Source organism: Amblyomma mixtum, chromosome 2, assembly GCF_055824585.1.
Source record: "Amblyomma mixtum isolate Tamu chromosome 2, ASM5582458v1, whole genome shotgun sequence".
In the NCBI taxonomy this organism is placed as follows: domain Eukaryota; kingdom Metazoa; phylum Arthropoda; class Arachnida; order Ixodida; family Ixodidae; genus Amblyomma; species Amblyomma mixtum.
The window spans coordinates 74,276,673-74,338,683 of NC_143013.1; the positions used below are offsets into that span (position 1 = coordinate 74,276,673).

The 62,011-nt window shown below is 48.9% G+C and overlaps 3 protein-coding genes across 3 annotated transcripts; all 3 read right to left on the reverse strand.

The window, feature by feature from the left end:
- Positions 1-6,294: 6,294 nt before the first annotated feature.
- On the reverse strand, positions 6,295-8,022 carry LOC149359765 (uncharacterized). Its single transcript, XM_089567741.1, has 2 exons — positions 6,603-8,022; positions 6,295-6,539 (listed from the first exon to the last, which is right to left on the reverse strand). Exons 1-2 carry the CDS (start codon positions 8,020-8,022, stop codon positions 6,295-6,297), a joined length of 1,665 nt encoding a protein of 554 aa, XP_089423867.1.
- A 19,097-nt stretch (positions 8,023-27,119) lies between these two features.
- Positions 27,120-28,826, reverse strand: LOC149359766 (uncharacterized). Its single transcript, XM_089567742.1, has one exon. It carries the CDS (start codon positions 28,824-28,826, stop codon positions 27,120-27,122), a length of 1,707 nt encoding a protein of 568 aa, XP_089423868.1.
- Positions 28,827-48,712: 19,886 nt separating this feature from the next.
- LOC149359767 (uncharacterized) lies at positions 48,713-50,419 on the reverse strand. The gene has a single exon (XM_089567743.1). The coding sequence runs from the start codon at positions 50,417-50,419 to the stop codon at positions 48,713-48,715; it is 1,707 nt and encodes a 568-aa protein (XP_089423869.1).
- Positions 50,420-62,011: the final 11,592 nt, after the last annotated feature.

A 62,011-nucleotide genomic window follows, 5' to 3' on the forward strand; every position in this document is an offset into this window, starting at 1 on the left:
TGTTTTCTAATTTCAGTGATTCTATTATTCTACTTAGATTTTTTTTCCCCGCACATATACCTCCGTGGCATTCCCCACCGTACCTTGGCCAATTTCCCGCGCGGGTGTGTGTCATGTTTACTATGGAGGGGAAGAAGAAGTTGGGTCATGTTTTTGGTGTTCTCCACCGAACTCAATACAAAATTGAACCATTCCATATGATGCATTCAAATTTGCACATAAAGCCGTCGTCCCATCTTCGATCTCCCAGCTAACAGGACCCCTTTCGTTGCGTCGTCCAATCTGTCAGCCTATACCCTATTAATTCTCCTTTTCCTCTAAAGCTCCTAATCATTCCAACAGTTCACCGCCTTTGTCTTGGCCACTCCCCCGTAGTGGGTATGTGCCATTCTACTTGAGGCCAACCAACCAACCAACTAGATAAATCGGCCCTCAGCCGAGGTACTGTTCCGGTCGTCTGCCGCCAGCAATAATTACCGTACTGTTTTGCCGCATCTACCTGTTGGTAAGCTGGTTTTCAACTCCGTTTTTCTGCATGCGGACGTTGCTGGCCGTCCCTATCCCTATCGTGCCCAGGACTTTTGAGCTGCCTTACATGGCTTCATAGAGCTAAGAGAAATCAGTTCCATCGGAGTGTTCCTGACGTCTCACGTGTGGATGGTAAAGTGCGCGACAGCGTTAGCCAAAGCTTAGCTCGTGATCTCCGGCGCGTTACGGGTGAAAAGCCGTCGTTGTCTGGTCATTGACCCATACCGAAGACTGTCAAGCTCTAGCTGCTTTGGCTCCCAGAACATCTTGAGGATTTTTACTTTCTTGACGCTCTTCGATCTTGTACAACATCACAGAGGAGCACACTGGGGAGTTTTGAAAATGGAGCGGATGCGTACTTTTAGTAGCGACGTTGTCTTTTCTCTTGCTGATGGTGCCACTGTCAACGACGTGTCCCATCTTTTGACAGTTTGTGGTCTGCAGTGCCTGGTTTTAGTTCCAGGGAGGCCACGCTTGTGTCTCTGTTATCACAAGATTGGGCATATGCGCCGTCTCTGCCGTACTGCTCGGTGCTATGACTGTCAGCGTTTTCACCATACCACAGAGAGGTGCGTCGTGTCGTATTCTGAACTCCGTAGTGTCACCCATGCCGTGGATGACACTTTGCAGGAGCATTTGATGGATGCCAAGGAGGTTTTGGATGCTGCTGATGGCATGTCAGCCATTGCACCTATGGAATCAGCGACTACTGGCCCTGTGCGTGCTGCCGTTTCTGGCGTGAAGCGTGAGTCTATTCAGACTTCACAGACGTGTCAGCTGTCTGCAGATGTCGATGGTCAGTGCCTGGCGGAACTAACACCAGAAATAAATGGCGACAATAATAACACTCTTGGTGCTTGTGTTTGCGTTGTGCTTGAACCGAATAAAGTAAAGGGTGCGGGTACGACTGCGGCGCCGAGTCCCTGCACAGTTGGGGACACCTGATGCCAGTGCCGGATGTGCCGTACAGGCAGATGATTGCCAGCCTCGCAGTTCACTGCATGACAGCAACTGTGCCGTGGGCATGCCAAGTCCAAGTGTGGCCTCGAAGCGTGCTGTCTCTACTCCCAGGACACCGTCCCTATCAAGCGCAAAACCCACTGGCGAAAGTCCAAGCGCAAGAAATCTCCTCGGCGCTACAGATCGAGGAGCACACTCATGTGTGTGCTCCGGTCTAAGGATAAACAGGTACACTTGCGCCGATCTATTTCGGCAGTCGGCTAGACATTGTAGCTGTTCAAGAGACTGAGATAGAAAGTGAATTGGATACAGATTGCAGTGTGTGTCTGTCACACTCAGTGGGTCTAGCGGTGGGTTGTTGTTTTTCAAAGAGAGTGTGTCTTTCTATGTACGAGATTGACGCAGAAAGGCGCCTGCGACTTCCGGCTGCAAGGCGAATCGCTGCAGTTCATCAACGTGGAAGCTTCCAATAATCGCATGCAACAAGCAGTTTTCTTCAGGATATATTGCCACTCTTCTAGACTGTGATCGGTATGTGGTATTCGTTAAACTGTGATCGGTATGTGGTACTCGTGGGTGACTAAGTGCGTGTGCGACCCACGATAAGAGCCCTGGTATTTTATCAGCTATCACTGAAAGAGAAGGCTTAATTGATGCTGGATTGTCATCCACCTTCACATATATGCGGACCTGGCCGATTGCCTCTTCTATTGCCCGGCTGCTCTGCAGTAGGGTTCCTACCGCCCCCCCCCCCCCCGTTCTTTATCCATCACCACCTGGCTCGACTGGCTTGGCGCTGAAGGGGAGGAAGAACAGCGACTCTGGTCGCCCAGGCCGTCGACATGCTCGGCCTGTAAATTATGGCCGAATAAAGGTCTTGTACTACTACTACTACAACTACTACTACTACTACTGCTACTACTATTCCAGGAGCCTCAAATTCACGTGTGAATCGCATTTACGTTTCTGCAGATATCCTTACAAGGCGCATTTCATGCGATCTCATTCCTGTTTCTTTCTTCGATCATGCGATGGTCATTGCGCGGACTGGAGAATGTGCCCGTCCCAAGTTTCAATCGTAGCGGGCACTATGGAAGCTTAATTCGTTGCTAAATGAGGAATACTCCAAGCAGCGAGTCAGGACAGCTTTGGAATCTCGCTTGACCCTAAGTCCCATTATTTGATTCTTGGGAGATATCTAAGCAAGAAGTTCGTGGCTTAGCTATTGAGATCGGCTCCACGAGAAACGGTTGTTTCAGAGCCTTTATAAGTTGCACGAACTTGACTGCGAGGCTCCAGGCTTCTACATACAGCAAATTGCAATTGGTAAGTGTCGCCTTCAAAAGTTCGATGCAGAACGATTTCGGGCGGCCCGTGTACGATCCCGCGGCAATCGTGATTTTCACTCCAAGCAGCCAACTAGACAGGCCTTGCTTAGGAGCGTCGCCACGTGGCTGCCAAGCGAGTTTCAGAGCGCTACTGTTGTGGCGCCCTGGTCACAAGTACCGTAGCAGTAGTTACTGAGTCTACAAATCACTGCACCTCTCTTTTGGATGCCAGTTCATGCACGCTGTTGATATTCATGTAGCGCGCTGGCTGTGCAGGATTACTCCGCTTTCAGAGGTTGAGTGCGCGGCAATAAGTGGTCCTTTAACCTTGAGTGAATTGGAAGGTGCAAGTGATCGACTGCCACTTTCAAAAACCCCACAACCTGACGGCCTCTCAAGAGGATTTTACATGACATTTAAATTTGTTTTATCCCCTGTCCTCCTCCAAATTTTTTAGACTAGTATCAATGTGGGATTTTCGCCATCGTCGTACCAAAAGCCAAATTATCTAAATACCAAAAATAATAATACGGTAAAACTGCCATTTGTAGATGGCGACAGACCCGTAACACTTTCTAATGTTGATCGTAAGATTTTGGCTAAAGTACTCGTAAATCGACTATAGCTTGCAATGTGTATTTTGATTGGACCTTACCAAAAATGTGACTTGAGGGGACGGCCAGTACAGTCTCATCTACATGTTGGGCGCAGGATGTTGCAGAATTGCTGCGACATTCATGAGCAACTAGCACTGCTTAGAACTGACTTGGCATTCGATCTAGTGTGGCAGTAATTTTTTTCTCTCTTTTAAATCACATCAGTGTGTGTTCAGTTTTCTTCTAGGATACGCCCTTGTTACAAAAACTATTCCACGCGCTTGATTGTAAATGGCTGTTTCTCACAACCAGTCTGCATTCAGTCCTCTGTGAAACAAGGTTGCCCACTGTTCCCGCTCTTATTCGCACTGTACTTGAAGCCACTTTGCATTAGTGTTATCAACAGTAGAGCCGTCACTGGTTTCCGTATCATGAGTTACGAACTGAAGGTATTTGCGTATCCAGATGACCTCACGTTTTTCTGTGCTGATAAGTCAAACATCGAGAAGGTTATTCGTTTAATGGAGCACTTTCGTTCAGGGTTAAGAGCTCGTATTAGTTCTAGGAGTTGCGGCCTCTGGTTTCGAATGTAGGGATCGACATGTCCCGAGTATGCCGGTGTGCTATGGAGATGTAGGCCACCCAAGCGCCTTGGCGTCCGTTTAGTGCCTATAGTGCGCATTACTGGAAAAACCACCTGCCAAACTCTTCAGCGCTATCCTCAGACTGTTGTCCCCATGGTCCTTAGAGTTTGGCAGAGTGACGGCATGCAATCTGTTTGTCGCCACTGAAATTTACTATGTGCTCCAAATTATTCACTGCACAACACTCTATATCCAGCGTTTTCATTTCCACCACTTAAGTGGGGGATTCGTGTTATGAATTTATGAGGCGTGTTAACGTTTCCCAGCCTGTAAGCGCAGGCGGCTTTGGTTTAGTCCACTTGTATGTCCGACAAATAGTTCCACGCTTAGTGTTTTTCCGTGACTATACCGCCAAGAGAACGTGCGTTCTTGCAAGTGAATTTATTTTGTGTTTTACCGAACCTCGTTGTGTCTTCTAATGTTTCTGATCACCTCTGTTAGTGGGGCTCAGTGTACGGAGTGTACTTGGCTGTTCGTTTCCTTCTTGTTCGCTTCCCCTCTGTGTATTTTGGTTTACTGGAACATGACGTAATCAAAAGTTTTGCGAACGCATTTTCTTATGCGAAAGCATTTCTTGCCTCATGAGTGGCGTGGACAGGCTATGTCACCACAGGCTGTGGACAGAGCGTGTTCTCATGAACTGTCGATCATCCAGTAAGAGTGCAATTATGATTTGTAATGATTAATAATGATTGAATGGAAAGCATAAATGACCGATTTACAAAACAAAATAAAAATAAGGCAATTATTTCGCTAATTACTCTAAGTAATTCCGAAATTTGCGAATCACTAGTAATTCCTCCAAAGTAAGTCATAATTATTAATAAAATTATTGATTAAATTATTATTTACGATAAGTAGTAGTTGGGCATCAATTTAATGTTAATTATTGACATACTGATTTCAGTGACTGACTAAATAAATAATTATTACGAATAATTAACGACATTCCTAAAAAAACAGACGCGGCAACGAAACTAAAATATTTCGGATTTCCTCACATTTAATTTTTATAAGCTACATATCGAGACATTGCCCGTTAAAACTAGTTAGAAAAAAGGGACTTTTTGTGTCTACGGTAAATTTTCACTTTTGTGATGCTCTAGAAACGATTGAGTACTGGTTGGTTGGTTGATGGGGTTTTGCGTCCCAAAGCGACTCGGGCTATGAGAGACGCCGTAGTAAAGGGCTCCGGAAATTTCGACCACCTGGGGTTAACGTGCACTGACATCGACTGTTTCATTGATTGCAAAGGTACGATACTTGTTGGGGATATCTTGCAGCGGACACTGAAAACAAAAGAGAGTTTAACACCGCATTTTTTACGATATCTCACTGTAGTGTTTGAAGAACCATTTGTTGAAGAACCTTCAGACAAGTTCTTTCAGACTGGACTGCACAGCTTCTGGAAAACGTGCATAATGTATCGGCATTGTGAAATTGGCACCATGGCCTTGTGCCTTGGGTATAAAGGGGCAAGTCCAGTCAAAGAGGTACGTATTGACTATAGCTGAAGCTTCAAAAGCTATCCTGATTAAAAGAATTCCAGATATAAAGGCACAAGACGAGAGAGCAGGGTGTTTTTCTTCATCTGGAGAGTGCTGGCGCTACATGATTCTGCCGGAAGATAGGGGCCATCTGAGCGAGTTTGTTGAGCGCGTTTCAACTTCTTTGTGTGCGCCTTCAGGACCATGTTTTCACCTCCACTTTTATGACGTGGATTCCATACGTACAGGTGCTAAATTTGACAGCCTTGTTGTCCAGGCAATTAGATTGTAGAAGACAATGCTCATAGGTCGATAAACATTCTGAAGGCACTCAAAGGCAAAAACAGACAACGAACTATTCTCTTGCAACAATGCTAGAAGTTTTGTCTTTTCTATTCCCTCATACGGAGTTTGCCCAGTTTAAAGCTTCAATTTCTTCGCCGACTTAACAAGCGCTTCAGTTGCTAGAAAATTATACAATGGTAAACTGTCATATACAGTGCGGAAGGTCAAACTTTCTCAGTGTGACGCTTCCTCGACGCGCTTAAATAGTATCTATGCACGGCTCACAAAACTTACCTTCATCAATAAGAAATCGAGCTCGAAGACTGACCTTTAACTTCGCCACTCAACTTCATTTGTAACAGCACACATGTTTAACACAGAATATAAACGCTGACAAAGAGGAGGGACACAGGTGCCTGAACGTTTTTGATGCGAGGAAAAAAAAGGCATTACCTTCAGCCCAGCGTCACTCAAAGCACCACAGCCAGCCTTCATCGAGCTTCTCAAGTTCTGAAGAAAGCATCAGCGGTTCGTCCAAATGTTGTACACGGCTGCCCGAGAATAGGCCCGTTTCAAAGTCAACTGCACTTCTAGTAAAAATGTCCACTCCCGGATGTGGTAAGTATGACCCCGGCAGCTTACGGCCTTTGGCAGCATCACCAGCAGCATAAGCATCACCAGCAGCATAAGCATCACCAGCAGCATGAACCCCTCCTGCAGAAGCATCTCTAGCTCCCTTTGCTCTAGCTCCCCTAGCTCCCTTTGCTTTGCTGCAGTGGTCAGCAAATTGGTGTGGCCGCGAGATGAATGAGGCCTTTTCAGCCCGGGTGTCTCTTGACATGTTCGCCTTTTCAGATGCTGGCGGTCGCTCTTGACGGCGGTCTTGTCCTGAACTCAGGGTATCACCTGCGGCCAGATAGTCAATCTCAACAAGGGTCCTTGATCTTTGCTTTTTCACAAAGGTACTACTTGCGGACCTGGCATCGTTGGTGACTGGGTCGAATCTGGCAATGGGCACTGCAGTCTGCTTCGTGTACCCAGAAAGGCCACTTTGCCCATGCTCGATAGTTTTCTGACAACTACCGCCCACAAGTGGGCAAGGTGGTACAGACGTCGATTCAGTAACGGCAGTCTGTCCCTCATGTATTCTCTCAACTTCTGTTTGCGTCGTTCCGGAGACATGGGACATTTCGTGAGGCACTTTCTCCGACCTTAACCTCACTTCAGACGAACACTGCTCCGATAAATCAGCACTTCCTTCACCTTTGGCATGAGTTGGCATTTTTCTCTTGGCAGGCCCCCATCTTTCTAAGCGGGGGTCAACTTTTTGCGCTTTACGCGGGTTGAGTGATTCGTCTGTCCCTTTCGAGTATTTAATGCATTTCAGTGAGGATGCTTCTGCTTCAGTCTGCGTTGATGCATTGCCTACGTTATCCGCGTTTACAGGGCTAGCACAAGGTGATATATCCATTGGCGCTGCATCATGGCTCCCACTCACAAGGCTGGTAGGCTCTTGATATGAAGGCCTTTCTTGCACGACTGTTGAATGAGACTGATAATTTGTTGTGGCTTGGGCCGCATACGGTGCAGGGCAGCCATAATAGGCTCCATCCCAACCACTGTAGTTACTATTCCAGTACTGTTGATAGGGATTGTATGGTGGCCATGTAAATCCGCCGTAGTAGGAATTCGGCTGGAATCTGGGCAGGAACCAGAGCGGAGGGGGTGGAATATGACGCCAGAAAGCGAAGGAATCGCCCTGGGTAGTGTTCTGCATCGGCGATGTAGCCTGTCCGCACGCCTGATCTCCGACACAGTTTTGCATTATCGATGCTGCCTGTCCACGCGAGGCTTCAACTGCAGAGTTCTGGTCTAGCAGTGCTCCCTGTGCAGACGAGTCATTACCTACACAGTTCTGGTTGACTGAAGTGGCCTGCTCACAAAAAGTGCCCCCGGCAGAGATTTTGTTCGGCGCTGCTACTTCTCCACAAGAGGCGTCCTCGGCACAGTTGTGGTTGGGAGATTCTGCCTGCCCAGATGAGTCATTCCCGGTCGAGTCCTGGTATACCGATGATGCACCCTGTCCGCAGGAGGCGTACTCAGTACAGTTCCGGTTCACCAATTCTGCGTGCTCACAAGAAGCGTCCGCGGCACGGTTCTGGTTCGGCAGTGCTCTCTGTTCACTTCTGTCCATGGCTCATTAGGAGCAGCACCCTGGAATACAAACGCAAAAGATGTAACATGCGGTCGACTTAGCTCTCATTTCTTACAGCATACTTGTTTATTTATTTATTTATTTATTTATTTATTTATTTATTTATTTATTTATTTATTTATTTATTTATTTATTTATTTATTTATTTATTTATTTATTTATTTATTTATTTATTTATTTATACAAATACCTCTCAGGTTCCACACTTGGAACATTGTGTGAGGGGAGGGGTTAAATATTTAGCAGACAAAAGATGGTACAAAGTGGAAAGAATAAAAGTAAACAATATTTAGTACATTGGACTGCAAACAATTATTACAATGTACTTGAAGAAAACCGTATTATATTGATACAGAAGAAAAAACAGCAAACGAATGGCGGCACTGCATGGATTTGACTACACATACGAACACAATTTATGTACTGTATCATGGAATGCATGAAGGTGGCCAATTCGTTTTTGAACATTAGTGGGCCACGTATAGTAGCAATGCAATCCGGAAGACCATTCCAACACTTGATAGCACGTGGCATAGCAGAAGAATTAAACGCGAATGTTCGGCCGAATAGACGTTGGAAGCTATGATTATTATTACTGCAGTACAAGGTTAATAAAATTTATCCGGACCTTGGAAGTCAATTAGCGGGCGAAAGGTTGCTTCAGCTCTCTTAGCAGACAGGAGTGAGTAAACTACTTTTTCGATGGTTTTCACAGACGCTCACGCCTTTCTGACAACCTTTGACGTGCCTGCGGCTTTATTGCAGCTGAATATGTTAGGTGGATGCCCAAAATTGATACTTGCACAATGAGCGACCTGTTTAAATATTAATTCAGCCAAACGTAAGAATGGTGGTATCACACTCTTACCACTACCACTGCCACAACCACACACCATTATCATTAGAATTCCGTCCATTATAGGACAAAAGCTTCTCTCAACGATGTCCAGTTAGCCCTGCGCTGCGCTAACCGCTGCCCGCCGTATGGCAGCAAATATCCTAGACTGAGCTCCCTATTCGACTGTCTCCTGTCTCTGCTTACGTTATTTTTCTACCGGCTACAAGCCCCGCCAGTTCATTTAACTTCTGCTAGGCAGTCACCAGGTTGAAAAAATTCAGTGAGAAAGAGGAATTCCAATGCTCTCTACGAAATAACGTGTAGCGAAACAGTTAATTATAAAACTGCGAAGCATACCGTTGCGAAACAAAATACATTATGCAGCACGTTGCGCGCATAAGATTGTATGACTTTGTATGACCATTAAAAAACAAGCGCCATGTTATCAAAGAAGTCGCTATCAGTGCAGACAACCATCTTGCTAAAACTTCAGGCACCGGGAGCAGGACTGGTAATTATCTGAACGTTAGTCGCAGTAGTGTTCTCTGCCAATTCTGACTATTCCTACTATATGATACGTAACATAACTGCAGTGTGGCCCAGTTAGTACCTCAAAGCAACACAGTCCTCCGCGAGACATGGAACACCAGAAAGTCGACGCCCTAGAACAACTTAACTACCTAATGACTAGCAAGTAAAAAGTTCTGAGTAGGACTGGCAAATGAACGGTACTGCACAATAGTTATACATGCATTTTTGCAAAGTTTGCGCTGTCAGGAGGGTCGCAGGAAGTGTGGCACGGGCACGGATGAATATCACTTCATTTAATTTACCCTCAAGGCACACTGTACTTTAGAAAAGGGAGAGGCTAAGAAAATGCAGAGTAAACTCCAGTAAAAATTGGCACAAAATACACAACATGACAGAAGGGATTACAAATTTCAAGTTGAAATCTGTTGACGACAAACACACAGGTACAAAAGATATAAATATAAATCTAATGAACTCAATGAAAAATAAGTATGCGATATAAAGTAGCGCAGATTTTCGGAATTCATTGCCAGCATTTTAGCAGTAATCATGACAAAAACACTGATATGGAGAATAGTATATATACGTAGCGAAACAAGTCTATAAAATACATCACAAGAAAGAAAGAGCTGCCGTAGTGGAGGACTCGTTAATACTTTTGACCACCTAGAGTTCTTCAATGGGCACTGCCACCACACTACGCACGGGTAGCGTTCCGCCTCCATCGAAACGCGGCCGCCACGGCCAGGTTCGAACCAAGGTACTCTGGTTCAGTAGCCGAGCTGAGCACTAGGGAGCACGCCCAAGCTGAGCAGGCCCAAGACGAGGGCTCCTGTTTAGCGCGACCATGAGCGTTTTTTTTCGTAACCATCGAAATCACAGTTAGCGGCAGTAGCGGCCGTCGCAGTGACGACAGAACTGCCGTCGGTAACGTGGTACGGGAGTGGTGTCGCGGACCATGGATACAGCCGAGGCGAAGTGTCAAAAGGCGCAAAAACTGCTTCACTCTAGGCGGACATTTCAATCGCGCCGCGAAAAATCACTATTTTGAGGGAAAATGATGAAAGAGCGAATGAGGAAATGAGGAAATGACAGAGGCGCAATACTGGAGGGCTCTGGAGTCTGGCTGACTTATTGATGCGAACGCATTATATCGCCATCAATCATGAAATCCGGCGTTGGCCGACTATCCACGTGAAACGAAGCGAAACCCCCACGTGACCTCATGATTTCATCGGCAGTGCATACATACGAAAAGAAAGGAAAATAAAATTTCTTCCCAAGTCTGCTTCGAACCTATCTCGACGAGAACAGATCAGCTCTACTGGACACTTCATTTCAGCACTACGCCACCACCGAAGCACAACCCCAGCGCGCTGAAATGCCTGTGCCTCGAGCTGAGCTCGGGTATCGTCGTCTTCCATTCGAACGGCGCGAACAGATCAGCTTCGATAGCCCCGCGCGCGAAACTCTAGCGCGCTGAATTTGGGTATCGTCTTCATCAACTTCTATTCGGGTGCTCCTCTGGACCGCCGCAGCCGAACACCCCGCATACATTATTTCGCATTCAGAGCACGTGAGTCGTCTAAGTGCCGTAGTTAACCTTGTTGTCATGGTTTATATAGAACCAGAAGGTGCAGCCCTTAGTTCAGGGCCCCATAGCCTCCCACCGCCTACAAAGATTCTCCACATGCGGAACTTACTGATTAGACAGAGACATAACCGAGCAAGAAATCAGAGCACAGCTTGTGGGGACCTGCCCCCGCCAATCCCATGTGGTTGGCTTCCTCGCGATGCACCCTCCATAGCATGGTTACTTACCTTGAGTAACATGGGAGGGCGCCGGCGTCGCAGCGACACAACCGCGACAAATGGCGTGATTGCTGCGCGCGCCCGGTGGGGGGGGGGGGGGGGGGGGACGGCTTTCTTCGGCTCGGGAACTTGGACGCACGATGACGTTCAGGCACGAAGCCCCGCTCTCCGCCGGTGAGGCGAAGCCTCGTGGGGAGGAACGTTCTTCCGAATCTCGTCCCGTCCGGCGGTGGACTATCTTACCTGGCCTAGCATGGGCGAACATTCGCTCGTAACCGTGCTTGTGAGTCGTATGTCCTCGATTCCTTAGTGGCGTTATTGTTGTTGTAGCAATAAATGCCTGTTTGTGGCAGCCACAATGTCGTTCCTTTGTTCCCTCAGAGCAAGGCCCGCCGTGGTCAGAACACCGCGCGCGCTGGGTAACGCACGCGATCGCGGGGTGGGGTGTGGTCGGCTTTGAACTATGTTAGGCGCGGTTAAACGGGATAAACGTAATTATTTCTCAAATTAAAACTCCACAAGCTCCACCGGACAGCACGAAACACCACACCGAGGGCGGGCGGCGTACTGTACCGGTTACTAAAGAGCATCGATGAAAGGTCAATACAGGAAGTGACGTCGTACACCACTGGCAGGAGGGCACACTACCACAAGAGTGGCGCCATGACGTTATCACCTTTATACTTAAACCGGGAAAGCAGCCATGCCTAACTTGCCACCCATCTCGATCACGTCATGTGTAGAGTGTTGTTCGAATACGTAATCCTAGCCAGGCTTCAACTATTCATGGAAGAACACGCCCCCTACCACACCACACGATGTGCAGCTCCGGAGAAGTTAAGATCAACTGGGGTTCTTTAACACATCCAGGAAGGGCCTCCAGGTCAAGAACTACACAAACCACCAAGTGTCCATGGCGGTGTCCCAGGCCTGCGTCGGTACCATTGCAGACAACGTACGGGGTGCGCCCACATCCAGTCTTTAACATCCTTATTCTCAGCATCCCCGACAGAGCGGTTGCAGAGATACTGCGCAAAATCATCCAAATCGCGCTAGCCGGCGTGAACTACCCGGTGAACACCTACATAAAAGGCCGTGGACGGAGTTTTCAGAGAGGCAATACACAGCATTGACTCCAACACCCTATCCGAAGAACACATGGGACACCTGCGAGTTCGCACTCAGGAAGTATAGAAATCCTGCAAGCCCGCATGCTCGGCAATTCGAAGACTGCGGTGATAGTATTCATCTCGGCCCGCCCCCCCGCGCGGTTTATTACTAACCGGGCGAAACGGCGTGTTATGACTACAAACTCATGCTTCAAGTCCGCCAGGTGTGCCATAGCCTCGGCCATCGCTCGGACGTATGCCCAACATCTAAAGTCACATTTGTGGCGTCCGCGACCTGGAAGAACCGCACACCTGCTCCCCGATATGTGCGGCCTGCGGAGAATTGGTCACGTCATTAGAGCACGAGAGTGCCGAAAACGACTTTGACCGGACTCACCGAACACCACCTCCAAGTAACAGGGGAAGAGAAACAGACGGCCGTGCAGAAAACCGCCACGCCTCGGTAGGAAAAACGGGCAACCGAACCACACCGCCTTCGATGGTTCAGCTCGTACCAGGACAGCTCCTCTCCATCCAGGTCAAGGTCTCGATCCGAGTCCCGCTCGAAAGGCCGCAACTGTCAGGAGGAGCATAATACAGGCTCTCACTAACCAACGCCCTCAAGAAGAACAAGAAGCAACAGAAGAAACCATCGCCGACGCCACCCCCCAAAATTAACATCATGTGAGCTGGCCAACTTTTGGACTCCTCCCAACGCTTACATTCTAGCCCTACCCAATCCCAGCCTGAACATGAAAACAACTTTGTAGAGGACCTCACACAGTGCCTTCAGCCCCACGAAAAGCAACTCCAGCAACCACCCACACAAGTAGTACAACAACCAACATCGCAAACTTCCCAATGACGACTCGCACCACCAGTACAGGTTTCCCATTTTTAGATCTGTAGTAGAAATGCACTAAGTATGAAAAGAACAAGACGGTACAGGACTGGACGAAGCGCAACTATCAACTGAATTTCAATGTACAAAATGGGACACATAAAGGAAAAGGCAAACTATCAAGGAGCATGCGTAAGATCCTTATCTTCAGTCAAAGGCATGAGCTGTCTTGGAAGAAAAGCCATCTCCCTGGCCGATGGCAGTACTGAAGGCGTACTGACGCAACCTCCGCTACAATTAGCTATAAGTAAAGCCTCAATTATTTCTCTGCTAATTATGTCTGAACTCGTGGCTAGTACACGTGTTTTTTTCCAGACGTGGTTTTCTTTTTTTGCAATGTCACGAACACGCAAAGGTCACGAACACCTCATTTTGGCCCTCGATCTAAAATGTGCCTTTGATAACATCTCGCACGAAACAATCCTTCAAGGCATAATCGACCTTAACTGTGGCGAAAAGGTCTTTCCCTACGTACGAGCATTCCTCAGAGGACGCACAGCGACGATAGCCATAAGCCAAAGGCTCCGAGCTCGATACATGCCGCACAAAGGCACGCCGCAGGGCTCTACCATGTATCCCCTGCTCTTCAACATCGCGATGCTAAGGCTCGCTCTGCAACTCCAAACGCTCCCCAATATCGGATATGCGTTGTATGCTGATACAACAATATGGACCACTAAGGGCTCCTTAGACAAAAAAGAATCCACGGTAAAGGAAGCAGCACAAGTAATGGAAGATTTTTCCTCTAAAACGCTCTTCACTGCTGCACAGAGAAGTCCAAAGTAATACGGGCTCATAATCCCCGATGCAAATCATCGGGCCCGATCAACGTTACGAAAGAAGGGCAGCCCGTACAGGATGTGGAGCTTATCCGGATATTTGGACTTGCATCCAGAGCAACCTCAAGACTACCCACATCATTCGAACCCTTAAAACTACCACTACTCAAACAACCCGCATGATTAGTCTTATAAACGGATATTGCCAGGGCATTCGAGAAGAGAACATCATGCGATTAGTTAAAGTGTTAGTCCTCAGTAGAATAACGTACGGAATTCCTTTTCACAAGACCACGAAACAAGAACAACAGATGGACACCATCATATGGGGGCACATAAAACGGCGCTTAATCTTCCGCCCAGCACCTCAACATAAAACCTTTACGCACTTGGCCTTTTCAGCACATACTCCAAACTCCAGGAAGCAATGCCCACGTCACAAAGTCCGTCTTCAACGACCACAAGCCGGCCACGCCCTTCTCAGATATGTAGAAAGGACGGCGGTCATACGGGCCCCAGATGATCAATCGCCCCAGAGAAACTGCAAAGAAATAAAATCAAAATAGCTCGGATACCGAAGCGTATGTTCAAAGATGTCCACAACGGCAGTCGCAAAGCAATAATTTCCTACATACGCAAGCGACTTGCCATCTCCGCCAGCACGGGGTACGTGGACGCCGCGGAATGACTGGGACACAATAAATACCACATTGTAGAGATAAATTCCTAATTCTCCCCGGCGCTCGCTACCTCCGTCATAGCAGACTCTCCTACGGCGGTCTCCGGCTCAGCGTCCGGACGCGTTAACCACTGAGCCATCGTGGCTGGCATGCATACGAAGACAATAGCTACAAACGTGCAGGCATGCGGAGGATGCGTGGTTCGATCCCCGGGACCGCAGGATGCGCACCGGTGGTACAACGAGAAGAACCTGACCCTAATCTGGTGCTCGAGTTCGCAGGGGCGAAATCCTTGAAAAATGGGTCTAGGAGCCAACGTTATGTAAAAGAAAATACCTTGTGCCACGGCGCTCTTTTATCTATACAAAAATGCCCTTATGCCATTAAAATTCATCACGAAAGTGTAATGGGTCAAGCGGATGTCGGATGCAGTCAGGAGGGTGCCTGTAAATGCGGTAAACCTAGACGTTCGGCCCCAAACGTCTCTCAAACAACAGAGGACCCGTTGTAACCTTTCAGATGGCCGTACCAGCACACGCGACGCCATCACCGCAACAATCACTTCGCGAATCAGCAAACTCTTCACTCGTCGTACCGTTCAGGTACACAGCTGTAAGTTTTGCATCTGTCCTGCATTGCACTGATCAGTGGACACTAGGGCACGAAACTGAGCTTGGCATAAGAAAGTAATACTCACTGTGCCGGCCAGACGGAAGCCCACGACGGTAGAGGTGCTCCTGCGAGCGGCAGAATTGCCCTACAGACTTGGCTCCATCCTCCTGTCAGTCAATGTTGCGGCATACATAAAAAAACACATCGAACACACCACACTCAGCTCGTTTTCGAGAAATACTTGCGGTAAGATGATGGCTGCAGGCGGTCGGTTCCAATCGTCCAACGATGGCGCGTGGACAAGACAGAACGCCGCACGTTCTCTCGAGAGTTTTCTTCGTCGTCTTCAAGGCCGCGTGCTCCCTTGCTGCTTCGTCTTTCGTTACTTGGTTTTGGGGAGAGGAAAAGACGAAGTAACTGTCTCACATATGACGGCGGACGCCAGAGCAGCACTCCAGCTTTAACCAGAGCTAAGCCTCAGCCAATTTTTGCTAAGGTCTTTGGATCCTCGAGGTAGTGTCTGTCTTTGGTTCAGTTTGGTTTATGAGGTTTAACGTCCCAAAGCGAATCAGGCTATGGGAGACGCCGTAGTGAAAGGCTCCGGAAATTTCGACCACCTGTGGTTCTTGAACGTGTACTGACAACGCACAGTACTCAGGCCTCTAGATTTTCGGCTCCATCGAAATTCGACCGCCACGAACGGGTTCGATTCCGCGTTTTTCAGGTCAGCAGCCGTGTGCCGTGACCACTGAGCCACCGTGGCGGCATAGTGTCTCAGTTCTTAATCTGTAATGACTAAGAATACCTTGGTACGTGTTCGGCTCCTCATCCGTCTGAAGGGGCTCTCTGCTCGACGAGCCCGCACTTCCCGTTCTGTGAGTCCTCGAGGACGATGCGTGCGCTGTCTCGTTTCTTCGCAGGCCTTCGTGGGCCGGAGCCCAGATTCGGCTAACTCTTCCGGTGCCGGGCCGGCAGCCAGAATTTTGACGGCTTTGGCAGATACTCTGACTGCGTTGTAGTTTCGGACAGCTGGTGTGGAATCGGTGTAATCTACCTGGTCAGGCGCTGTTGCGTCCCTCTGCCGGATGCTGCAGCACGAGACTCGGTCCCCGCACTCCCTGACTGATAGGGCTACGAAACCCGGTCTGCGTTCGTATTCCGCCGCGTCCGTGTAAACCACGTGCTGTCTGTTGGCTCGTTTTTTTCTGTACCGCGTTCGCTCTGTCCTATCGTCTACCCTCATGGTGTACCGGGTGCATGTTCCGTGGGAGTGCTTGGATTCTGATTTTGTTCCTTTTGTCTGTTCGGATATTCGGCGAGTGTTTGAGCCTCGTTTGAGGTTCGAAGCTGAATTGCCCCAACCGGCCCCGTAGGAGTCGTTGCTGTTGCACTACTCTGGTAGCCTCGATGAACTCGTCAGGTGTGTTTGAAATCCCCATGGCCACAATGTTCAGCCAAAAAAAATACCAAAAGAAAGTCACCCATCTTGCCATCGGCACCGCTGAATACCAAGGGATCCCAGGCTGCTGAAAGGGAACGAAGTTGAAGGCGGCCAAGGCTCGTCTTCCTCGCCATCTGATTTCTTGACGGGTGCATATAAAGTTATTTCATCATCATCAAACATCAAACTCGCTGTCGCTACAACTGCGCGCTTCGCCTCCTCGCCCACCGTTTGACCTTTCGTCGCAGCCGTATTGCCCGCGTCACAGCCTGCAACCCTCCTCCCCGCATTCCTGCGGGCAGTTTTAACCGCGCCGATTTCCGTCTCCTCTCCACCTCCGTACAAGCAGTGTGTGGACGGCCGTATGCCTCCACCCTTATCGTGGTGCTCCCAGTGCACTGTGCGCAAACTGCGACAGCCATGATGTCAAACCACGCATAACTGAAGCTTTTCGCTTGTATATCCAGGCTTAACCAGAGCTAAGCCACTGCCTATTTTTTTTTCTCACAATGCATAGAAATTCACCATATCGAGGAAGAACGGCAACTCTCTCGCTTTTCCTTTCTAGTGTGCAAGCACTTCTAGCCGCTCTCCCAGAGTTTCGGCGAAGCTTCTCCGCGTTTGTTTGGTCTCTGAGTACCAAGTGTAACCGGCTCACTGGGTAAGTGTACCCATCAATCACGCCGCAGTAGGCGATTGCGTCCAGCAACGAACTGAGGCGATTTTGCGCCTTTATTTTTCTCAAAACCAGCTGAAAGTTTACAGCTCAATCGCGCTTTGAGGTAAGTGGCGGCAGTGTGCACCAGCAAAAAAGGTTGCATAAAATTCGTTTTTGAGGAATAGAAATGGCGCAGTATCTGTGTCACATATCTCGCTGAACACCTGAGCCGCCCTGTAAGGAGAAGGATGGTGGTGGAATTAATTTAATGAAATAGTTTAAGAGGTTGTAGCTGCGGTTGGAGCTCTCAGTCCGGAACCCCATTGGCGTAGGCTGCTGTGAGGGCTCCTTCGATGAGTTGCATTTGACTCGTTTCGTTCGAGCTGGTCCGAGGTGCCTCCCACCCCTCCTGCGTTGGCTGGCTATTAACAGTGACCACCTGATTTCGTTGGCAGGCCCATACCATATGGTACAGGTCCACCTTCTCTCCGCAGAATATGCGTTGTGAGTCAAATGATTAAGGGTCTATCGCGTGTAGACTTCGTGGGTGGTCGTATGCGTTGGTCTGTAGCTTTCGGAGGGGTTGTTCCTCCCTTTTGTGTAGTGTCGGCGGAGGGTAGACCCGACGGGATAATCTTAAGTGCTGAAGTATGTCGGTGTAAGTTAGTGGTGGGGTAGGGGTCCCACGGCATCCGTACTGGGTGCTCGGGGAGAAATTCCCGGGCTGAGGCATGTGCGCTCTCGTTCCCTGGGATGCCCTGGTGACCTGGTACCTATATTAAGTGTTTGTGTGTGGTTTGATAGCCACGGGTGTAGCTGTCTTGCAAAATCTTAGCTGCTAGCGGCGCGACCCCTCCCTTGAGGTAATTGCGATACGCTGTCTGTGAATCTGTAATAACGTATCCCGAGCTTGTGTGTGTTGCAGCTAGAGCAGTCGCAACTTTTTCCGCAGCCAGTATGTCCTGGCTAGCCAATACTAGTCCGTCCATTGTTTTATTTTGGTGCACTACCGCGACGGCCGTCATTACCTGCTCGGAACCTGAGCATCGACATAGAACACGCCCTCGCGCCCGCCGTAGAGCCTTTTCATAGCTTCGGCTCCTGCTTGTCGTCTTGACTGGTGAAAATCGGGGTGCATATTCTTGGGTATGGAGCTGCCTTGAATTGTTCTCTTCACGAGGCTGGGGTGTCGATTTTAATGTCTAGCTGTCGGGGGCAATTGATGTTTAAAGCACTGAGGACTTGTCGGCCAGTCCGAGTAGGGGAGAACCGTACCACCTGCGCCGTGAGGTGTGCCTCCATCAACTCGTCTATCGTGTTGTGCGCACCCAGTCGTTAAGCCCGTCCTTCGATGTCGCAAGAGGGAGGCCCAGGGCCTTCTTGTAGGCTGTTTTTATTATAACGTCGAGGTTCTTGATGTCACGCTTCTTGAGCCGGAGGTAGGCTGCTGCGTAGACGACGCGGCTTACAACGAAAGCCTGCACCAGACGAAGAGTATCTTCTTCTCGAATCCCTGATTTCCGCATCGTTATCCTGGCGATCATCCTGGCGACTTTCTCGCTCACGAGCCGTAGTTTCTGGAGGGTGAGGAGGTTGTTGCCCCCGGTGTTAACACTCCCATTTTTCTATCCCACGCAAAACTTTTTTTTTCTAATCATTGGCCACGTTATCAGCTTCCGCAAGTTAGGTTCACGCAGAACCCGTTAGCCCCACTTCAGGTCGATCTGACTTCCTTGCAACGAGTGGCCGACACACAGGCTGATCCCGTTTTCTATTACGCCCATATTTTTCCGTCCCATGCAAAACACATGCCAGCAGATATCCTAAATGATCTTGCTGAACACTTACAGCATTTTTCTCATCATGCTGTTCTCTCCACTGATGCTTCCGGGAGCTGTGAGAAGGCGCCGATTGAGATATACTAACAGGATGTCTTTCAACTATTCCGTTCGTATCCCTGATTATACTCCTGTATTCTTTGCAGGCGTTTGGGCTCTTGGTTTGGCTCTTGTTAAAATTCCGAGGCATGTAGCACGGGTTCCCATCCTTGCACACTGCCTTTCAGTTTTAGTCTCTCTCCAAACTTCCGCTACCTCTCTATTGAAGCGTTCCCTTAAGTTTTTTGATCCCCGCACAGTAAGGGCGGTCCGCTTTGTCTGGGTACCTGGTCATTCGGGTAGCTATTTAAACGAGGTGGCTGATTTATTGGCAATGTCAGCTCTCAGTGCCCCTGTTATCTATCCGGTACCTCACCTCATTCTGTTGGAGACCTCCCGTTTCCAGCGGTTCCAGCATATATCAGCCAGCTTGGGTGATCCGTTGCTGAATACCGTGGATTTTCAACATTTAAAGTTGCCATGGAATTTCCGATCGTGTAAGTCAAGGCTGTGTGAAGTGTCCATGACGCTTTTGCGATGCAGAATCCCCCACCTCAACTTGTACTTATGCAGATGCGGGTTCACTACGAAAGACCTTTGTACCTCATGCGGAGAAGTTGAATAGACCACTTTCCCCTGTCTTGCCGGCAATTCGCATTGCAAGGAAAACTGTATTTGGAAATCCCTTTTTCGAGGTTAGGACTCCCTTTGTCACTACCAGTTCTGCTCTTGTTTGGTGAGAACGCCACAGGATTCTCGTTAAGTACTATTTGCGGCTTCCTTCATGATTATATTATTGCATCTGGTCGCTTACCTATTAACTCCATATAAAATTCCACCACATGTCCAAAAAGCTTATTTATTTTGTTCCTGGTATACCTAATTTGTCTAATTTATTTAAGAATTTCCACAATGCATATATTTTCTCATTTCAGTCATTCTACAATTCCACTTAGTTTTTTTTCCCCCGCACATATACCTCCTTGGCCAATCCCCCTGCGTGGGTATGTCTCATGTTTACTGTGGAGAGGAAGAAGAAGTTGAGTCGTGTTTTTGGTGTTCTCCACCGAAATGGATAAATCGGCCCTCAGACGAGGTACTGTTCCGGTCGTCGGCCGCCAGCAATAATTACCGTACTGTTTTGCCGCATCTACCTGCTGGTAAGCTGGTTTTCAACTCCGTTTTTCTGCATGCGGACGTTGCTGGCCGTCCCTATCGTGGCCATGACTTTTGAGCTGCCTTACATGGCGTCACAGACCTAAGTGAAATCAGTTAAATCGGAGTTTTTCTGACGTCTCACGTGTGGATGGTAAAGTGCACGACAGCGTTAGGGAAAGCTAAGCTCGTGATCTCTGGCGAGTTACGGGTGAAAAGCCGTCATTGTCTGGTGATTGACCCAAACCGAAGACTGTCAAGCTCTAGCTTCATTGGCTCCCAGAACATCCTGAGGATTTTTACTCTCTCGACGCTCTTCGATCTTGAACATCACAGAGGAGCACTGGAGAGTTTTGGAAATGTGGGGATGCGTATTTCTAATAGCGACGTTGTCTTTTCTCTTGCTGATGGTGCCACTGTCAACGACGTGTCCCATCTTTTGACAGTTTGTGGTCTGCAGTGCCTGGTTTTAGTTCCAGGGAGGCCGCCCTTGTGTCTCGGTTATCACATGATTGGGCATATACGTCGTCTCTGCCGTACTGCTCGGGGCTATGACTATCGGCGTTTTGACCATACTACAGATGGGTGCGTCGTGTCGTATTCTGAACTCCGCTGTGTCACCCATGCCGTGGACGACACTTTGCAGGAGCATTTGATGGATGCCAAAGAGGTTTTGGATGCTGCTGGTGGCATGTCTGCCATTGCACCTATTGAATCAGCGACTACTGGCCCTGTGCGTGCTGCCGTTCCTGATGTGCAGCGTGAGTCTACCCAGACTTCACAGACGTGTCAGCTGTCTGGAGATGTCGATCGTCAGTGCCTGGCGGAACACACACCCGAAATAAATAGTGACAATAATAACACTCTTAGTGCATGTGTTTCCGTTGTGCTTGAACTGAAAGAAGTAAAGGGTTTGTGGTATGACTGCGGCTCCGAGTCCCTGAACAGTTGGGGACTCCTGATGCCACTGCCGGATGTTCCGTGGAGGTAGCTGATGGCCAGCCTGGCAGTTCACTGCATGCCAGCAACTGTGGCGTGGACATGCCAAGTCCAAGTGTGGCCTAGAAGCGTGCTGTGCCTCCTCCCAGGAGGACACCGTCCCTACCAAGCACAAATCCCACTGGCGAAAGTCCAAGTCTCCTCGGCGCTACAGATCGAGTAGAAAGCGTATCAGCTCTAGGGAGATCTCCTCTTCCGGATGGGCACCAGATGGCGCGGATGGTTGACTTACGTGCGCGTTGGTCACCATGGCGCACGTCCAGCAGTTGATCGTCGCACACTCATCTGTGTGCTCCGGTCTAGGCATAAACAGGTACACATGCGCCGATCTATTTCGGCAGTCGGCTAGACATTGTAGCTGTTCAAGAGACTGAGAAAGTGAATTGGATACAGATTGCAGTGTATGTCTGTCACACTTAGTGGGTCGACCGGTGGGTTGCTTTCTGTTTTTCAAAGAGAGTGTGACTTTCTATGTACGAGGTTGACGCAGAAAGGCGCCTGATATGATGCGACTTCCGGCTTCAAGGCGAATCGATGCAGTTCATCAACGTGTAAGCTTCCAATAATCGCGTGCAACAAGCAGTTTTCTTCAGGATATACTGCCACTCTTCTAGACTGTGATCGGTATGTGGTATTCGTTAAACTGTGATCGGTATGTGGTACTCGTGGGTGACTAAATGCGTGTGCGACCACACGATAAGAGCCCTGGTATTTTATCAGCTATCACTGAAAGAGCAGGCTTAATTGATGCTGGATTGTCATCCACCTTCACATATATGCGGACCTGGCCCATTGCCTCTTCTATTGCCCGGCTGCTCTGCAGTCGGGTTCTTACCCCCCACTTTCTTTATCCATCACCACCTGGCTCGACTGGCTTGGCGCTGAAGGGGACGAAGAACAGCGAATTCTGGTCGCCCAGGCGGTCGACATGCTCGGCCTGTAAATGATGGCCGAATAAAGGTCTTGTACTACTATTACAAGTACTACTATTCGAGGAGCCTCAAATTCACGTGTGAATCGCATTTACGTTTCTGCAGATATCCTTAGAAGGCGCATTTCATGCGATCTCATTCCTGTTTCTTTCTCCGATCATGCGATGGTCATTGCTCGGACTGGAGAACGTGCCCGTCCCAAGTTTCAGTCGTAGTGGGCACTACGGAAACTTAATTCGTTAGTAAACGAGGAAGACTCCAAGCAGCGAGTCAGGACAGCTTTGGAATCTTGCTTGACCCTAAGTCCCATTATTTGATGCTTGGGAGATACCAAAGCAAGAAGTTCGTGGCTTAGCTATCCAGATCGGCTCCACGAGAAACGGCTGTTTCAGAGCCTTTATAAGTTGCACGAATTTGACTGCGAGGCTCCAGGCTTCTACATAAAGGAAATTGTAATTGTTAAGCGCCGCCTTCAAAAGTTTGATGCAGAACGCTTTCGGGCGGCCCGTGTACGATCCCGCGGCAGTCGTGACTTTCACTCCGAGCAGCCAACTAGACAGGCCCTGCTTTAGGAGCGTCGCCACGTGGCTGCCAAGCGACTTTCTGAGCTCTACTGTTGTGGCGCCCTGGTCACGAGTACAGTAGCAGTAGTTGCTGAGTCTGCAAATCACTGCACCACTCTTTTGGAGGCCAGTTCATGCACGCTGTTGATATTCATGTAGCGCGCTGGCTGTGTATGATTACTCCGCTTTCAGAGGTTGAGTGCGCGGCAATAAGTGGTCCTTTAACCTTGGGTGAACTGGAAAGTGCAAGTGATCGACTGCAACTTTCAAAGCCCCCCGAACCTGACGGTCTCTCAGGGGAAATTTACGACATTTAAATTTGTTCTATCCCCTGTCCTCCTCCAAATTTTTGAGACTAGTATTGATGTGGGGTTTTCGCCATCGTCATTTACCAAAAGCCAAATTGTCTAACTACCAAAAACTGATGATACGGTACAACTACAATTTGTAGATGGCGCAGACCTGTAACGCTTTCAAATGTTGATCGTAAGATTTTCGTAAAGTACTCGCAAATCGACTATAGCTTGCAATGTCTACTTTGATTGGACCTTATCAAACATGTGACTTGAGGGGACTGCTAGTACAGTCCAATCTACATGTTTCGCGCCCGATGTTGCAGTATTGCTGCGACATTCATGAGCAACTAGCACTGCTTCCAATTCACTTGGCATTCGATCACGTGTGGCAATAAAGTTTTTCTCTTAAACCAGATCAGTGTGTGTTCAGTTTTCTTCTAGGATACGCCCTTGCTACAAAAACTGTTCAACGTGCCTGATTGTAAATGGCTGTCTCTAACAACCAGTCTGCATTCAGTCAGTCCTCTGTAGAACAAGGTTTCCCACTGTCCCCGCTCTTAATCGCACTGTACTTGGAGCCACTTCGCATAAGTGTTATAAACAGTAGAGCCGTGATTGGTTTCCGTATTATGAGTCACGAACTGAAGATATTAGCTTATACAGATGAGCTGACGTTTTTCTGTGCTCATAAGGCAAACATCGATGAGGTTATTCGTTTAACGGAGCACTTTCGCTCAGTGTCAAGAGCTCGTATTAATCGTTCTAGGAGTTGCGGTCTCTGGTTTGGAATGAGGGGATCGACATGTCCTGAATATGCTGGCGTGCAATGGAGATCTAGGCCACCCAAGGGCCTTGGCGCCCCTTGAGTGCCGTTAAGCATAGTGGACATTACCCGAAAGACCATGTGCCGACTCTTCAGCGCTATGTTCAGACTGTTGTCGCCATAGTCCTTCGATATTTGGCGGATTGACCGCATGCAATCTGTTTGTTGCCACTGAAACTTACCGTGTGCTCACAAGTATTCACTGCACAAGTCTCTATATCCAGTGTTTTCAGAGAGTTTTCGCCAATTTTGTGGTGGATTCGTGTTTTGAATCTATGAGGTGTGATAACGTTGCGCAGCCTGTAATCGCTGGCGGCCTCCGTTTAGTCCATCTGTATGTCGGACTAATAGTTTCACATTTAGGGTTTTTCCGTGACTCTACACCATCCATAGTGTGTGCGTTCTTGCAAGTCAATTTATTTCATGTTTTACCGAACTTCATAGTGTTTTCTAATGTTTCTGATCAACTTCGTTTGTGGGGCTCAGTGCATGGAATGTACTTGGCTGTTCGTTTCCTGCTTGTTTGCTTCTCCCCTGAGTTTCCGTTTTTATTTTGGAGGAAACGTTTGTACAAGGATTTAATTTGAATGCTCACCGCTCCAACAATGTTCCCCTCTATTTTAGTTTTCTGCGTCAGGGCGTACTAAAAAAAAAATTAAAAATTCCCCTCTCGCCGTGTGCTAACGCATTTTTTATGCGAAAACATTTCTTGCCTCATGAGTAGCGTGGAGAGGATGTGTTACCGCGGGCTGTGGACAGATCGCGTACTCATGAACAGTCGATCATCCAGTAAGAGTGCAATTATGATATAACTAATTTCGCTAATTACTCCCAGTGATTACCCAAACTGGCGAATTGCTAGTAATTATTCCAGAACTGAACGAGCAATAAAAATAATGTGATTAATTATTATTAATAAAATATTGAAGAAAATAATTAAAATTGATGAATAAAGATAAGTAGTTTGGCCATCATTGTATAGTTGAGTTAATTACTGATATACAAAGTTCATGATTGACTAATTAAATAATTATTACTAATGATTAAAGACATTCCTAAAGAACAGAGGCGGAAACGAAACTAAAAGGTTTCGCATTTCCGGACGTTTAATTTTTATAAGCTACATATGCCGCCGCGGTGGCTCAGTGGCTATGGTGCTCGGCTGCTGGCCCGAAAGACGCGGGTTCGATCCCGGCCGCGGCGGCTGGAATTTCTTTGGAGGAGAAATTCTAGAGGCCCGTGTACTGTGCGATGTCAGTGCACGTTAAAGAACCCCAGGTGGTCGAAATTTCCGGAGCCCTCCACTACGGCGTCTCTCATAGCCTTAGTCGCTTTGGGACGTTAAACCCCATAAACCAAACCAAACCAAACCATAAGCTACATATCGAGACATTGCCTTTAAAAACTTGTTAGGAAAAAAGGGATTTTTTGTGTCTACCGTAAATTTCCACTTTTCTGATGCTCTAGAAACGATTGAGTATTCTCTCATTGATTGCAAAGGTACAATACTTTTGGGGGATACCTTGCAGCAGACATTGAAAAAAAAAGAGAATTTAACACCGCGTTCTGTACGATATCTCACTGTACTGCCGTTTGTTGGACCATTGCACATGTTCTTTCAGACTCGACTGCACAGCTTCTGGAAAACATGCATAATGGATCGACATTGTGAATCTGGCACCATGGGCTTGTGCTTTTGGTATGAAGGCACAAGCCCAGTCAAAGAGGTATGTATTGACTATAGCTGAAGCTTGAAAAGTTGTCCTGGTTAAGAGAATTCCAGATATAAAGGCACAAGACGAGGGAGGAGGTGTATTTCTTTTTCTGGAGAGTAAAGTGCTGGCGCTACATGATTCTGCAGGAAGATAGAGGGCATCTGAGCGAGTTTGTTGAGTGCGTTCCAACTTCTTTCGGCGCGCCTTCAAGACCATGTTCTCTCCTCCACTGTTATGACCCGGATTCCATACGTACAGGTGCTAAATTTGACAGCCTTGTTGTCCAGGCAATTAGATTGTAGAAGACAATGCTCATAGCTCGATAAACATTCTGAAGGGACTCAAAGTCAAAAACAGACAACGAACTTTTCTCTTGCACCAATGGCAGAAGCTTTGCCTTTTCTATTCTTTGATGCGGAGTTTGCCCAGTTTAAAGCTTCAATTTCTTCGCCGACTTAACAAGCGATAGAGTTGGTAGAAAATTCAACACTGCTAAACTCTGATATACAGTGCGGAATGTCAAACTTCCTCAATGTGACGCTTCCTCGATGCGCTTAAATAGTATCTATGCACGGCTCACAAAACTTACCTGTGTAATAAGGGAGTAATTACTCATTGACATCCACCCAAGCGCAGCCATACGGCTACAAAGGAAAGCTATACAGTTTTCTCAGAAACTTCGCAGTTAAAGAAAATTTCGTCCTGGTCCGGGGTTCGAACCCGGGACCACCGCTTCGCCGCAGCAGTCGCTCTACCAAATGAGCTAACCGGGACGGCAAGCTTATGGTAGGGCGAGAGCGAATTGATCAATAACCCGAAGTGGCAACAGTGTTGGTCAAATGTTTAGGGAAATCCCCCAAGGTGGAGTAGATTTGTAATAAGGGAGTAATTGACGCCCACCCAAGCGCAGTCATACGGCTACAAAGGAAAGCCCTACCATAAGCTTGACGTCCCGGTTAGCTGAATTTGGTAGAGCGACTGCTCCGGTGAAGCGGTGGTCCCGGGTTTTGAACCCAGGACCAGGACGAATTTTTATTTAACTGCGAAGTTTCTGAGAAAGCTGTATGGCTTTCCTTTGTAGCCGTATGGCTGCGCTTGGGTGGACGTCAATGAGTAATTACTCCCTTATTGCAAATCTGCTCCACCTTGGGGGATTTCCCTAAACATTTGACCAAAACCTATCTTTATCAACAAGACATCGAGCTCGAATACTGACCTTTAGCTTCGCGACCCAACTTCATTTGTAACAGCACACATGTTGAACACAGAATATAAACACTGATAATGAGCAGGTACACAGGTGCCTGAACGTTTTTGATGAGAGGAAAAAAAAAGGCATTACCTTCAGCCCAGCGTCACTCAAAGCACCACAGCCAGCCTTCATCGAGCTTCTCAAGTTCCGAAGAAAGCATCAGCGGTTCGTCCAAATGTTCCACACGGCTGCCCGAGAATAGGCCCGTTTCAACGTCAACTGCGCTTCCAGTAAAAATGTCCACTCCCGGATGTGGTGAGTATGACCCCGACAGCTTACGGCCTTTGGCAGCATCACCAGCAGCACGAACCCCTCCAGCACAAGCATCCCTAGCACCCTTTGCTGCTGCTGCCTTTGCTCTAACTCCCTTAGCTCCCTTTGCTTTGCTGCGGTGTTCAACAAATTGGTGTGGCCGCGATATGAATGAGGCCTTTTCAGCCCGGGTGTCTCTTGACATGTTCGCCTTTTCAGATGCTGGCGGTCGCTCTTGGCGGCGGTCTTGTCCTGAACTCAGGGTATCACCTGCGGCCAGACAGTCAATCTCAACAAGGGTCCTTGACCTTTGCTTTTTCACAAAGGTACTACTTGCGGACCTGGCATCGTTGGTGACTGGATCGAATCTGGCAATGGGCTTTGCTGTTTGCTTCGTGTACCCAGCAAGCCCTGTTTGGCGACACTCGCTAGTTTTCTGAAAACTAGCACCCGCAGGTCGGCAAGGTGGTACAGACGTCGATTCGGTAGCGGCAGTCTGTCCCTGACGTATTCTCTCAACTTCTGTTTTCGTCGTTCCGGAGACATGGGAGATTTCATGAGGCACTTTCTCTGACCTTAATCTCACTTCAGACGAACACTGTTCCGCCAAATCAGCACTTCCTTCACCTTTGGCATGAGCTGGCATTTTTCTCTTGCAAGGCCCGCGTCTTTCTAAGCGGGGGTCAACTTTTTGCGCATTACGCGGGTTGAGGGATTCGTTTCTCCTTTTCGAGTATGTAGTGCCTCTCAGTGAGGATGCTTCTGCTTCAGTCTGCGTTGATGCATGGCCTATATTATCAGCGCTCACAGGACTAACACAAGGTGAGATATCCATCGGTGGTGCATCCTGGCTCCCACTCACAAGGCTGGTAGGTTCTTGATATGAAGGCCTTTCTTGCACGACTGTAGAATGATACTCAAAATTTGACGTGGCTTTGGGTGCATACGGTGAAGGGCAACCATAATAGGCTCCAGCCCAACCATTGTAGTTACCACTCCAGTACTGTTGATAGGGGTTGTATGGTGGCCATGGAAAACCACCATAGTAGGAATTCGGCTGGAACCTGGGCAGGAACCAGAGCGGTGGGGGTGGAATATGGCGCCAGAAAGCGAAGGAATCGCCCTGGGTAGTGTTCTGCATCGGCGATGTAGCCTGTCCGCACGCCTCATCTCCGGCACAGTTTTGCATTATCGATGCTGCCTGTCCACGCGAGGCTTCCACTGCAGAGTTCTGGTATAGCAGTGCTACCTGTGCAGACGAGTCATTATCGGCACAGTTCTGGTTGACTGAAGTGGCCTGCTCACAAAAAGTGCCCCCGGCAGAGTTTTTGTTCGGCGCTGCTACTTCTCCAGAAGAGGCGTCCTCGGCACAGTTGTGGTTGGGAGATTCTGCCTGCCCAGATGAGTCATTCCCGGTCGAGTACTGGTATACCGATGATGCACCCTGTCCGCACGAGGCGTACTCAGTACAGTTCCGGTTCACCAATGCTGCGTGCTCACAAGAAGCGTCCGCGGCACGGTTCTGGTTCGGCAGTGCTCTCTGTTCACTTCTGTCCATGGCTCATTAGGAGCAGCACCCTGGAATACAAACGCAAAAGATGTAACATGCGGTCGACTTAGATGTCATTTCTTACAGCATACTTGTTTATTTATTTATTTATACAAATACCTCTCAGGTTCCTCACTTGGAACATTGTGTGAGGGGAGGGGTTACAATATTTAGCAGACAAAAGATGGTACAAAGTGGAAAGAATAAAAGTAAAGAATATTAAATACATTGGACTGCAAACAATTATTACAACGTACTTGAAGAAAACCGTATTATATTGATACAGAAGAAAAAACAGCAAACGAATGGCGGCACTGCATGGATTTGACTACACATACGAACACAATTTATGTACTATATCATGGAATGCATGAAGGTGGCCAATTCGTTTTTGAACATTAGTGGGTCACGTATGGTAGCAATGCAATCCGGAAGGCCATTCCAACACTTGATAGCACGTGGCATAGCAGAAGAATTAAACGCGAGTGTTCGGCCGAATAGACGTTGGAAGCTATGATTATTATTACTGCAGTACAAGGTTAATAAAATTTATCCGGACCTTGGAAGTCAATTAGCGGGCGAAAGGTTGCTTCAGCTCTCTTAGCAGACAGGAGTGAGTAAACTCTACTTTTTCGATGGTTTTCACAGACGCTCACGCCTTTCTGACAACCTTTGACGTGCCTGCGGCTTTATTGCAGCTGAATATGTTAGGTGGATGCCCAAAATTGATACTTGCACAATGAGCGACCTGTTTAAATATTAATTCAGCCAAACGTAAGAATGGTGGTATCACACTCTTACCGCTACCACTGCCACAACCACACACCATTATCATTAGCATTCCGTCCATTCTAGGACAAAAGCTTCTCTCAACGATGTCCAGTTAGCCCTGCGCTGCGCAAACCGCTGCCCGCCGTATGGCAGCAAATATCCTAGACTGAGCTCTCTATTCTCCAAAATTGGACTCTCTCCTGCCTCTGCTTACGTTATTTTTCTACCGGTTACAAGCCCCGCCAGTCCATTTAACTTCTGTTAGGCAGTCACCTGGTTGAAAAAATTTAGTGAGAAAGAGAAATTCCAATGCTCTCTACGAAATAACGGGTAGCGAGACAGTTAATTATAAAACTGCGAAGCCTACCATTGTGAAACAAATTACATTATGCAGCACGTTGCGCGCATAAGATTGTATGGGTTTGTATGATCATTAAAAGCACAAGCGCCATATTATCAAAGAAGTCGCTATCAGTGCAGACAACCATCTTGCTGAAACTTCAGGGACCGGAAGCAGAAATGGTAATTAGCTGCAAGTTAGTCGCAGTAGTGATCTCTGCCAGTTCTGGCTATTCCTACTATCTGATACGTAACATAACTGCAGTGTGGCCCAGTTATAGTACCTCAAAGCAACACAATCCTCCGCGAGACATGGAACACCAGAAAGTGGACGTCCTACAACTTAACTACCAAATGACTAGACACTAAAAAGTTCTGAGTAGGACTGACAACTGAACAGTACTGCACAATAGTTATACATGCATTTTTGCAAATTTTGCGCTGTCAGGAAGGTCGCAGGAAGTGTGGCACGGGCACGGATGAATTTCACTTCATTTAATTTACCCTCAAGGTACTCTGTACATTAGAAAAGAGAGGGGCTGAGAGAATGCAGAGTAAGCTTCGGTAAAAATTGGCACAAAGTACACAACACAACAGAAGGGATTACAAATTTCAAGTTGACATCTGTTAACGACAAACACACAGGTACAAAAGATATAAATATATATCTAATGAACTCAATGAAAAATAAGTATGCGATATAAAGTAGCGCAGATTTTCGGAATTCATTGCTAGCATTTTAGCAGTAATCATGACGAAAACACCGAAATGGAGAATAGTATATATACGTAGCGAAACAAATCTATAAAATTCATCACAACAAAGAAAGAGCTGCCGTAGTGGAGGACTCCTTAATATTTTTGACCACCTAGTGTTCTTTAATGGGCACTGCCACCACACAACGCACGGGTAGCGTTCCGCCGCCATCGAAACGCGGCTGCCATGGCCAGATTCGAGCCAAGGTACTCTGGTTCGCTAGCCGAGCTGAGCACTAGGGACCACGCCCAAGCTGAGCACGCCCAAGACGAGGGTTCCTGTCTAGCGCGGCCATGAGCGGTTTTTTTCATAACCATCGAAATCACAGTTAGCGGCAGTAGCGGCCGCCGCAGTGACCATAGAACTGCCATCGGTAACGTGGTACGGGAGTGGTGTCGGGGACCATGAATACAGCCGAGGCGAAATGTCAAAAGGCGCAGAAGCTACCTCACTCTAGGTGGACATTTCAATCGCGCCGCTAAAAATCACTATTTTGAGGGAAAATGATGAAAGAGCGAAGGAGGAAATGACAAAGAGGCGCAATACTGGAGGGCTCCGGAGTCTGGTTGACTTATTGATGCGAATGCATTATATCGCCATCAGTCCGGCGTTTGCCGACCGTCCACGTGAAACGAAGCGAAACCCCAACGTGACCTCATGATTTCATGGACAGTGCTTACATCCGAAAAGAAAGGAAAATAAAATTTCTTCCGAAGTCTGCTTCGAAGCTATGCCGAAGAGAACAGATCAGCCCTACTGGACACTTCATTTGAGCACTACGCCACTACCGAAGCACAACCCCAGCGCGCTGAAATGCCTGTGCCTCGAGCTAAGCTCGGCTATCGTCGTCTTCCATTCGAACGGCGCGAACAGATCAGCTTCGATGGCCCCGCGCGCGAAACTGTCAGTCTAGCCAACTAATCTAAAAACGTTGAGCCTAGCACGCTGAATTTGGGTATCGTCTTCATCAACTTCTATTCGGGCATGCTCCGCTGCCCACTGCACTATAGTAGTATGCCACCGCCGCGGTTGAACACCCCGCATACATTATTTCGCATTCAGAGCACGTGAGTATTCTAAGTGTCCTAGTTAACCTTGTTGTCATGGTTTATATAGCCCCAGAAGGTGCAGCCCTTAGTTCAGGGCCCCATAGCCTCCCACCGCCCACAAAGATTATCCACATGCGGAACTTACTGATTAGACAATGACATAACCGATCAAGAAATCAGAGCGCAGCTAAGTGGGGACCTGCCCCCGCCAATCCCATGTGGTTGGCTTCCCCGCGATGCACCCTCCATAGCATGGTTACTTACCTTGACTAACATGGGAGGGCGCCACGACACAACCGCGACAAATGGCGTGATTGCTGCGCCCGAGCGCGGCTCGGGAAGTTGGACGCACGATGACGTTCAGGCACGAAGCCCCGCTCTCCGCCGGTGATTCGAAGCCTCGTGAGGAGGAACGTTCTCCCGAATCTCGGCCCGTCCGGTGGTGGACTATCTTCCCTGGCCTAGCATTGGCGAACATTCGTTCGTAACCGTGCTTGTGAGTCGTACGTCCTCGATTCATTAGCGGGGTTATTGTTGTAGTAATAAATGCCTGTTTGTGCCAGCCAGAATGTCGTTCCTTTGTTCCCTCAGAGCAAGGCCCGCCGTGGTCAGAACACCGCGTGCGCTGGCTAACGCAAGCGATCGCGAGGTGGGGCCCGGGCGAATTCAAATTACGTTAGGCGCGGTTAAACGGTAGAAACGTATTTATTTCCCAAATTAAAACTCCACAAGCTCCACCGGAGAGCACGAAACACCACACCGGGAGCGGGCGGCGTACAGTACCGGTTACTAAAGAACATCGATGAAAGGTCAATACAGGAACTGACTTCGTACACCACTGGCAGGAGGGCACACTACCACAAGAGTGGCGCCATGCCGACATCACCTTTATACTTAAACCGGGAAAGCAGCCATGCCTAACTTGCGACCCATCTCGCTCACGTCATGTGCAGGAGTGTTGTTCGAATACGTAATCCTAGCCAGGCTTCAACTATCCATGGAAGCACACGCCCCCTACCACACACGATGTGCAGCTCCGGAGAAGTTAAGAACAACTGGGGTTCTTTAACACACCCAAGAAGGGCCTCCAGGTCAAGAACTACACAAACCACCAAGTGTCCAGGGCGGTGTCCCAGGCCTGCGGCGGTACCATTGCAGATAACGTACGGGGTGCGCCCACATCCAGTCTCTAACATCATTATTCTCAGCATCCCCGACCAAGCGGTTGCAGAGATATTGCGCAAAATCATCCAAATCACGCTAGCCCGCCATAACTACCCGGTGAACACCTACGTGACAGCCGTGGACGGAGTTTTCAGAGGGGCAATACACAGAATTGACTCCAACACCCTATCCGAAGAACACATGGCCGACCTGCGAGTTCGCAATGAGGAATATAGAAATCCTGCAAGCCCGCATACTCGGCAATGCGAAGACTGCAGTGATAATATTCATCTCCCCCCCCCCCCCCCCCATCGCGCGGTTTATTACTAAGCGGGCGAAACGGCGTGTTATACCTACAAACTCATGCTTCAAGTCCGCCAGGTGTGCCATAGCCTCTGCCATCGCTCGGACGTATGCCCAACGCCCAACATCAAAGTCACATTTGTGGCGTCCGCGACCTGCAAGAACCGCACACCTGCTCCCCGATATGTGCGGCCTGCGGAGAATTGGTCACGTCATTAGAGCACGAGAATGCCGAAAACGACTCTGACCGGACTCACCGAACACCACGTCCAAGTAACAGGGGAAGAGAAACAGACGGCCGTGCAGAAAACCGCCACGCCTCGGTAGGAAAAACGGGCAACCGAACCACCGCCTTCGATGGTTCAGCTCGTACCAGGACAGCTCCTCTCCATCCAGGTCAAGGTCTCGATCCTGGTCCCGCTCGAAAGGCCGCAACTGTCAGGAGGAGCATAATACAGGCTCTCACTAACGCCCTCAAGAAGAACAAGAAGCAAAAGAAGAAACCATCGCCGACGCCACCCCCCAAAATTAACATCATGTGAGCTGGCCAACTTTTGGACTCCTCCCAACGCTTACATTCTAGCCCTACCCAATCCCAGCCTGAACATGAAAACAACTTTGTAGAGGACCTCACACAGTGCCTTCAGCGCCAAGAAAAGCAACCCCAGCAACCACCCACGCAAGTAGTTCAACAACCAACATCGCAAACTTCCCAATGACGACTCGCACCACCTGTGCAGGTTCCCCATTTTTGGATGTGTAGTAGAAATGCGCTAAGTATGAAAAGAACAAGACGGTACAGGACTGGACGAAGCGCAACTATCAACTGAATTTCAATGTACAAAATGGGACACATAAAGGAAAAGGCAAACCATCAAGGAGCATGAGTAAGATCCTCATTTTGAGTCAGCGGCATGAGCTGTCCTCGAAGAAAAGCCATCTCCCTGGCCGATGGCAGTACTGGAGGCGTACTGACGCAACCTCCGCTACAATTAGCTATAAGAAAAGCCTCAATTATTTCTCTGCTAATTATGTCTGAACTCGTGGCTAGCACACGTGTTTTTTTCCAGACGTGGTTTTCTTTTTTTGCAAGGTCACCAACACCCAAAGGTCACGAACACCTCATTTTGGCCCTCGATCTAAAATGTGCCTTTGATAACATCTCGCACGAAACAATCCTTCAAGGCATCATCGACCTTAACTGTGGCGAAAAGGTCTTTTCCTACGTACGAGCATTCCTCACAGGGCGCACAGCGACGATAGCCATAAGCCAAACGCTCCGAGGCTCGATAAATGCCGCACAAAGGCACGCCGCAGGGCTCTACCATGTCACCCCTGCTCTTCAACATCGCGATGCTCCGGCTCGCTCTGCAACTCCAATCGCTCCCCAATATCGGATAAACGTTGTATGCTGATATAACGATATGTACCAATAAGGGCTCCTTAGACAACAAAGAAACCACGGTAAAGGAAGCAGCACAAGTAATGGAAGATTTTCCCTCTAAAACGCTCTTCACTGCTGCACAGAGAAGTCCAAAGTTATACGGGCTCATAATCCCCGATGCAAATCATCGGGCCCGATCAACCTTACGAAAGAAGGGCAGCCCGTACAGGAAGTGGAGCTTAACCGGATATTTGGACTTGCATCCAGAGCAACCTCAAGACTACCCACATCATTCGAACCCTTAAAACTACCACTACTCAAACAACCCGCTTGAATTGTCGTATAAACGGACATTGCCAGGGCATTCGAGAAGAGGACATCATGCGATTAGTTAAAGCGTTAGTCCTCAGCAGAATAACGCACGGACTTCCTATTCACAAGACCACGAAGCAGAAAGAACAACAGCTTGACACCATAATATGGGGGGCATATAAAACGGCGCTTAATCTTCCGCCCAGCACCTCAACATAAAAACTTTACGCACTTGGCCGTTTCACCACATACTCCAAACTCCAGGAAGCAATGCTCACGTGAGAAAGTCCGTGTTCAACAAGCACAAGCCGGCCACGCCCTTCTCAGATGTGTAGGCAGGACGGCGGTCATACGAGCCCCAGATGCTCAATCTTCCCTAGAGAAACTGCAAAGAAATAAAATCAAAATAGCTCCGATACCGAAGCATATGTTCAAAGATGTCCACACGGGCAGTCGCAAAGCAATAATTTCCTACATACGCAAGCGACTTGCCATCTCCGCCAGCACGGGGTACATGGACGCAGCGGCATGACTGGGACACAATAAATCCCACATTGTAGCGATAAATTCCTAATTCTCCCCGGCGCTCGCTACCTCCGTCATAGCAGACTCTCCAACGGTGGTCTCTGGCTCAGCGTCCGGACGCGTTAACCACTGAGCCATCGTGGCTGGCATGCATGCGAAGACAATAGCTACAAACGTACAGGCATGTGGAGGATGCGTGGTTCGATCCCCGGGACCGCAGGATACGCACCGGTGGTACAACGAGAAGAACCTGCCCCTAATCTGGTGCTCGAGTTCGCAGGGGCGAAATCCTTGAAAAATGGGTCTAGGAGCCAACATTATGTAACAGAAAATACATTGTGCCACGGCGCTCTTTGACCTATACAAAAATGCCGTTATGCCATTAAAATTCATCACGAAAGTGTAATGGGTCAAGCGGATGTCAGATGCAGTCAGGAGGCTGCCTGTAATTGCGGTAAACCTAGACGTCCTCGAGTTCGGCGCCACACGTCTCTCAAACCACAGAGGACCCGTTGTAACCTTTCAGATGGCCGTACCAGCACACGCGACGCCATCACAGCAACAATCACTTCGCGAACCAGCAAACTCTTCACTCGTCGTAGCGTTCAGGTACGCAGCTGTAAGTTTTGTCTCTCTCCTGCATTGCACCGATCAGTGGACACTAGGGCACGAAACTGAGCTTGGCATAAGGAAATTTCAATACTCACTGTGCCGGCCAGACGGAAGCCCACGACGGTACAGGTGCTCCTACGAGCGGCAGAATTGCCCTACAGACTTGGCTCCATCCTCCTGTCAGTCAGTGTTGCGGCATACATAAATAACACATCGAACACACCACACTCAGCTCTTTTTCGAGAAATACTTGCGGTAAGATGATGGCCGCAGGCGGTCGGTTCCAATCGTCCAACGATGGCGCGTGGACAAGACAGAACGCCGCACGTTCTCTCGAGATTTTCTTCGTCGACTTCAAGGCTACGTGCTCCCTTGCTGCTTCGTCTTTTGTTGCTTCGTTTTCGGGAGAGGAAACGATGCAGTAACTGTCTCACATATGACGGCGGACTCCGGAAGCGCACTCCAGGTTTAACCGCAGCTAAACGACAGGCAATTTTTGTCAAGGTCTTTGGTTCCTCGATGTAGTGTCTGTCTTCGGTTCAGTTTCGTTTATGAAGTTTAACGTCCCAAAGCGAATCAGGCTATGAGAGACGCCTTAGTGAAAGGCTCCGGAAATTTCGACCACCTGTGGTTCTCGAACGTGCATCGACAACGCAGAGTATTCGGGCCTCTAGATTTTCGCCTCCATCGCAATTCGACTGCCACGGCCGGGTTCGAACCCTCGTTTTTCATGTCAGCAGGCGAGTGCCGCAACTACTGAGCCACCGCGGCGGCATAGTGACTGTATTCCTAATCTGTAATGACTAAGAATACCTTGGTACGTGTTCGGCTCCTCATCCGTCTGAAGGGGCTCTCTGCTCGACGAGCCCGCACTTCCCGGTCTGTGAGTCCTCAGGCCGATGTGTGCGCAATCTCGTTTCCTTGCAGGCATTCGTGGGCCGGAGCCCAGAATCTCTTCCGGTGCCGGCCCGGAAGCCAGAATTTTGACAGCTTTGGCAGATACTCTGCCTGCGTTGTAGTTTCGGATAGCTGGTTTGGAATCGGTTTAGGCATCCTGACATTCTGTTGAGTTAGGGCAAGCGCAATGGCTACCTGGTCAGGCGCTGTTGCGTTCCTCTGCCGGATACTGCAGCACGAGACTCGGTCCCCGCATTCCCTGACTGCAAGGGCTACGAAACCCGTTCTGCGGTCGTATTTCGCGGCGTCCGTTCAAACCACGTGCTGTCTGTTGGCTCGTTTTTTTTTTTTACCACGTTCGCTCTGTATTATCGTCTAGCCTCCTGGTGTACCGGTTGCATGCTCCGTGGGAGTGCTGGGATTCTGATTTTGTTCCTTATGTCTGTTCGGATATTCGGCGAGTGTTTGAGCCTCGTTTGAGGTTCGAAGCTGAATTGCCCCAATCGGCTCCGTAGGAGTCGTTGCTGTTGCACTACTCTGGTAGCCTCGATGAACTCGTCAGGTGTGTCTGAAATCCCCATGTCCACAATGTTCAGCCAGAAAAAATACCAAAAGAAAGTCATCCATCTTTCGATCGGCACCGCTGAATCCCAAGGGATCCCAGGCTCCTGAAAGGGAAGGAAGGTGACGGCGGTCAAGGGTCGTTTCAGGGAAGGAAGGTGACGGCGGTCAAGGGTCGTCTTCCTCGCTGTCTGATTTCTTGAGGGGTGCAAATAAAGTTATTTCATCATCATCGAACATCAGGTGCAGCGCTGTCGAACCTAGCGCGTTCTTCTTTCTCTTTCACTCCCACCTTCATCTCTTTCCTTACAGTGCGGTTGAGGTGTCCACTGAGAAGTGAACGAGTTACTGCGCATACCTTTCCTCAAAACCAATTTCCATTCCCTTTTGAAGCGAAAAGCTTCACTACGGGTGTCAGAGCCGAGCTTCGCGTGATCTGTACTGGTGAGTTATGCGCATGCGTGAAACCGAGTGACGTCTTGCGCCGCGCAGGTGGCCGCTCCTCGCCTCTGCCACAGCCGTCGCCGCCGTCGACTCCGGCGCATGAACTTTCGGCGCAGCCGCGCGCTACTCAGCATGTGCGTCGCCTCCTCGCTGGCGCTACAACTGCGCGCTTCGCCTCCTCGCCCACCGTTTGACGTTTCGTCACAGTCGCGTTGCCCGCGTCACAGCCGGCAACCCTCTTCCCCGCATTCCTGCGCGCAGTTTTAACCGCGCCGATTTCCGTTTCCTCCTCCGCCTGCGTACAGGCAGTGTGTGGACGGCCGTACGCCTCCACCCTTATCGTGGTGCTCCCAGTGCACTGTGCTCGAACTGCGAGAGCCATGATGTCAAACCACGCATAACTGAAGCTTTTCGCTTGTATATCCAGGCTTAACCAGAGCGAAGCCGCTGCCTATTTTTTTTTCTAACAATGCATAGAAATGCACCATAGGGAGGAAGAACAGCAACCCTCTCGCTTTTCCTTTCTAGTGTGCAAGCACTTCTAGCCGCTCTCCCAGAGTTTCAACGGTGCTTCTCCGGGTTTGTTTGATCTCTGGGCAGCAAGTGTAACCGGCTCACTGGGTAAGTATACACATCAATCAAGCTGCTGTAGGCTATTGCGTCCAGCAACAAACTGAGGCGATTTTGCGCCTTTCTTTTTCTCGAAACCAGCTGAGGTAAGTGGCGGTAGTGTGCACCAGCAAAAAAGGTTGCATAAATTCGTTTTTGAGGAATAGAAATGGCGCAGTATCTGTGTCACATATCTCGCTGAACACCTGAGCCGCCCTGTAAGGGAAGGGTGGCGGTGGATTTAATTTAATGAAATAGTTTAAGAGGTTGTAGCTGCGGTTGGAGCTCTCAGTCCGGAACCCCATTGGCGTAGGCTGCTGTGAAGGCTCCTTCGATGAGTTGCATTTGACTCGTTTCGTCCGAGCTGGTCAGAGGTGCCTCGCACCCCTCCTGCGTTGGCTGGCTATTAACAGTGACCACCTTATTTCGTTGGCAGGCCCATACCGTATGGTACAGATCCACCTCCTCCCCGCAGAATTTGCATTGTGAGTCAAATGATTAAGGTTCTATCGCGTGTAGTCTTCGTGGGTTGTTGTAAGCGTTCGTCTGTAGCTTTCGGAGGTGTTGTTCCTCCCTTATGTCTAGTGTCTTAGCCGGCGGAGGGTAGACCCGACGGGATAATCTTGAGTGCTGAAGTATGTCGGTGTAAGTTAGTAGTGGGGTAGGGGGTCCCACGGCATCCGTAATGGGTGCCCGGGGGAGAATTGCCCGGGCTGAGGCGTGTGCGCTCTCGTTCCCTGGGATGCCCTGGTGACCTGGTACCTATATTAAGTGTTTGTGTGTGGGTTGATAGCCACGGGTGTAGCTATCTTGGAAAATCTTAGCTGCTAGCGGTGCGACCCTGCCCCTGAGGTAATTGCGATACGCTGTCTGTGAATCTGTAAGAATGTATTCCAAGCTTGTGTGTGTTGCAACTAGAGCAATCGCCACTTCTTCCGCAGCCAGTATGTCCTGGCTAGCCAATACTAGTCCGTTCATTGTTTTATTTTGGTGCACTACCGCTACGGCCGTCATTACCTGCTCGGGACCCGATGATATGTTTTGCCGTACTAATAGCGTGTCCCACCAGGCATCGGGTACAGGATCACCGCCGCATTGCCGAAGGAGGAAGGAAACGTGGGCCGGAGACGGGGAGTAGGGGAAGTGAAGGAAAAAACTGTATTTACATGGTTACATGATTATTTACATTATTTACATAGAGCGGGACTGAGAATGGCTCTCAGTGGAAGGGGAACGACTTCGTCAACCGTAGTCGACTGGAGCTAGCAGGCTTCTTTCGGCCACACTCACGGCCGAGTTAAATATCGTTCGGTTTCCCCAGATCCCTGGCTGGGGAATAATGGTCGACGAGCACTGTCCAATCGGATGGACCGAAGGGGACGTTCTTGTTACCACCCACGGCTGGGCAGGTGCGGGTTTTTCCACTCTCTCGCAGCTGGGTCGATGAGAGGGGGAGATGCTGACTCATCCAGCCCTGCGGGAAAGGAATCTCCCGAAGTCTTCCAGCAGGTGAATGAACTTGCTTCCCCGCCGATTGCCCAGAACGCGAGTCGGGGCCACAGAATTCTTCAATTATCCGCCAGCGTGACCCGCGCCGGCACTTCGCCTCCTCTGTGGTCGCTCGGACAATACCTCCGGCGCGTCCCCGGCTTTCGCCGCTATAGTGGTCATCTCCGCTGTGGTCGCTCGGACAATACCTCCGGCATTCCTGCTACACTAATCCGCTCAAGGAATTTCGCTGGGGTTACTGCTGACAATGGCCCTTGAAATTCCTGCTACACTAATCCGCTGAGGCTCGGAGGGGCATTCCAAGCATCCCACTTCCCACCGCCGTCGCGGGGTTGTCGGCCTCGATGAATGTTCACGGTAGCTGCTTGATCGGGCCCACGTGGTCCGAAGTACAGTCACAACACCGAGCATCGACATAGAACACGCCCTCGCGCCAGCCGTAGTTCCTTTTCATAGCTTCGGCTCGTGCTTGTCGTCTTCACTGGTGAAAATCGCGGTGCATATTCCTGCGTAGCGGAGCTGCCTTGAATTGTCCTCTCCATGAGGCTGGTGTGTCGATTTTGGTGTCTAGCTGTCGGGGGCAATTGGTGTTTAAATCCCTGAGGACTTGTCGGCCAGTCCGAGTAGTGGAGATCCATATCACCTGCGCCGTGAAGTGTGCCTCTATCAGCTCGTCTATCGTGCTGTGCGCACCCAGTCATAAGTGCCAATCGGTCGATGTCGCAAGGAGCAGACGCAGGGCTTTCTTGCAGGCTGTTCTTATTATAACGTCGAGGTTCTTGACGTCCCGCTTCTTGAGGCGGAGGTACGGTGCTGCGTAGACGACGCGGCTTACGACGAAAGCCTGCACCAGATGCAGAGTATCTTCTCGCATCCCTGATTTCCGCGTCGTTATCCTGGCGACTTTCTCGCTCACGAGCCGTAGTTTCTGGAGGGTGAGGAGGTTGTTGCCGTTGTTGCCCCCGCTGTTAATACTCCCATTTTTCTCTCCCACCCACACCTTTTCTCTAAGCATTGGCCACGTTATCAGCTTCCGCAAGTTAGGTTCACGCAGAACCTGTTAGCCCCGCTTCAGGTCGATCTGACCTCCTTGCAACGAGTGACCGACACGCAGGCTGATCCCGTCTTCTATTACGCCCATATTTTTCCCTCGCATGCAAAACACATGCCCGCAGATATCCTAAATGGACTTCTTGCTCAACACTTACAGAATTTTCCTCATCATACTGTTCTCTCCACTGATGCTTCCGGGAGCTGTGAGAAGGCGGCGATCGGGCTATATTCACAGGATCTGGCTTTCAACTATTCCGTTCGTATCCCTGATTATACTCCTGTATTCTTTGCAGGCGTTTGGGCTCTTGGTTCGGGTCTTCTTAAAATTTCGAGGCATGTAGCCCGGGTACTTATCATTGCACACTGCCTTTCAGTTTTGTCTCTCTCCAAACTTCCGCTACCTCTCTATTGAAGCGTTCCCTTAGGTTTTTTGATCCCCGCACAGTAAGGGCGGTCCGCTTTGTCTGGGTACCTGGTCATTCGGGTAGCTATTTAAACGAGGTGGCTGATTTATTGGCAATGTCAGCTCTCAGTGCCCCTGTTATCTATCCGGTACCTCACCTCATTCTGTTGGAGACCTCCCGTTTCCAGCGGTTCCAACATATATCAGCCAGCTTCGGTGATCCGTTGCTGAATACCGTGGATTTTCCACATTTAATGTTGCCATGGAATTTCCGATTGTGTACGTCAAGGCTGTGTAAAGCGTCCATGACGCTTTTGCGATGCAGAATCCCGCATCTCAACTTGTACTTATGCAGATACGGGTTCGCTACAACAAACCTTTGTACCTCATGCGGAGAAGTTGAATAGACCATTTCTCCTCTCTTGCCGGCAATTCTCATTGCAAAGAAAACAGTATTTGGACATCCATCTTTCGAGGTTAGGACTCCCTTTGTCCATGGTAAAACAGCGCGGAAAAAACACGAGGACGGAACAAACACGACAACACGAGCGCTGACTTTGAAAGTCAGCGCTCGTGTTGTGTTTGTTCCGTCCTCGTGTTTTTTCCGCGCTGTTTTACCATGCATAGTAATAACCAAATTGCCCTCCTTTCTGTACTCCCTTTGTCACTGCCAGTTCTGCCCTCGTTTGGTGCGAGCGCCACAGGATTCTCGTTAAGTACTATTTGCGGCTTCCTTCATAATTATATTATGGCAACTGGTCGGTTACCCTATTAACTCCATATAAAATTCCACCGCATGTCCAAAAAGTGTATTTATTTTGTTCCTGGTATACCTAATTTGTCTAATTTATTTAAGAATTTCAACAATGCATATATTTTCTCATTTCAGTCATTCTACTTAGTTTTTTTTCCCCCGCACATATACCACTTTGGTATTCACCACCGTACCTTGGCCAATCCCCCCCGCATGGGTATGTGTCGTGTTTACTATGGAGTGGAAGAAGAAGAAGTTGGGTCGTGTTTTTGGTGTTCTCCACCGAAATGGATAAATCGGCTTTCAGCGGAGGTTTGGTTCCGGTCGTCTGCCGCCAGCAATAATTACCGTACTGTTTTGCCGCGTCTACCTGCTGGTAAGCTGGTTTTCAACTCCGTTTTTCTGCATGCGGACGTTGCTGGCCGTCCCTATCGTGCCCATGACTTTTGAGCTGCCTTACATGGCGTCACAGACCTAAGTGAAATCAGTTAAATCGGAGTGTTCCTGACGTCTCACGTGTGGATGGTAAAGTACACGACAGCGTTAGCCAAAGCTAAGATCTCCGGCGAGTTACAGGTGAAAAGCTGTTGTTGTCTGGTCATTGAACCAAACCGAAGACTGTCAAGCTCTAGCTTCATTGGCTCCCAGAACATCTTGAGGATTTTTACTTTTATCATGCTCTTCGATCTCGTAGAAAGGTTACTTCCATCACAGAGGAGCACTGGAGAGTTTTGGAAATGGAGGGGGTGAGTACTTTTAAAAGCCACGTTGTCTTGATTCTTGCTGATGGTGTCACTGTCAACGACGTGTCTCATTTTTTGACGGTTTGTGGTCTGCAGTGCCTGGTTTTAGTTTCAAGGAGGCCACCCTTGTGCCTCCGTCAGCAAAAAGGTTGGGCATATACGCCGTCTCTGCCGTACTGCTCGGTGCTATGACTGTCAGCGTTTTGACCGTAGTACAGATGGGTGCGTCGTGTCGTATTCTGAACTCTGCAGTGTTACCCGCGCCGTGTACGACAATTTGCAGGAGCATTTGATGGATCCCACAGATGTTTTGGAGGCTGGTGCTGGCATGTCAGCCATTGCAGCTTTTGAATCAGCGACTACTGCCCCTGTGCCTGCTGCCGTTCCTGATGTGCAGCGTGAGCCTACCCAGACTTCACAGACGGGTCAGCTGTCTGCAGATGCCGATCGTCAGTGCCTGGCGGAACACACACCCGAAATAAATAGCTACAATAATAATACTCTTAGTGCATGTGTTTCCGTTGTGCTTGAACTGAAAGAAGTAAAGGGTTTGTGGTACTACTGCGGCGCCGAGTCCCTGAAGAGTTGGGCACTCCTGATGCCACTGCCGGACGTGCCGTGGAGGCAGGTGATCGCCAGCCTGGCAGTTCACTGCATGGCAGCAACTGTGGCGTGGACATGCCAAGTCCAAGTGTGGCCTCGAAACGTGCTGTGCCTCCTCCCAGGAGGGCACCGTCCCTACCAAGCACAAATCCCACCGGCGAAAGTCCAAGTCTCCTCGGCGCTACAGATCGAGTAGAAAGCGTATCAGCTCTAGGGAGATCTCCTCTTCCGGATGGGCACCAGATGCCGCGGATGGTTGACTTACGTGCGCGTTGGTCACCATGGCGCACGTCCAGCAGTTGATCGTCGCACACTAATCTGTGTGCTCCGGTCTAGACATAAACAGGTACACTTGCGCCGATCCATTTCGGCAGTAGGCTAGACAGTGTAGCTCTTCAAGAGACTAGGATAGAAAGTGAATTGAATACAGATTGCAGTGTATGTGTGTTACACTCAGTGGGTCTACCGGTGGGTTGCTTTCTGTTCTTCAGAAAGTGTTTCTGACTTTCTATGTACGAGGTTGACACAGAAAGGCGCCTGATATGTTGCGACTTTCGGCTTCAAGGCCAATCGCGGCAGTTCATCAACGTGTAAGCTTCCAATAATCGCGCGCTACGAGCAGTTTTCTTCAGGATATATTGCCACTCTTCTAGACTGTGATCGGTACGTGGTATTCGTTAGACTGTGATCGGTATGTGGTACTTGTGCGTGACTAACTGCGTGTGCGACCCACGATAAGAGCCCTGGTATCAGCTATCACTGAAAGAGCAGGCTTAATTGATGCTGGATATTAATCACTGCGCGGACTGGAGAATGTGCCCGTCCCAAGTTTCAGTCTTAGCGGGCACTACGGAAGCTTAATTCGTTGCTAAACGAGGAAGACTTCAAGCAGCGAGTCAGGACAGCTTTGGAACCTTGCTTGACCCCATAAGTCCCATTATTTGATGCTTGGGAGATATCTTAGCTATTGGCTTAGCTATTGAGATCGACTCCACGAGAAACGGTTCTTTCAGAGCCTTTATAAGTTGCACGAACTTGACTGCGAGGCTCCAGGCTTCTACATAAAGGAAATTGCAATTGTTAAGTGTCGCCTTCAAAAGTTTGATGCAGAACGCTTTCGGGCGGCCCGTGTACGATCCCGCGGCAATCGTGATTTTCACTCCGAGCAGCCAACTAGACAGGCCTTGCTTTAGGAGCGTCGCCACGTGGCTGCCAAGCGAGTTTCAGAGCTCTACTGTTGTGGCGCCCTGGTCACAAGTACCGTAGCAGTAGTTACTGAGTCTACAAATCACTGCACCTCTCTTTTGGATGCCAGTTCATGCACGCTGTTGATATTCATGTAGCCCGCTGGCTGTGTAAGATTACTCCGCTTTCAGAGGTTGAGTGCGCGGTGGTCCTTTAACCTTGGGTGAATTGGAAGGTGCAAGTGATCGACTGCCACTTTCAAAACCCCACGACCTGACGGCCTCTCAGGGGAATTTTACAAGACATTTAAATTTGTTTTATCCCCTGTCCTCCTCCTGGAAAGTTTTAGTGTGGTATTGATGTGGGATGTTCGCCATCGTCATTTACAAAAAGCCAAATTATCTAAATACCAAATACTTGTGATACGGTAAAACTACAATTTGTAGATGGCGACAGGCCCGCAGCGCTTTTTAATGTTGAGCGTAACATTTTCGCTAAAGTACTCGCAAATCAACTATAGCTTGCAATGTCTACTTTGATTGGACCTTATCAAACATGTGACTTGAGGGGACTGATAGTACAGTCTAATCTACATGTTTCGCGCCCGATGTTGCAGTATTGCTGCGACATTCATGAGCAACTAGCACTGCTTCCAATTCACTTGGCATTCGATCTCGTGTGGCAATAAAGTTTTGCTCTTAAATCAGATCAGTGTGTGTTCAGTTTTCTTCTAGGATACGCCCTTGTTACAAAAACTGTTCCACGTGCTTGATTGTAAATGGCTGTCTCTCACAACCAGTCTGCATTCAGTCAGTCCTCTGTAAAACAAGGTTTCCCACTGTCCCCGCTCTTATTCGCACTGTACTTGGAGCCACTTCGCATAAGTGTTATAAACAGTAGAGCCTTGATTGGTTTCCGTATTATGAGTCACGAACTGAAGGTATTAACTTATACAGATGACCTCATGTTTTTCTGTGCTGATAAGGCAAACATCGATGAGGTTATTCGTTTAACGGAGCACTTTCGCTCAGTGTCAAGAGCTCGTATTAATCGTTCTAGGAGTTGCGGTCTCTGGTTTGGAATGAGGGGATCGACATGTCCTGAATATGCTGGCGTGCAATGGAGATCTAGGCCACCCAAGCGCCTTGGCGCCCCTTGAGTGCCGTTAAGCATAGTGCACATTACCCGAAAGACCGTGTTGTTGCCATAGACTGTTGTCGCCATAGTCCTTCGATTTTTGACGGTGTGACCGCATGCAATCTGTTTGTTGCCACTGAAACTTACCGTGTGCTCACAAGTATTCACTGCACAAGTCTCTATATCCAGTGTTTTCACAGAGGTTTCGCCAATTTTGTGGTGGATTCGTGTTTTGAATCTATGAGGTGTGATAACGTTTCGCAGCCTGTAATCGCTGGCGACCTCGGTTTAGACCATCTGTATGTCAGACTAATAGTTTCACATTTAGGGTTTTTCCGTGACTCTACACCATCCATAGTGTGTGCGTTCTTGCAAGTCAATTTATTTCATGTTTTACCGAACTTCATAGTGTTTTCTAATGTTTCTGATCAACTTGGTTTGTGGGGCTCAGTGCATGGAATGTACTTGGCTGTTCGTTTCCTGCTTGTTTGCTTCTCCCCTGAGTTTCCGTTTTCATTTTGGAGGAAACGGTTGTACAAGGATTTAATTTGCATGCTCACCTCTCCAACAATGTTCCCCTCTATATTGGTTTTCTGCGTCAGGGCGTACTAAAAAAAAATTAAAAATTCCCCTATCGCCGTGTGCTAACGCATTTTTTATGCGAAAACATTTCTTGCCTCATGAGTAGCGTGGACAGGACGTGTCACCACGGGCTGTGGACAGATCGCGTACTCACGAACCGTCGATCATCCAGTAAGAGTGCAATTATGATATAACTAATTTCGCTAATTACTCCCAGTGATTAACAAAACTGGCGAATTGCTATTAATTCATCCAGAACTTAACGAGCAATACAAATAAAGTAATTAATTATTATTAATAAAATTATTGAAGAAATCAATAATTAAAATTGATGAATAAAGATAAGTAGTCTGGCCTTCACTTTAGAGTTGAGTTAATTACTGATATACTGAGTTCATGATTGACTAATTAAATAATTATTACCAATGAATAATGACATTCCTAAATAACACAGGCGGCAACGAAACTAAAAGGTTTCGCATTTCCGGACGTTTAATTTTTATAAGCTACATATCGAGACATTGCCTTTAAAAACTTGTTAGGAAAAAAGGGATTTTTTGTGTCTACCGTAAATTTCCACTTTTCTGATGCTCTAGAAACGATTGAGTATTCTCTCATTGATTGCAAAGGTACAATACTTTTGGGGGATACCTTGCAGCAGACATTGAAAAAAAAGAGAATTTAACACCGCGTTCTGTACGATATCTCACTGTACTGCCGTTTGTTGTTGGACCATTGCACATGTTCTTTCAGACTCGACTGCACAGCTTCTGGAAAACATGCATAATGGATCGACATTGTGAATCTGGCACCATGGGCTTGTGCTTTTGGTATGAAGGCACAAGCCCAGTCAAAGAGGTATGTATTGACTATAGCTGAAGCTTGAAAAGTTGTCCTGGTTAAGAGAATTCCAGATATAAAGGCACAAGACGAGGGAGGAGGTGTATTTCTTTTTCTGGAGAGTAAAGTGCTGGCGCTACATGATTCTGCAGGAAGATAGAGGGCATCTGAGCGAGTTTGTTGAGCGCGTTCCAACTTCTTTCGGCGCGCCTTCAAGACCATGTTCTCTCCTCCACTCTTATGACCCAGATTCCATACGTACAGGTGCTAAATTTGACAGCCTTGTTGTCCAGGCAATTAGATTGTAGAAGACAATGCTCATAGCTCGATAAACATTCTGAAGGGACTCAAAGTCAAAAACAGACAACGAACTCTTCTCTTGCACAAAAGGCAGAAGCTCTGCCTTTTCTATTCTTTCATGCGGAGTTTGCCCAGTTTAAAGCTTCAATTTCTTCGCCGACTTAACAAGCGATAGAGTTGGTAGAAAATTCAACACTGCTAAACTCTGATATACAGTGCGGAAGGTCAAACTTCTTTAGTGTGACGCTTCCTCGATGCGCTTAAATAGTATCTATGCACGGCTCACAAAACTTACCTGTGTAATAAGGGAGTAATTACTCATTGACGTCCACCCAAGCGCAGCCATACGGCTACAAAGGAAAGCTATACAGCTTTCTCAGAAACTTCGCAGTTAAAGAAAATTTTGTCCTGGTCCGGGGTTCGAACCCGGGACCACCGCTTCGCCGCAGCAGTCGCTCTACCAAATGAGCTAACCGGGACGGCAAGCTTATGGTAGGGCGAGAGCGAATTGATCAATAACCTGAAGTGGCAACAGTGTTGGTCAAATGTTTAGGGAAATCCCCCAAAGTGGAGTAGATTTGTAATAAGGGAGTAATTGACGCCCACCCAAGCGCAGTCATACGGCTACAAAGGAAAGCCCTACCATAAGCTTGACGTCCCGGTTAGCTCAATTTGATAGAGCGACTGCTCCGGTGAAGCGGTGGTCCCGGGTTTTGAACCCCGGACTAGGACGAATTTTTATTTAACTGCGAAGTTTCTGAGAAAGCTGTATGGCTTTCCTTTGTAGCCGTATGGCTGCGCTTGGGTGGACGTCAATGAGTAATTACTCCCTTATTGCAAATCTGCTCCACCTTGGGGGATTTCCCAAAACATTTGACCAAAACCTACCTTTATCAACAAGACATCGAGCTCGAATACTGACCTTTAGCTTCGGGACCCAACTTCATTTGTAACAGCACACATGTTGAACACAGAATATAAACACTGATAATGAGCAGGTACACAGGTGCCTGAACGTTTTTGATGCGAGGAAAAAAAAGGCATTACCTTCAGCCCAGCGTCACTCAAAGCACCACAGCCAGCCTTCATCGAGCTTCTCAAGTTCCGAAGAAAGCATCAGCGGTTCGTTCAAATGTTCCACACGGCTGCCCGAGAATAGGCCCGTTTCAACGTCAACTGCACTTCCAGTAAAAATGTCCACTCCCGGATGTGGTGAGTATGACCCCGACAGCTTACGGCCTTTGGCAGCATCACCAGCAGATAAAACCCCTCCAGCACAAGCATCCCTAGCACCCTTTGCTGCTGCTGCCTTTGCTCTAACTCCCTTAGCTCCCTTTGCTTTGCTGCGGTGTTCAACAAATTGGTGTGGCCGCGAGATGAATGAGGCCTTTTCAGCCCGGGTGTCTCTTGACATGTTCGCCTTTTCAGATGCTGGCGGTCGCTCTTGACGGCGGTCTTGTCCTGAACTCAGGGTATCACCTGCGGCCAGACAGTCAATCTCAACAAGGGTCCTTGACCTTTGCTTTTTCACAAAGGTACTACTTGCGGTCCTGGCATCGTTGGTGACTGGATCGAATCTGGCAATGGGCTTTGCTGTTTGCTTCGTATACCCAGCAAGCCCTGTTTGGCGACACTCGCTAGTTTTCTGAAAACTAGCACCCGCAGGTCGGCAAGGTGGTACAGACGTCAATTCAGTGGCGGCAGTCTGTCCCTGACGTATTCTCTCAACTTCTGTTTTCGTCGTTCCGGAGACATGGGAGATTTCGTGAGGCACTTTCTCTGACCTTAATCTCACTTCAGACGAACACTGTTCCGCCAAATCAGCACTTCCTTCACCTTTGGCATGAGCTGGCATTTTTCTCTTGCAAGGCCCGCGTCTTTCTAAGCGGGGGTCAACTTTTTGCGCATTACGCGGGTTGAGGGATTCGTTTATCCTTTTCGAGTATGTAGTGCCTCTCAGTGAGGATGCTTCTGCTTCAGTCTGCGTTGATGCATGGCCTATATTATCAGCGCTCACAGGACTAACACAAGGTGAGATATCCATCGGTGGTGCATCCTGGCTCCCACTCACAAGGCTGGTAGGTTCTTGATATGAAGGCCTTTCTTGCACGACTGTAGAATGATACTCAAAATTTGACGTGGCTTTGGGCGCATACGGTGAAGGGCAACCATAATAGGCTCCAGCCCAACCATTGTAGTTACCGCTCCAGTACTGTTGATAGGGGTTGTATGGTGGCCATGGAAAACCGCCATAGTAGGAATTCGGCTCTAACCTGGGCAGGAACCAGAGCGGTGGGGGTGGAATATGGCGCCAGAAAGGGAAGGAATCGCCCTGGGTGGTGTTCTGCATCGGCGATGTAGCCTGTCCGCACGCCTCATCTCCGACACAGTTTTGCATTATCGATGCTGCCTGTCCACGCGAGGCTTCCACTGCAGAGTTCTGGTATAGCAGTGCTACCTGTGCAGACGAGTCATTATCGGCACAGTTCTGGTTGACTGAAGTGGCCTGCTCACAAAAAGTGCCCCTGGCAGAGTTTTTGTTCGGCGCTGCTACTTCTCCAGAAGAGGCGTCCTCGGCACAGTTGTGGTTGGGAGATTCTGCCTGCCCAGATGAGTCATTCCCGGTCGAGTACTGGTATACCGATGATGCACCCTGTCCGCACGAGGTGTACTCAGTACAGTTCCGGTTCACCAATGCTGCGTGCTCACAAGAAGCGTCCGCGGCACGGTTCTGGTTCGGCAGTGCTCTCTGTTCACTTCTGTCCATGGCTCATTAGGAGCAGCACCCTGGAATACAAACGCAAAAGATGTAACATTCGGTCGACTTAGCTGTCATTTCTTACAGCATACTTGTTTATTTATTTATTTATACAAATACCTCTCAGGTTCCTCACTTGGAACATTGTGTGAGGGGAGGGGTTACGATATTTAGCAGACAAAATATGGTACAAAGTGGAAAGAATAAAAGTAAACAATATTAAATACATTGGACTGCAAACAATTATTACAACGTACTTGAAGAAAACCGTATTATATTGATACAGAAGAAAAAACAGCAAACAATTGGCGGCACTGCATGGATTTGTACACATACGAACACAATTTATGTACTATATCATGGAATGCATGAAGGTGGCCAATTCGTTTTTGAACATTAGTGGGTCACGTATGGTAGCAATGCAATCCGGAAGACCATTCCAACACTTGATAGCACGTGGCATAGCAGAAGAATTAAACGCGAGTGTTCGGCCGAATAGACGTTGGAAGCTATGATTATTATTACTGCAGTACAAGGTTAATAAAATTTATCCGGACCTTGGAAGTCAATTAGCGGGCGAAAGGTTGCTTCAGCTCTCTTAGCAGACAGGAGTGAGTAAACTCTACTTTTTCGATGGTTTTCACAGACGCTCGCGCCTTTCTGACAACCTTTGACGTGCCTGCGGCTTTATTGCAGCTGAATATGTTAGGTGGATGCCCAAAATTGATACTTGCACAATGAGCGACCTGTTAAAATATTAATTCAGCCAAACGTAAGAATGGTGGTATCACACTCTTACCGCTACCACTGCCACAACCACACACCATTTTTATTAGCATTCTGTCCATTCTAGGACAAAAGCTTCTCTCAACGATGTCCAGTTAGCCCTGCGCTGCGCAAACCGCTGCCCGCCGTATGGCAGCAAATATCCTAGACTGAGCTCTCTATTCTCCAAAATTGGACTCTCTCCTGCCTCTGCTTACGTTATTTTTCTAGCGGTTACAAGCCCCGCTAGTCCATTTAACTTCTGCTAGGCAGTCACCTGGTTGAAAAAAATTAATGAGAAAGAGAAATTCCAATGCTTTCTACGAAATAACGTGTAGCGATACAGTTATTTATAAAACTGCGAAGCGTACCATTGTGAAACAAAATACATTATGCAGCACGTTGCGCGCATAACATTGTATGGGTTTGTATGATCATTAAAAGCACAAGCGCCATATTATCAAAGAAGTCGCTATCAGTGCAGACAACCATCTTGCTGAAACTTCAGGGACCGGAAGCAGAAATGGTAATTAGCTGCAAGTTAGTCGCAGTAGTGATCTTTGCCAGTTCTGGCTATTCCTACTATCTGATATGTAACATAACCGTAGTGTGGCAAAGTTAGTACCTCAAAGCAACACAATCCTCCGCGAGACATGGAACACCAGAAATTGGACGTCCTACAACAACTTAACTACCAAATGACTAGCAACTAAAAAGTTCTGAGTAGGACTGACAACTGAACAGTACTGCACAATAGTTATACATGCATTTTTGCAAATTTTGCGCTGTCAGGAAGGTCGCAGGAAGTGTGGGACGGGCACGGATGAATTTCACTTCATTTAATTTACCCTCAAGCTACTCTGTACATTAGAAAAGAGAGGGGCTAAGAGAATGCAGAGTAAGCTTCGGTAAAAATTGGCACAAAGTACACAACACAACAGAAGGGATTACAAATTTCAAGTTGACATCTGTTAACGACAAACACACGGGTGCAAAAGATACAAATATAAATCTAATGAACTCAATGAAAAATAAGTATGCGATATAAAGTAGCGCAGATTTTCGGAATTCATTGCTAGCATTTTGGCAGTAATCATGACGAAAACACTGAAATGGAGAATAGTATATATACGTAGCGAAACAAATCTATAAAATTCATCACAACAAAGAAAGAGCTGCCGTAGTGGAGGACTCCTTAATATTTTTGACCACCTAGGGTTCTTTAATGGGCACTGCCACCACACAACGCACGGGTAGCGTTCCGCCTCCATCGAAACGCGGCCGCCACGGCCAGGTTCGAACCAAGGTACTCTGGTTCACTAGCCGAGCTGAGCACTAGGGAGCACGCCCAAGCTGAGCACGCCCAAGACGAGGGTTCCTGTTTAGCGCGACCATGAGCGGTTTTTTTTCATAACCATCGAAATCACAGTTAGTGGCAGTAGTGGCCGCCGCAGTGACCATAGAACTGCCATCGGTAACGTGGTACGGGAGTGGTGTCGGGGACCATGAATACAGCCGAGGCGAAATGTCAAAAGGCGCAGAAGCTACCTCACTCTAGGTGGACATTTCAATCGCGCCGCTAAAAATCACTATTTTGAGGGAAAATGATGAAAGAGCGAAGGAGGAAATGACAAAGAGGCGCAATACTGGAGGGCTCTGGAGTCTGGTTGACTTATTGATGCGAATGCATTATATCGCCATCAGTCATAAAATCCGGCGTTTGCCGACCGTCCACGTCAAACGAAGCGAAACCCCAACGTGACCTCATGATTTCATGGACAGTGCTTACATCCGAAAAGAAAGGAAAATAAAATTTCTTCCGAAGTCTGCTTCGAAGCTATGCCGAAGAGAACAGATCAGCCCTACTGGACACTTCATTTGAGCACTACGCCACCACCGAAGCACAACCCCAGCGCGCTGAAATGACCGTGCCTCGAGCTAAGCTCGGCTATCGTCGTCTTCAATTCGAACGGCGCGAACAAATCAGCTTCGATGGCCCCGCGCGCGAAACTGTCAGTCTAGCCAACTAATCTAAAAACGTTGAGCCTAGCACGCTGAATTTGGGTATCGTCTTCATCAACTTCTATTCGGGCATGCTCCGCTGCCCACTGCACTATAGTAGTATGCCACCGACGCAGTCGAACACCCCGCATACATTATTTCGCATTCAGAGCACGTCAGTATTCTAAGTGTCCTAGTTAACCTTGTTGTCATGGTTTATATAGCCCCAGAAGGTGCAGCCCTTAGTTCAGGGCCCCATAGCCTCCCACCGCCTACAAAGATTATCCACATGCGGAACTTACTGATTAGACAGAGACATAACCGAGCAAGAAATCAGAGCACAGCTAAGTTGGGACCTGCCCCCGCCAATCCCATGTGGTTGGCTTCCCCGCGATGCACACTCCATAGCATGGTTACTTACCTTGACTAACATGGGAGGGCGCCACGACACAACCGCGACTAGGGTGCCTCGATGCCAGCGCCGCCCCCTAACCGCGACAAATGGCCTGATTGCTGCGCGCGAGCGCGGAGGGGACGGCTCTCTTCGGCTCGGGAAGTTGGACGCACGATGACGTTCAGGCACGAAGCCCCGCTCTCCGCCGCTGAGGCGAATCCTCGTGGGGAGGAACGTTCTTCCGAATCTCGGCCCGTCCGGCGGTGGACTATCTTCCCTGGCCTAGCATTGGCGAACATTCGTTCGTAACCGTGCTTGTGAGTCGTACGTCCTCGATTCCTTAGCGGCGTTATTGTTGTTGTAGTAATAAATGCCTGTTTGTGCCAGCCAGAATGTCGTTCCTTTGTTCCCTCAAAGCAAGGCCCGCCGTGGTCAGAACACCGCGTGCGCTGGCTAACGCAAGCGATCGCGAGGTGGTGCCCGGGCGGCTTCAAATTATGTTAGGCGCGGTTAAACGGTAGAAACGTATTTATTTCCCAAATTAAAACTCCACAAGCTCCACACCGGACAGCACGAAACACCACACCGGGAGCGGGCGGCGTACAGTACCGGTTACTAAAGAACATCGATGAAAGGTCAATACAGGAACTGACTTCGTACACCACTGGCAGGAGGGCACACTACCACAAGAGTGGCGCCATGCCGATATCACCTTGATACTTAAACCGGGGAAGCGGCCATGCCTAAGTTGCGACCCATCTCGCTCACGTCATGTGTATGAGTGTTGTTCGAATACGTAATCCTAGCCAGGCTTCAACTATTCATTGAAGAACACGCCCCCTACCACACACGATGTGCAGCTCCGGAGAAGTTAAGACCAACTGGGGTTCTTTAACACACCCAGGAAGGGCCTCCAGGTCAAGAACTACACAAACGACCAAGTGTCCAGGGCGGTGTCCCAGGCCTGCGGCGGTACCATTGCAAATAGCGTACGGGGTGAACCCACATCCAGTCTCGAACATCATTATTCTCAGCAGCCCCGACCAAGTGGTTGCAGAGATACTGCGCAAAATCATCCAAATCACGCTAGCCCGCCATAACTACTCGGTGAACACCTACGTGACAGCCGTGGACGGAGTTTTCAGAGGGGCAATACACAGAATTGACTCCAACACCCTATCCGAAGAACACATGGCCCACCTGCGAGTTCGCACTGAGGAATATAGAAATCCTGCAAGCCCGCATACTCGGCAATGCGAAGACTGCAGTGATAATATTCATCTCGCACCCCCCCCCCCCCCACGCGCGGTTTATTACTAAGCGGGCGAAACGGCGTGTTATACCTACAAACTCATGCTTCAAGTCCGCTAGGTGTGCCATAGCCTCGGCCATCGCTCGGACGTATGCCCAACACCCCACATCTAAAGTCGCATTTGTGGCGTCCGCGACCTGGAAGAACCGCACACCTGCTTCCCGATATGTGCGGCCTGCGGAGAATTGGTCACGTCATTAGAGCACGATAATGCCGAAAACGACTCTGACCGGACTCACCGAACACCACCTCCAAGTAACACGGGAAGAGAAACAGACGGCCGTACAGAAAACCGCCACGCCTCGGTAGGAAAAACGGGCAGCCGAACCACCGCCTTCGATGGTTCAGCTCGTACCAGGACAGCTCCTCTCCATCCAGGTCAAGGTCTCAATCCTAGTCCCGCTCGAAAGGCCGCAACTGTCAGGAGGAGCATAATACAGGCTCTCACTAACGCCCTCAAGAATAACAAGAAGAAACCATCGCCGCCGCCACCCCCCAAAATTAACGATCAGGTGAACTCGCCAAACTTGGACTTACATTCTTACATTCTAGCCCTACCCTGCCATTCTAGCCCAACGCTTACATTCTAGCCCTACCCAATCCCACCTTGAACAGGAAAACAACTTAAAACTTAGGTAGAGGACCTCACACTGTGCCTTCAGCGCCAAGAAAAGCAACCCCAGCAACCACCCACACAAGTAGTTCAACAACTAACATCGCAAACTTCCCAATGACGACTCGCAACGCCAGTGCAGGTTCGCCATTTTTAGATCTGTAGTACAAATGCGCTAAGTATGAAAAGAACAAGACGGTACAGGACTGGACGAAGCGCAACTATCAACTGAATTTTTTGTACAAAATGGGACACATAAAGGAAAAGGCAAACCATAAAGGAGCATGCGTAAGATCCTTATCTTGAGTCAACGGCATGAGCTGTCTTCGAAGAAAAGCCATCTGCCTGGCCGATGGCAGTACTGAAGGCGTACTGACGCAACCTCCGCTACAATTAGCTGTAAGTAAAGCCTCAATTATTTCTCTGCTAATTCTGTCTGAACTCGTGGCTAGCACACGTGGTTTTTTCCAGACGTGGTTTTCTTTTTTTGCAAGGTCACGAACACCCAAAGGTCACGAACACCTCATTTTGGCCCCCTTTGATAACATCTCGCACGAAACAATCCTTCAAGGCATCATCGACCTTAAAGGTGCACTGAAGAGGAATTTGAACTCGTCTTTTTGCCGCGGGAACTCGATCTACACATTCCTAGCATTCTTAGAAACGTCGACTTATTGCCCTGTGTGGCCGATTTCCGTATTTAAATCCAAGTAACGTCCGGCTCCCGCCTTTTTTTTTTAAATTCTGCCTCGTACGGTGGGCGGAGTCGACCAACGCGGGGAGTGCCTTTCAGCCAGCTCCGTGGAGGCTTTGCTTTCGCTTCATTTTGTTTTTTAGGTTTCCGTGAATAAATAGTTTCATTTGCAGATAATATAACTGCAAAATAAGCCCGCAGAAATAAAAATACGCACGGACTGTTTGCTTCTACGGACTACTACGTATTACTCCGCTGATGGCAGAGCGGCAAGTCGCCACGGGACTGGGTGAAAGGCACTCCCCGCGTCGGTCGACTCCGCCCACCGTACGAGCGAGAATAAAAAAAAAAGGCGGGAGCCAGACGTTAATTCGATTTAATTAAGAAAATCGGCCACACAGGGCAATAAATCGCAGTTTCTAAGAATGCTCGGAAAGTGTAGATTGAGTTTCCGCGGCAAAAACACGAGTTCAGATTCCTCTTCAGTGCACCTTTAACTTTGGCGAAAAGGTCTTTTCCTACGTACGAGCATTCCTCACGGGACGCACAGCGACGATAGCCATAAGCCAAACGCTCCGAGGCTCGATAAATGCCGCACAAAGGCACGCCGCAGGGCTCTACCATGTCACCCCTGCTCTTCAACATCGCGATGCTCAGGCTCGCTCTGCAACTCCAAACGCTCCCCAATATCGGATATACGTTGTATGCTGATATAACGATATGTACCACTAAGGGCTCCTCAGACAACAAAGAATCCACGGTAAAGGAAGAAGCACAAGTAATGGAAGATTTTCCCTCTAAAACGCTCTTCACTGCTGCACAGAGAAGTCCAAAGTAATACGGGCTCATAATCCCCGATGCAAATCATCGGGCCCGATCAACCTTACGAAAGAAGGGCAGCCCGTACAGGAAGTGGAGCTTATCCGGATATTTGGACTTGCATTCAGAGCAACCTCAAGACTACCCACATCATTCGAACCCTTAAAGCTACCACTACTCAAACAACCCGCATGATTAGTCGTATAAACGGACATTGCCAGGGCATTCGAGAAGACGACATCACGCGATTAGTTAAGACGTTAGTCCTCAGCAGAATAACGCACGGACTTCCTTTTCACAAGACCACGAAACAGAAAGAACAACAGATTGACACCATAATATGGGGGGCATATAAAACGGCGCTTAATCTTCCGCCCAGCACCTCAACATAACAACTTTACGCACTTGGCCTTTTCAGCACATACTCCAAACTCCAGGAAGCAATGCTCACGTCACAAAGTCCGTCTTCAAAAACCACAAGCCGGCCACGCCCTCCTCAGATGTGTAGGCAGGACGGCGGTCATACGAGCCCCAGATGCTCAATCTCCCCAGAGAAACTGCAAAGAAATAAAAACAAAATAGCTCGTATACCGAAGCATATGTTCAAAGATGTCCACACCGGCAGTCGCGAAGCAATAATTTCCTACATACGCAAGCGACTTGCCATCTGTGCCAGCACGCGGTACTTGGACGCCGCGGCATGACTGGGACACAATAAATACCACATTGTAGCGATAAATTCCTAATTCTCTCCGGCGCTCGCTACCTCCGCCATAGCAGACTCTCCAACGGCGGTCTCCGGCTCAGCGTCCGGACGCGTTAACCATTGAGCCATCGTGGCTGGCATGCATGCGAAGACAATAGCTACAAACGTGCAGGCATGCGGAGGATGCGTGGTTCCATCCCCAGGACCGCAGGATACGCACCGGTGATACAATGAGAAGAACCTTTCTCCTAGCCTGGTGCTCGAGTTCGCAGGGGCGAAATCCTTGAAAAATGGGTCTAGGAACCAACGTTCTGTAAAAGAAAATACCTTGTGGCACGGCGCTCTTTGACCTATGCAAAAACGTCCTTATGTCATTAAAATTCATCACGAAAGTGTAATGGGTCAATCGGATGTCGGATGCAGTCAGGAGGCTACCTGTAAATGCGGTAAACCTAGACGTCCTCGAGTTCGGCCCCACACGTGTCTCAAACCACAGAGGACCCGTTGCAACCTTTCAGATGGCCGTACCAGCACACGCGACGCCATCACCGCAACAATCACTTCGCGAACCAGCAAACTCTTCACTCGTCGTACCGTTCAGGTACGCAGCTGTAAGTTTTGCATCTCTCCTGCATTGCACTGATCAGTGGGCACTAGGGCACGAAACTGAGCTTGGCACAAGAAAGTAATACTCACTGTGCCGGCCCAGACGGAAGCCCACGACGGTAGAGGTGCTCCTGCGAGCGGCAGAATTGCCCTACAGACTTGGCTCCATCCTGCTTTCAGTCAATGTTGCGCCATACATAAATAACACGCCGAACACACCACACTCTGCTCTTTTTACAGAAATACTTGCGGTAAGATGATGGCCGCAGGCGGTCGGTTCCAATCGTCCAACGATGGCGCGTGGACAAGAGAGAACGCCGCACGTTCTCTCGAGATTTTTCTTCGTCGACTTCAAGGCCACGTGCTCCGTTGCTGCTTCGTCTTTCGTTACTTGGTATTGGGGAGAGGAAACGACGACGAGAGGATATGACGGCGGACGCCCGAGCCGCACTCCAGGTATAACCAGAGCTAAGCCGCAGCCAATTTTTGTTAAGGTCTTTGGGTCCTCGAAGTAGTGTCTGTCTTTGGTTCAGTTTGGTTTATGAGGTTTAACGTCCCAAAGCGGATCAGGCTATGACAGACGCCGTAGTGAAAGGCTCCGGAAATTTCGACCACCTGTGGTTCTTGAACGTGTATTGACAACGCACAGTATTCGGGCCTCTAGATTTTCGCCTCCATCGAAATTAGACCGCCACGGACGGGTTTTTCGGGTCAGCAGCCGTGTGCCGCGACCACTGAGCCACCGTGACGGCATAGTGTCTGTCTTCCTAATCTGTAATGACTAAGAATATCTTGGTACGTGTTCGGCTCCTCATCGGTCTGAAGGGGCTCTCTGCTCGACGAGCCCGCATTTCCCGGTCTGTGAGTCCTAAGAACGATGCGTGCGCTATTTCGTTTCTTCGCAGGCCTTCGTGGGCCGGAGCCCAGAATCTCTTCCGGTGCCGGGCCGGCAGCCAGAATTTTGACAGCTTTGGCAGATACTCTGCCTGCGTTGTAGTTTCGGATAGCTGGTTTGGAATCTGTTTAATCATTCTGACATTCTGTTGAGTTAGGGCCATGGCTACCTGGTCAGGCGCTGTTGCGTCCCTGTGCCGGATGCTGCAGCACGAGACTCGGTCCCCGCACTCCCTGACTGCTAGGGCTACGAAACCCGTTCTGCGTTCGTAATCCGCCGCGTCCGTGTAAACCACGTACTGTCTGTTGGCTCGTTTTTTTTTGTACCGCGTTCGCTCTGTCCTATCGTCTACAAACATGGTGTACCGGGTGCATGTTCCGTGGTAGTGCTGGGATTCTGATTTTGTTCCTTATGGCTGTTCGGATATTCGGCGAGTGTTTGAACTTCGTTTGAGGTTCGAAGCTGAATTGCCCCCATCGGACCCGTAGGAGTCGTTGCTGTTGCACTACTCTGGTAGCCTCGATGAATTCGTCAGGTGTGTTTGAAATCCCCATGTCCACAATGTTTAGCCAGAAAAAAATACCAAAAGAAAGTCATCCACCTTCCCATCGGCACCGCTAAATCCCAAGGGATCCCAGGCTCCTGCAAGGGGAGGAAGTTGACGGCGGTCAAGGGTCGTCTTCCTCGCCGTCTGATTTCTTGACGGGCGCAAATAAAGTTATTTCATCATCATCGAACATTAGGTGCAGCGCTGTCGAAACTAGCGCCTTCTTCTTTCTCTTTCACTCCCACCTTCATCTCATTCCTTACAGTGCGGTTGAGGTGTCCACTGAGAAGTGAACGAGTTACTGAGCATACCTTTCCTCAAAACCAATTTCCATTCCCTTTTGAAGCGAAAAGCTTCACTACGGGGGGTCAGAGCCGAGCTTCGCGTGATCTGAACTGGTGAGTTATGCGCATGCGTGAAACCGAGTGACGTCATGCGCAGCGCAGGTGGCCGCTCCTCGCCTCTGCCACAGCCGTCGCCGCCGTCGACTCCGCCGCACGAACTTTCGGCGCAGCCGCGCGCTACTGCGCATGTGCGTCGCCTCCTCGCTGTCGCTACAACTGCGCGCTTCGCCTCCTCGCCCACGGTTCGACCTTTCGTCGCAGCCGCGTTGCCCGCGTCGCAGCCGGCAACCCTCCTCCCCGAATTCCTGCGGGCAGTTTTAACAGCGCCGATTTCCGTCTCCTCTCCACCTCCGTACAAGCAGTGTGTGGACGGCCGTATGCCTCCACCCTTATCGTGGTGGTCCAAGTGCACTGTGCGCGAACTGCAACAGCCATGATGTCAAACCACGCATAACTGAAGCTTTTCGCTTGTATATACAGGCTTAACGAGAGCTAAGCCACTGCCTATTTTTTTCCTCACAATGCATAGAAATTCACCATAGCGAGGAAGAACGGCAACAATCTCGCTTTTCCTTTCTAGCGTGCAAGCACTTCTAGCCGCTCTCCCAGAGTTTCAGCGATGCTTCACCGCGTTTGTTTGGTCTCTGAGTAGCACGTGTAACCGGCTCACTGGGTAAGTGTACACATTTCTTTTTTTCCGAGAACAGTTTCTCAATGGAATGCTCTACCGGAGAACTCTCCGTTGCTTTGTACTCATTCTTGATTTTCACTGCTGGTTTAGTAGCTGTACTGTAACCGCGTTTTCAATTGTACTTTTGCGTTGCTTGTTTTCTGGTATTTATATCGTTCGGTACTATCACACCTGTTTTGCTTTTCCCTCCTGTATGTATTTCCCTCTCCTGCTTGGACATACAGCATGTCCGCAGTATTCAATAAATAAATCAATCACGCTGCAGTAGGCGATTGCGTCCAGCAACAAACTGAGGCAATTTTGCGCCTTTCTTTTTCTCAAAACCTGCTGAAAGTTTACACCTCAATCGCGCTTTGAGGTAAGTGGCGGTAGTGTGCACCAGCAAAAAAGGTTACATAAAACTCGTTTTTGAGGAATAGGATAGGATAACTTTATTCGGCTCTAGCACAAGGTTTTTTTTATGTGGTCAGATGAGTCCATCCGCAACGGTCGGTTGCCCCTATTCCAGGGCTCCGCTGGATGCTGCCGTCAGCTGAGCTCGCTGTATCAAACCGATCTGGTCATCGCGGCAGTCGCTGGAGAGCAGACCCTCCCATTGCTCCACACTTGGGTTTTGTATAACTGGCACGATGTCGACTTTTTGACATGCCCATGTGATGTGATACAGTGTAGGTTTTTCATGGCACCACGGACAATAGACCCTTTACAAAAGTTAGCGCCATCTAGTGAGAAAAACATGAACAGCGCACGGCGGCCATGTTTGGTTCAGTCCGTCCGCGCCGCCCGGAGTACTCGGAGGACAGTTCACTGTACCCGGAGAGTACGCGCCAACGTGAGCCCTCGTGGAACTCGTGCACGCACAGCGAGCTTCATTGGAATTCCCGCAAGTGATTGCGTCATTTGTTGGCATCACAACAGTCGGTGCTAGCACCAAGCTCCATTCGGAATGCCAGCATGTTGCTGCGTGCCTTTCTGCAGCCAGCGCAGCGTCGTAGACGCGCACGGAAACAAGGTGTGTATACGACCGTTCGTTTGCATTCTTGATCGGCTTTACAAGTGTCACTTGCAGCATGTCAGGTATTACGGCATGTACCTCTGACTGGCAGATAGCTCATAGAACGCGATCGCGATCACCTGAAACAGCGAGGTTGTTTTGCGTGCAATGGAGCCTTGTGAACTTCACAAAAGCTTGTGCTGAGATGGAAAATGACACT

What these genes read in the sequence shown, in the direction of transcription:
- LOC149359765 (XM_089567741.1), bottom strand. Translation starts at nt 8,022, where the DNA reads ATGGACAGAAGTGAACAGAGAGCACTGCCGAACCAGAACCGTGCCGCG. An exon ending in ACACCAATTTGCTGACCACT is followed by an intron (nt 6,540 to 6,602) that starts GCAGCAAAGCAA and finishes CTTCTGCAGGAG; the next exon opens with GGGTTCATGCTGCTGGTGAT.
- LOC149359766 (XM_089567742.1), bottom strand. Translation starts at nt 28,826, where the DNA reads ATGGACAGAAGTGAACAGAGAGCACTGCCGAACCAGAACCGTGCCGCG.
- LOC149359767 (XM_089567743.1), bottom strand. Translation starts at nt 50,419, where the DNA reads ATGGACAGAAGTGAACAGAGAGCACTGCCGAACCAGAACCGTGCCGCG.